Raw genomic sequence first — 72089 nt, 5'->3', positions numbered from 1 at the left:
GTAATTATACGTATCAAGTGCTATCATCAGAGATCGCGTATCAATGAGCCGCAAAAAGATGCGAGACTAATCTATTGCAAGTTTCAGTGTTTTGTAAAATTTGTGGTATGGATTGTAAGGAGGCGCAGTTGTTTGTGTAAACGCTTTATATTTGCCTAATTATTACATTTTAAATTGTGTTCCTCCTGTTAAGGTAAAAGAGACAAGCGCAAAGCAGGGCATTTGTGGTTGCACTCCGACATAGTTGCTCAAAACCGACCAGGAACGTAAAAGCACGCAACTGTGTTCGTTTTGTGAAGAGATTGCAACGAAAACCAATTGTTCTTTGGTTGCACTGGTACATAGCTACCAGAAATCGCCCAGGAGCAGCAAAGAACAAAGCTTCTTACCGTTCGCAGGTGATCAGGCGGCCATTTGCAGGCGCTCCACGATTGGTGCATCCAAGGAGCGTTTATATCCATCAACAAGTTGGAAACCGACGACCGCACGTGTTGTCGTCATCGTGATCATGCTCATAGCTGCAGTTGTTCTAGTAGCTTGCGCATTAATGCTATTCCGCACCACATGGGTTAACACACACGCCATGAAGATTGTTGCGCGATCGGCCAACGATACGATTGGACAACTGGACTGAAGGACCTTGGAAAGAGCTAATTTAAGAGTGCATATCACCTGCTTTTGTGGAACTGTCAAGCGGCCGACGTCACTGTTTGAATTTTTGTATGGGACGTCTTTCCTTTTCACCGAAACTTTTTAGAGCTGGTTTAATATCATCGAGGTGTAAATAATTGTTCCGGATTTGGGAATTACACCTCCTCTGCTACGACGACATTTGCGATACGGTTTCAGAAAAAGAAATAAAACTTTTTGCGTGCTTCTACTGGCTGTTTTAAAGAAATAAATCGACAACCTTTTTTCTGTGGTACTCTTCATGCCCAAAAGTGCGCTAAGAGCTCTACCTATATGAGAATTCGCATGGCTTTTATGCCGTTTGTGATGTGAAAATCTATGCAGGTGAAACAGCACACCCTCGGCCTGTAGATTCCAAAGAGTGCTGTTAAAGTTCGGGGGTGTTGTTCAATGGGCGAAAAACAATTGGTATTCATGTTTGACAACTTCTCGCTGCTGGAAAAGTGTTTTTGACAACAATACACTGATATGAGTGCTGTAGTAGGTCGAAAGCGCATAATTTATAATATAGATGCGTTTTATTGAATCACACTAGAGATTTGCTAGTGGAAACCGGATATCATTTGGCTTGAGTATTCATTTCCAGATGCTTCAAAGTATGAACGCCGCTTTGTAGAGTGCAATCAACGACGTGCGAAAGCGTTTGTATAATGCTGAGGAAAGTGTGACTTAGTCTAGTTATGTTAGATAATTAGTGAGGTGCGAGGCACTCCACAAAAGAGGAGACTGCAGAAGTCGGTGCATGTTAAAGCTAAGCGTTAGTGTCCTCAGTGATGACGTACGCCAATACGCCCTGCAGGAAAGATAACTTTTTCTGATGATCATAATGAATGATAGTGGGTGTGGGGAAAGAAAAAAACGCCTCCCGTCGCCAGGATATTGCCTGGATCCATCGGGTTATGAAGCCAGTGTCAACCGATTGCTCCATTTCAGACACGGTCGAAGCGAACGCCAAGTACAAGGTACCGGCTCGCGCAGTACACCAAAAACCCAAACGTTAGGCCTACGGAGTGCACACCCGAGAGTTGCTAGGGGTGTTCTTAAACATCGTGCGTATCTCCAGAGTAGCGCATCCTCGTCGTGTGGCATTTGCCAAACAAAAGAGAATCCATACCGAGAAAGCCTCGCGTTCAGCCATCGTCGTTGTTATACGGAGAGGTGCATCATTTTGTTCACGTAGCTGTGCAGCGAGGACTGCGCAGAAATGCAGGGGGCAGAAGAAGCTTGACGTGTTCCCTTCGTTGCCTGTCTAGTCCTGGTGTCGTTACCTGAGAAACATTCCACTAGCTGGCCGCCCGGGCTACGCTAGAAATAACGACGCGAGAGTTGTCTCAAATTTGGAAGCAAACTTCATGCAAACAAGAAAACACCAAAAGTGAGTAAAATGAGGGTGCCGTGAATAGTTTTGAGATCCTCATTGGTAAACGACAGCACAAATATACCTTTTTGCCTGCGACTAGAAATGTTGCGCGAAAGCAGCACGAATTCTTACCTAAAAGACTTGTCCAATACACCAAACTAGCTTTGTGCTTATTTATACTGTGTGAGTACGTAACACTCTCCTAAGCTACACCGTTATCCCACTGAATTCGCAGTACGCGAAGAGGTTTCCTGTAGTCGGCCGCTCAGTGTTGCTTCTAAGCATTTGATTTATTATGGTAGTAAACGTTTTGATTGTCTTTGATGATTTATCGGCATAGCCGTTTTTGTTACGCGTTGGCCAATTCCCCAGAGCGAATATACAATACTGCCGGCGGGCTTCCATCTAGTTTCGTAGTAGTAGTGGTAGTAGCAGTAGTTACTGTATTAGAAGTACTACTAGTGGTAAAAAGAGTCTTTTTGGGCCTGTAAATCCCGAGCGATTGCGTATTTCAGAAACATGTGTTGAGCGGGCAGCCTTCGTTCTTGAGGCCAAAGTTGTTGGACGACCAGAATGCTGCTGGTCGGCAGGTTCTCTCACCGCTCACTGGTGGAAAGGGAAAAAGCAGGCAGGGGAGGCTGGGGTTGTGTTTGCGCTCTATCATGATATCAGGCAGTGTATTCGGCTGCGAACAAAACTTGCGTTCGCAAGGGGGTTGACTCTGCAAGACTCAATGGAGACCTACTGGGTGAGGAAAGGTATTGCATCCTAATCTGTGAAGAAGCGATGCTTCTGTTTTGGAGAGTTCAGGGTGAGAGAGAGATAGAAGTGTTGTGTCTCGTACCTGTAATACTGAGGGATGTCTTGTGACAACTGGTATGGACGACGATGATTCTTCCAATGAAGGGACAAGGCGCAGACTGCTGACGAGTAAAGTTATTGTCCATGAGCGAGGAGTAATCAAGAGTCCAAATCAGTTGTATTTTTCAGTATGAAAGATGTTACGAGAGTAGCTTAGAAATTTGGCAGCCTCCCTTAGGGTTAAGAAACTTCTTCAGGCAGCTTGGGAATTTGTTATGATGATTGCGTTTCTCTTATAATACGGGCAAATGGGATCACGAACTTCGCGATCCAAGTTGTGGAGGGGTCGATTGAGACAAGTTCCCAGGTCGGTCGCAGTCATCACTGTAGGTACAGCATCTTGGGCGTTAGGTTAGTTGCTAGCGTCCCTGTAAGAGCTGTTTTTAAGCTTTTTATGAATTTTTTTGTGCCCCTGTGCTCCCACAATTCAGCGGCCCTGATGAACGTCGGGGTGCATGAGTTGTGTACAGGAGCGGCATGTACGCCTGTGTTGTTTAGGTTGTATGCCAAGGAAGATCGCAACTGCGACCCCGTGTTTGTGCTCGCCACCTGGCAGCCGTCGCGAGAAGCGCTCTAATGAGGTCCGGTTGCGGACTTCTACGTTGCGCAGCACGCTTTCTTACCGTCGTAACTGCGGAGTTATGGTGACACTGACGCAAGGACACCCAAAGAGGAAACAGCGGACGTTTTGCTGCGTCCTCTTCTGTGTTTCGGAACGATAGAAGGACAGCAGTCCACCCTTTTACCGATTCCCACGAGAAGTAGACGAAGTGCTTAGGAAGGCGTTGTATAGAGGGAACCTACGGACTGGCAAAAAAGTGGCGCGCACCATGAAAGTTTGCCCAAAGCACTTCCCTTAAGGAAACTACTACCTTCAAGGTCAGTAGCCACACGCTTTTTTATTATACTAAAGGCGCATTGCATATGCACTGTGTACTTCCTGTCGGTACGCTTCCCCGTTGTGCTCTGCTTGAGCATGTATACCTGCCCTTTCCGCGTATCTGTTAGGTGCTAAAGACATGTTACGTGCTAATTATGTCCAGATATGTGAAATGACGCCTTGATTTCAGTTATTTTGGAGCATTTTTTTACTCTGTGCCTGAAGCGGGCCTAAAATGCGCGTTTGCCCTTTCGCCCCACGCGTAGCTCGGCGTGCTTCACGCTCAAGTCAATGAATCGCAGAACTATCGCAGCTTCGACTGCTCCAAGCAGCGAGCGCGTGACGTTATCTTACCGGCGCACGCTTTGTCGCCGTTCTGTGTACTTTTGTCGCACTTGCGTTTCTAGTTATAAGTCGTTTCCCAGAAGTAAATAAATTGTGAATGCTGCAAACGCCTCCAGTAATGAGCACGCCCGTTAAATCACTAGTAATACGTTGAACTTATTGTTAATTAGCAAACATCCAGGGCGCCCGCAAATCGAAATAGTCAAACTTGGCTCTCAAAGGAACAAATTACGCATTTGCGAGAAAAAAAAATGTACCGGCAATATAACTTGCCCTTCCAACGTAGAGCAACTTAAAACAGTCCGATTGCATGGAACCTGACTTCGCTCGCAGGTATTACACCACGGCGAAAGATGTTCGGTTTATAAGTTAATCCGGCAACTGTAAGTTGTATGATCTCACCGCTGTCATGAGAAGCCAAATATCTCGGGTGTTTTCGCTTTTCGTTTTCACACGGGCGTTTTCGCTTTTCGCCTCCATCATGAAAGCGGCTGCCCGGTTTGGGAAGCAAACCCGCGTCCTTGGGCTCAGCAGCACAACGCCTTAGCCACTGAGCCACCGCGGCGGGTATTGACGGCGTCTATTAGCGGACACGTATGTATACAAGCGCATTTCGCAAACAGGATAAATATATTAGTGCACTGCCAGTTCATGACGGCGAAATGCATATACTTCGCCACGTTCGCCGGCATGAACCACAGTGTAGGGTAGCTCGGCGAAAACTACGGCTGGATCATCGCTGGCCTTGTGAACACCCCCTACCTAAAACGCGCAGTACGGCTCCTTAAACGTTTCGTCATACCATGCCTACATTTCGCCTCACCACGAATGCATAAAGCACGTTCGCAACGAGTTCTCACAGTAAAAATTGCTATAACCCTTTCCGTAAGCTTTAGTGAACGTAAAAGTAACTGCTGCGTACACCACGTCGTAAGTAGCGCCTGCCTCAGTGCGAACGCGGGCGCAGTTAACGAATTTCTCTTCAATGAGACTACATGCACGTACCGCTGAAAGCCTTAAGGAAATGGTATAACCAATTTATCGCGCCCATGTCTGTGAAAAACAACTCTGGTTGATTCCTGTGTCCTAGGAATCAGTAGCACACGAAAGTAAAATGTGCAGCGAAATCTGCAGCTGAACATGAATTGCGGGTCGGCGTCTGTCTTGTGGGTGCGCTTTGTGACCGAAATCCTGCTGGTGGGTCGCTTCGGCAAAGGTGTACTGCATGGATGAAAGAATACTCAGGAGAGGCCCCTAGCATCCCAATGCATTGCAAAAAGTGTGGAGGAAGTGACGCCATTTTTTGAGCCCATGGACAATGTTGCTTACTTGTTTACAACTGCGGCGGCCAAATTTGGGCGAATAGAACGGACACATTTTTAAGGCGCTTGATATGCGGCTGCCTCCCTACCCTTGAAAACCAGCGCAGTCGCAACGACAAACGTTTTTAGATTAGGCCAGTTTGAAAACACCGCCGTCGGAGGCGGCCTTAACTCGTACCCCGGCCGCAGCGGCGCTTACGTCGCGTCGAGATCGGCGGAGCGAGCCGCTGCCGCCGCCGGCGACCTCCCGGGAAAATCCCCTTCGCTCAGCGTTGGCGAGAGCCACAGTTCGTTCTTTGCTCACTTTGTGTTTCTTCGTTGTGAAGTGAAATTTATCGCTGCAAAGACGTAGCGCGCAAAGACCGCAGTGCTGTACGACCCCAAACAATGCTCCCGTCGTCTGCGTTCGCCATCCCGCGAGCCTGTTGCTACGACCACGACAAACGCTACTTTGCCAGGCTTAAGAGCTGAAAAATCGTCCTATCTCAAAAACGAAGGCCGTTTTTCGATTGAAACTCTCGGTGAGGGTTAGAATGGGCAAATTGAAGGTTAAATCAACAGCTTAGAACATGACATCGCACCGAGGAATTAGCGACGAAGCTGTTTTCGCTTCGAAGCGGGAGGGCAGGGCGACGCCATGTTAGTCAAACCAAACCGGAGACAGCAAAGGATGATGGGATAGAGTGCTGGGCTCAGTGGTCTCAAGTAATGGCGGGACGCGGCTTCACAAATGTAACGTCAGGGCCTCTCCTAACCTTTTCTTTCCTTCTTGGTGTACTGCCATTATTTCCGTGACGGATATGACGTCAGTTAACGGTTTGTGTATGCCTGCATCAAACACTTTTGTGTTAAATATAAAACCTAAAACGAACTGAACTAAGTATAACGTAATCTTTAGTACTAAGGGCTGCCTTCCTGCAAGAAGACCCTGTGTGCAGGGTGCACCCTTTACAGGCCGCTTGCTTCGTGGTACTGGCGTCATTTCCGGGACGGGTATGGCGTCAGTGAAATCTGGGTGTATCCAGGAATAAAACACTTTCGTGTTAAAAATAATTCCCTGTGCGCTTTTTCTTACACCGTCCATCAAACTTGCAAAGCCAGTTATCTCTAACTTCGGCAAAGCGTACGGCGTTTGCAGTACACGGAAGGCTAAAGGCGATTGTCCATCCCTTCGCCACGCACCGGCACCTGAATAGACGCAAAATTGAGCCCACAAGAAAGCATCAGGCTTGTTTTCTCTACGATAATCGGAGTTCGTTGGCGCTTCGCAACTCGCACACAAAAGCGAATGGCTATGGCTCTACGGTCTGACGTGGCTTCACAGGTCTTGGCTTTCCGTCGCGCAAAACAAAGTGAAATCTTTTTGTTACAACAAAAAACTTTTTAGCCTAATTAGCATCGAATCAAACAATGCAACAGTGCATGCCACCCCAACTGTTTTTATTAAACTTTAAGAGAGTTTCTTTCTTTTTTTGTGAAGTTCACTCCATCTCACAAAAAAATTCCCCCGCATTTCCCCGAGGGGGAGAATGTGAAAGTGCGAATGCACGGTGGTCGGCCCGCTTGCGGCGCTTTCGCTCGGCCCCCGCAGCCCACCGCCTCGCCGCCTTCTCTTCCATCTCTTCCATCGGGTTTGTAGTATCACGTGTACACCACGCAGTTATCAAGCCGCTATAACGCCGCTGAGTCGCCAACGCACGCCGCTGACGACGTAGTTTGAATGCGTTAAAGATATAAGGCGCGTCACTAACACTGATATCAGCGTCGCGTCCGTGGCTTGGTCGGTAGAGCGTCGCGCTGCGGCCGCGAAGTCCTCGGATCGAAACCTGGCGCCGGATGCTGTTTCTTTTTTAAATATAGAGGAGCACTGCGGACGCCGACGCCGCCGCCGCCGCCGCCGCCGCCGCCGGCGGTGGATGGTTTGGGGTCGCTTATAAAGTGCATTCGCACTTAAAACTTGTTTAAGTTAACTCTATCAGTGCGCAATGAATGTTTTGTATGCGAGCCGAACAGGCGGAAGGATTGCCGTTATTACATTTGTTTTCTAAACTGAGAGATTGTTTGCCTCCTGCGGCAGGCAGCAAGACTATAAATAATATAATTAAAACGACGCTAATTACAAAAAGTTACAAACATTTTTTTAAGTTGCGACAGTATGCCCTTGGGCATAAGGTCCTACAGGTACAAGTTTGCAGCCGTTTCCCGGAGGAAGTCCAGAAGACAGCTGTGGTGGGGCCCCCACAGCCATCGCTGAAGATCGGGGGGTCTCTCCGGATGCAGGCCTGTGCCGTGAAGGTGTCGGGGTCTCGCTGCACCCAAACATGATCGAGGGATATTGCTTCAAACATACGGACGTACGACGGTCATCCGGCAAGTGTTCTATTGATGGTACCATTACAAACGTTCATGCACAAATGTAGCTCGGACGTCCGTGGTACCAAATTGAACGGACGTTCACATTTCCCCAAAAAATACATCCGACGTCGGCCGGACGTCGAGTGCAGGACTCGGACGTTCGGCTGTACTACGGAGGTCCTACAGGTAACTGTGGTCCAATGGGACAACTGGTACTACATTTGCCAAACGGGACAGTGAATGAATGATCGTTTAGAGAACACATCTACTGCTTGTAGTTTGGCAAACGTAACCTCTTTTTGCTTGTTCAATAGCCAGCAATGGCTTGCCGAATTGTGACGAAATTCAGATTCTAAAACTGTACCGAGGTGATGGGCCCAAGAGATTTTTTCGGTCTTAGTCATTCACCTAAAGGGAAAGAATGTGTCCGGTCACGATTGCTGTCTCTATTGGAAATTCTAATTACGTATACGCATCTAAACTCCCAATCCCGGTGTTCCCTACGTTTGTATTTCGGCATTATCGTTTTACCTGTGATGCATGCATTGATGGAACTTTCCCGCACTCAACCTTCAGTTGGCATTCAGCATTCCATCTTGTCTCAACTTTCATCCTTTTTATTTGTTTGTTTGTCTCTAAAAATATGTTCGGGTTACAGAACGCCAAACAATTTGTTTGTTAAAATGGAAGATTGGGCGACTTGGTGCATCATTAAAGGGATAACCAGTGCGAAACAATCGCACAGAGGAGAAGGTAGCGAACAGATAATGTGGTGCTCTTGCAATTAAGACTTTCAGAAAAAACACCGCGCCTTTGTATGGCTTACATCCAGCGAGGAAAGAAACCAGAGAAAAAATTGGTGATGGATGATTCTACACAATGTGAACAGCAGCACATGATTGCTGGTCAAAGGAAAAAGCAAATTTCCAAACAGGGTTTTCTGACACACATAAGAATTCCTTAGTAGGCTAAGATAATATTTAACAATGATCAAGTAGCAGAAGTCTCTAAAACACACAACAATGCAACACGGGCAATTGAAGGATCTATGACTTACTTAAGCTGCAACAAACACACTTCTTTTTTGAAAGAAAGAGTGAGGGCATGGTTACACAATCATCCCCAAATCTGAAATTCTGCTGCCTCCAGCGCTCCTGGGACTTATTTCTCGCCATGCCTGCCGATAACAGAGCGCCACTCAAAAAGCGAAGTGCAGCCACAGCCACTGCAATGCATAGCCAGGTGGGTGCACTCTGCAATAACCAAGTTCTTCGGGTGCTCCTTAAGTTGCACGTTCAGGCATCTTCCCGTTTGGCCAAGGTACTGTTTGCTGCAACGCAGTTGTGCAGGGAACACCACTCCATGTGCACATGACACGAAGCGGTGGCCGTGCTTTGTTTCACATTGTGCAGCTTTTAAGGGCCTGCGTTCACCGCTATGCCTAGCCTGCGAAGTCTTTCAGGGGCTGAAATCGAAAAATTGACATCACAGTGGTGCGTGGTCTTTTCAGGTTATTCATCAGCGGATGCATATGGCGCAACCACAGTTCTTTTTTCTTTGGGAGATGTCTGTTCCTTGACGTCCTTTGTAGCTGTTTTACATCGGAGCACACATTCCGCCAGGGTTGTCAGCATATGCAACTGGTACGCTGAAGAAAAAAATAGCCACTCTATGCTCTCAAGTTTCAAACTCGAGGCGGTGCAGTGAAAGCAGAACCCGTGCAGAGAATTAGGAAAGCATGCTCTCTTCAGAGCCCTCTTCACAAGCTTTGATGGCGCTTAGTCATATGGTAGCAGCGGTTTTTCTGTGCGTGGTTCATGCGGCTAGCATAGATGTCCGGGTACCAAGGTTGGCTACAATTCTAGATACCTGATGCACGATTCTTCTGGAACCTCACACGCTACAAAAAGTGGTACCAAACGTTCCTGAAACAATTTGACCCCGTTCATTCGTACTTTAAAACCTGCCTCATTGCTACTGTTGAGCAGTACAAGGTAGTCATCCACATACATAAATATTTCGGCCCCTTCGGTACCCACAGCCGTTTATGCAAAACTTTGTCTAGGCTAGCTAAGAACAAAAGGCTGAGTACAGCGTCGATCGACGATACTACACAAACGCCATTTTTCTGAAAGAACAGGCACCCTTCACTGTTTGAAAAGGTAAACCTTAGGTAAAAGTCCAGCAACTCCAAAAAACGGCATTTGAAACTGAAGCGCTCGAGTCATTTCCAAAGGGAACAGCACCACAGCCATCAATGCTATCCTCAATACAGCACTGCAGTTGTTCATGAGGCAAGGGATAATAACGATCTTTCACATCAAACAAACATAGGCATTCGTTCTTACTAATTTCCTTCAAAAAGCTCATACCTTGTTCAGAGTTTTCCCTTCAAAATGATGATCTAATTCCAAAGGGTTTACCTTCACCTCCAAAAATTTTGATATCTCCTCCTACCGAGTTGCGCTTTCTGAAACAATGACGTGCACTGGACAAACTACCTGATGTCTTCACTCTGAAAAATATTTCCAAGCTTAAGACACTCTTCGATTTTACGGATTTATGCAGGCAATCAAGATTTAGCGTCTTGCAGAGTCCTTTTGCTTCTGCCTTTACCTTTTTAATTAGTGTCGCCTCTACGCTGTAAGTTTCAACCAAGACTGTCGCTTGCTTTTTTCTTCAGTAACTCATTTTTGTAGAACCGGAACCACCCTTCTTGTCTGCGGGGAACAATACTTATGTGTGGCTCATACGATATGACACAGCTACACTTACAGGAACTTCCTAAGCTTCATGCCGCTACCGATGTAATGTCCGCTGTGGTGGCGGGAGATTTAAACGTGGAAGTCTAACAGTTCAATGCCACCTGTTAGCTGTCCTCCGTGGTCGAGCGGTTTGGGTTTCCATTAGTGTGTTCTACAACAAGTAGGATACCTAATATGCGGACTGAAACAAACAACCAGTTGGTTGTATTCTAGAATAAAGCTCGAGAGTTTCTAGGTTTTAACTAGCCATTGGACGGACGGTAACAGGGAGAAGAGCGGGTATTGAAGGAGCGTCGGTGGGAACAGAAGCGCGAATGTGCGCAAACGCGAGCACAATGGAAAGCCGCTGCCGCCGGCGCTTCCGCCGCACGTTCCGGCTCGTCGAGTTGCTGCAAATGAACAGAAAGTTCCCCACTTGGAACACCGAAGTGAGCCTAAATTTGTTGTTCAGGTCGGAGGGCTTTAAGAGTGATATTTATGACGCTGTCTTTCACTTCTAAGTACACACACATAACCGGTTGCCAGTTTCTGCGTGCTCTTCTTGGGAGTGATGGGAGAGGGGGCGTGCACGCAAAGCTATAAGTTTCATGGCTTCACTGATGACATGCCCGGTGTACTGCGTGAGGCGTAAACGTCTACGTAAAACGGCCCACTCCGACCTGTCCGGTGTCACCAATGGTAGAGTGGATTGGGTTGGTGTATTACACAGACACTATGACGCCAACGACACGGGAAGGTAACTGGAGATGACGCACGCCGGTGGTTTTTTTCTTCGGCATGCGATCGCAGTGGCACTAGCCGAGCCATGTCCATGGTGCATGAATACCACCCATAGGTTGTATTCACTGGCGTTTCGTGCATGCCGGCAATCCCGTCTGTTACCTTAGCAACGGCTACGCGGCAACCATCACGGAGGCAAGCGCATCAGGACGTCCCACCGAGGTCAAAGCATGAGCTTGTGGAGAGACATGGGTTTATTTCTTTTATCCCAAGCCCCGGACCACAAATGCTCGTCTCCGTGGCGGAATGTTCCATCAACTCTCAAGTGGTTCTGCGCGCGTATTCTATAATGGAGACAACGGGTATCTCGTAGCGTCGTTTTCTGAATAGTGCAATCTCGAAGGGACTTCATTTTTGCGGCCCGTTGTCTACGCAGGACGCCGCCCTTCATTTGGATGTCGCCCGGCGTTCGCCCTGCTTGTGTGGGCCCTAGAGTACCAGCTCCCGCTCTCCACCATTCGTCTTTCGGCCACGCTCCATTGCAGCGAACTCCGAAGTGGTTGGAGCAGCCCGAGACTTCGGCCGTCGTCACAGAAAGCTCGCTAGACTGCACTCTTCGCTTTTCTCTTCCTGGCTCCTAGTCAACTTGACGCAGCATGACACCAGCCAGCAGTGTTCGAGGCGTGTTGTGTGCGACGGGATCAACCGCAGTGGAACTACCCCTCTCTACTCTCTCCTGGCCTATCTAGGCTTTGCTTTTCTGTATTCTGTCCTGGCATCACATCAAAATGTCACGGCTAGTATTTATATCCGTTGACATCCCGATCTAGACGACGGATGGGAAGTGCTCGACGGCAAGTTAAGCGCAACCATGTAATGTGAGGGCAACGAATAATACATCTCTTGACGCCCGCCACCGAAAATCTGGCTAAAACGAGGCAGGCGATGCACGCTAGTGCTTCTTTTGTGCGAGATGTGGGCCCGCAGCCCATGCGCAAGCACACTGACGACTGTCATGGCGGTTTTCAATGCTATCAAGCTTGAAATCGCCCTCTAAACGTTTCAGCGAAACGTTTCATCTGGCATGGCATGAAGAAGACAGCGAAGGGCGGCCGCTACGGCGTAGTCCTCTTGGGCGTAGGCTGGTAACAGCGGCGAGTTTCTGGCGAGTTGCCTATCGCACATCAAAACGAAAATGAAAACACACTAGAACTCTCCCATTTCGTACTTTTCTGGCTGTTCCCGAACAATGAAACGAACAATTTTGGGCAGGTGTTTGTCACCCTTGGAGGTAAAGAATGTGACGGATGTCGGGCTTGAAGTTCTGAGATCCATTACGTCGTATCGACAACACCGCTCCTGCACGGTTTCTTAAACAAATTTGTGCTCTCATTCCTGTAAATACATTCGTGTCCAAAGGTGTGGTGCTCACAAGACCTTCGAACACTTCTTGTTTGATGTCCGGCATCAAATACCGTAGATATATGGCCTACATCATCTCATGTGTCTGCTCCCTTAAACACACAGACTATGTTTTCGTTCGACAAACATCCAGATGATTTTATTTGTAGTTTTGGATGATCAGTTCAAGCAGGCTTCGTGCACGCTTCCGGAGGTCGGTGCCGGCGATACGGCCAGACTAGGGGGAAAGTTATCATTTTTCTTGTGAGGGCTGGGAAAATGACCTGCGGCCAGCCTCAAGCCCGGGGGTAAAATTAGGCTCATTAAGCCCTATGATCTGAATCTGATTTTCATTTTCAAAGAATGGGGCTTGGCCTCACTTCGCGTACAAGAATTGTACATGCATTTATGACATCTGCAGGCAAGTAACTTGTCGTCATCCCAAAGAAATGTAAATGATTAAAACAATATTTTTCTATGAGTCGTCAAAATTGCCGACTGGAAAGAGTAGCAAACACTGAGACACAGAAAACTGACGTTCAGTTGACAAGCCACTTATAAAAAACTCTGCCGGAGTGGTGACTAAATACTGAAGCCTTTTTTCAGGATCAAAAAAGCACGGGAAGTAATTTAAAGCACGTTAAACATACATCACCATATTCATTTCCTCTGCACAGGTCAGCCCTAACATTAGAAATGATGATTCGTAGGCGATATGTTTCTCTTTGAAAAGTATAAATGGTTCCTCTGTGCATATTTAAACACATTAGATGTGTATATAATTTTCATAGTGATAGGTTAGAAAGAATGAAATAAAAAAGGGATGTGGGATGTCTGAAAGCGCAAGGGTAGATGAGGAGCCTGTGCCAAGCGCATTTTTTTTTTGACATTTCGCACTTTTTTGTTAGGTACACCGACAGTGAGTAACGGAGGCGGAGCACTATATCTCAGCTTCACGATGTCAACACGGCTACCCATATTTGCACGAACTTTCTCGTTACTTCACCTTAGATTTTCGATAAACAAGAAAACGTAAATACCAAAGCCGGTTTTATCTAGCGAGATATATGGTTGAAAGGCACAGTTGTGTCTCCGCGGTATAAATTTATCTCCGTTTGTAATTTATTTGTTATAATTACATTTATTTAGATGTCTGATTAGATTAGAGTATGAGAAGACGATTACAAAGAATGCTGCGATTGGATTTACGTCGGCTTGCTAAGGCGAGTGGCCAAGGGTTCATTTAGATCGCACCAATCACGTTTTTCTTGTTTCATCATCACCATCATCGTCGTCGTTTCGTGAAACCTATCTTTTTAAGTTGGCTTTCCAGTAGTGCGTTCATGTTACGACACCGCCATCAGTGAGACCAAGGCAGCTTCGTTTAGAAAAAAAGCTATTCTTACGGCTTCCGTTACTTTATTGCGAATATGCAACTTGCAGTACACACGTCGACATCGGGGCTTAATGTAGCACCTGCACAATGTGCCGTGCATGCATTACGTCCTGCATCACAGCCGCACCATTGCGCCATAAAGAATCCTGATTTACGCCCAAACGGCTACTTCACGTGGTATTAGGGAAGCATAATAAGCAACACAAATATAATTAAAGATACTTTAAATGCACTTTTATACCCACGAGCTCGCGCACAAAAACCTAGCCCTTCCCTGCTATAATAGACTAGCGCCTGTCAGTAGCGATCACGATAGGATACCTAGACGCCCTGTAGAAGGCGGTGCACTTTTCATGCCTTTTGGTGTTTCCCCCATCACCGAAGCGTATACAAACCGTATTTATGCTGTCAGTATTGCAGAAACCTTGTTGTCGTCCGCCTCTGACACAGGATTCCGAAAACATAGGAGCATTTGTTTCCTTACGTAATCTAAGGCAGCACACGCGGATTTTATTCGACACTTATTCAGTATCCTTTGGGGGGCAAGCCTTGGCTCCCTCCTCCTTAAAAACACCACTCCAACCTATGCAGACTTTATTAAATACGCCTCTAGTCGTCCGTCTAAGCTTGTCCGAAAGTGACAGTGCGTCTCAACCGTTCTGTATACAAGTACTTGTGTGGTATATGCTCCTGATATTTTGTTTCCTGAAGACAAGATTGTTTAGTAACAATATTTCGCTCATAGTTCCCTTTTTACCACGCTAAAAGAACCACTGCAGTTACAGTGAAATTTGAGAACCATCGAACAAATTTGAGAGAATTCCAAGTTATACAAAATTGTCCTCCCAATGTATGCGAAGAAACTCATAAGGGACAATGCGAGGTTCAACGGAACGGTATCCTATTGACTTTGCTAACATATTTGGAAAGTCCTGAAGTCCACAGTACATATGGGCACCACCAACACTCCTGACAGCAGATTATTGCAAAACAAAAATGGATGTCAGTTACAACGAGAGCACAGACACGAATAGCTCAAAGGAAACTTTATTAGCAGAAGGCCTAAAAGCGAGTATCTAAATGGAAACCAGGTAAACTTTCAAAATATTCATCAACTACGGAAAACAACAGTTAAACATCGACACACCTGGGTGTTAACATTTTTAATAACGTGAGTACATACGTAGTGAAAACAAAGTGGTTATTGGCTATCAGGATACAATTTATCCATTGTCAGAGATAGTTGGAAAGTGAACTAAAACACAAATTTGAGTACAGAACATTGTATAACATAAAACATGAAAAGCATTGAAACGTAAAATAACAAACAGGAGTTCAAATACACGCAATATGAATCAACGTGAAGTAAAAATAACCCCATGGACGTCCTTGCTGGCTTCCATGTGGCAACACCCACATTGAGACACAAAAGAAAACAAATATACAAAGAATAAAGCATTTTAACGAGGAACATAACCTTTTTCACGGAAAAGCTGTTTACAACCGCAGTGTAGTACACACTGTTGCCCACTGGCGTGGTTTCCTCCCTCCCGTTCACTCCTCGCTCTCACCAGCGGTGCCCTCCCCTTCCCCTCGGTGGCGTGCACGCAGGTGTTTCCTCAGGTTACGCACACTCTCCTGCCCGATACCGCAGTGCGGGCAGCGGTGCGGGTACTGCCTGTGGTGCACCACCATCACGTGTTTCTTCATGTTGCCCATCCGGTTGAAGCTCGCCCCGCACGTGGCGCAGGCGTGCGGCCTCTCCCCGGTGTGGATGAGCAGGTGTGTGTCGAGATTGCCTTTGAGAGTGAACCCCTTCCCGCACTGCGGACACGCCAAGGAGGGGCCGTCCCGCGTGTGAACGAGCCTTCGGTGCCGAGCCAGGTCAGACGCCAGGGTGAAGCGCTGTCCGCAGACCTCGCACTCGTGAGGCCTCTCCCTGGCGTGCACTGCCCGCTGGTGTCTCTGTAGATTGCCTTTCAGAGTGAAGCCCTTCCTGCACATCCGGCACACGAAGGGCCTTTCCCCCGTGTGCGTCCTCTCGTGCGTGGCGACGTTGGCGCTGGCCGGGTTTAGGTCGCGGGGCAAAAAAAGAAATATGCTGAGAACCGATTCACGCAAGCACAGTATCTGGACGGATATCAAAGCAGCATCTATGGGATGGCCGTTAAAAACGACGACTTATTGTAATTTGCAATGTTTTCGTTTTTTTCTCGAAAAACTTCGAAAAACGGAATTTCCTCAACTAAGCCAATACACATCTATGCATAATCACACCTACAAAAATTTAGCCTCAGGAGACAACAATTAAAATGCCAACAATATGCTTAGTAGTACCATATAAACAGATTTTGTAAAATTGAGAAATACGATAGGTCTTGTTCAAGAATCATCCTCTAGTCCTTAACAATCCACGAGGTCAACAAGATTCACTTTTTTACGTGCACGTGCCATGGCCAAGCGTGCATTCGCTGCAATAAAGCGTGAAGATACATGAATAATTAGTACAAACAACCAGATCGGTAAGGTTTGTTGAAACCAGGTGCGCATCAAATCGCCTCGTTTGCGTGTTTTACACTGAATGCAAATGTCCGTTGCGAATATTCGATTTCTGGGTGTTTACGCCGTGTGATTGACTGTGACATTTTGACGATGTCACTACAATTGCGGGTTCCTTTTAAATAATCGAAAGCATTCATTGTGCATGGAGTCAAGAAAGGTTTATTCTTCTGTACGACGGTGTAATTTGATTATTAATGTGCATTTTAATGATAATATTTTAACAACGATCTGTTTGCATTTAAACTGGCTATCGAAATGTTACAGTCTCTCATATACTCGAACTAATATTGTCTATTATTTCAACGTTTCTTTGCGTTCATTTTTCAATTCTGCGTAATTTTTTCTCTGTTTTGTGCATCACTGCGAAAATCGACGCGCTATATGCGGGCGCGTACAAATAAAGAGGAATGAATGAATGAATGAATGAATGAATGAATGAATGAATGAATGAATGAATGAATGACGCCGCTATTCTGTGGTTATTCTGTACGCGTAACAGATCGATAACGATTTAGTTTTAACGCACGTGTTCGCGCCACAAATCCGTACGCATCTGAAAGGCAGAGCTTGTCCATTTTATAGAAGCCTGATTTCTAAAAGCCCTGATATATTTGAACCTCCGAGGTCGATGGACCTCGAAGGTTCAAATTGATGCTTCAGCGCATATAACCCATTGGGGGCGAATTTTCGGACTATGAGCGTCACCACCCATGCACTCCGCTGTGTGAACAATTTCCCATTTTCTGATGCCAAAAAAAGTTATGTTAACGAAATGACAAGTCTTTGCTGCACCGTCTTTACTTGGATAACCTTGAAAGGAGGAAGAGGAATAAACATCCCTCTAAAGCAATTCGCCTTGGGGATGAGTCCTCATTCCTGGACCCCCTGTGAGCATCCGGCTTCTTGAGCCCTCTTGAGCTGGTCGTCAGGGTCCGAGCTGGACAGTGCTCTCTCCCAGTGCTCACGGGAGGGGAATGGCAGGGGGATAGGTTGGGTTTGTTATCGCAGCCCCACACAATATGGTAAAGCGTGCCCGGAGCCTCACAGAAGCGGCATTCCGAGGAGTAGATGGTGAGAGCCAGAATGTGGGCTCTAGTTTGGTGGGGAAAGGTGTTGGTTTGGATGCCTCGAAGGTGGTGTTCTTGTCCTTTTGTGAGGTTTTTTTGCAGAGGAGGTATACATTGTTCGCTGCAGGCGCTAGTTCTGAGTGATTTCTGCGTAGGACAAAAGGGGACCGACACGCCACTGCTCGCTGTGGTTAGTTTAGTTTCCCCTGTATGGTCGAAATGGAACAGGAATTCTGACATGCCACGTGAGGCGCATTTCCGTGGTACCCCGAACTACACGAATCCTATCAGGCGAGAAAGCACAACGTTTCAGCATAACGTGCACCTCTTACACGCCTAACCCACGTGTAAATTCCACCGAATTTCATCTTTTCTCGCTACAAGAAATGGGTGTACATACAAACATTGCCCACCTATTATCGCTAGAGTAGGAGCACTGCGAGCAGCGGAACTTGCGCTGTGGTTTTTCAGTGTGCTTGTCCCGCATGTGCCGGTCAAGACACTCCCTGGATAAGAAGATGACGCCGCATGTCTCGCACGGGAATCGCTCCTGCTGCTGCCTCGGGTCTCCTGCATTTTCTGAAATCGTGCAAACATACAAATCACGGCTATAACGAAGGTTTAAAAAACATCTTTAATTTAACGAGACTGCGCATTAAAGCATAAAGAGCATATCGCCTGGCACTGCCTTGTTGAGGTTACGTTTGAAAGATGCTCCCATTGCAGAGCAGAGGAGGTCTCACGTAGCCCTTTCGAAAAAACAAACACTGGTCGTTAAGGAATTTCTAATGCGATTTTTCGACATCCTTCTTAATTACTTGCGATCCTGTCATGATATTTTCTGTTGCCGAATTTAACCCCTCCGCGCGATCCCCGGCTCCAGAAATGCCACTGGTGTCTTAACTCTATATAAGAGTGTAGCGGATATTACCCACTATGCTGGCATGTGACTATCAGCAAGCAAACGATTCGGATGCAGTGTTTTGTATTTTGTCATGACTCAGAAAATAAAATACCTGTTCAGCACTCCGTATGTACTTTTCTATTACTGGCGCCTGTTTTTCAGGTCTGTCGTCTGAGGAATATTAAGCCAGCTTGCCCGAACTCCAACCTTACCCTTTTTCTTTGCCGAGCAGTAAACTGCTTGGATGGGTGAAATATGATAATAGGCAATCGGTTTATCCACCTGATAAATATAAACCAAGCCATTCATCTGCTACCATATGTACGACCCACTCATTGGTTGCTTCATTCACGCTTTCAGTTATCCCCAGAAATATGCAGAAAATATTTCTGTCTCAAAATAAAGATTGCTTCCTATTATGGAAGCCAATACATCCAAACAAGCCCCTTCCATTTGCACAGGCTTCCCTCAAAGAGATGGGGAAACGGCACTTTCCAAAAAATGGCTCAGGCTTAACACATCTCGGCCTAGCTATCACGAGTGAAAACACAGCCTGCGCGCAGCGTTTCTTGAAAGTGCCTTTGCTTGACATTTCTCAGCCTGCCGTATAGTTGTGACGGCCAATGGTCGTCGACAGGACCGCGATCGGCAACGTGGCTTAAGGAACTGTACATGACGCCATACTGACACCGTGTCATACGGCAAACACCACCAATGTCGGGAACGGGCGCCTAAAGAGATTAGCGCTGGGAAGCCGCCCCAGTCAAATCTTACTTTATTGTATGTGTGTGCGCATCTGTACATTCACCGTCCAATGATTGGGGACGGGACTCCGGTCTGCGATTCTTCTGAAAAACGGCGCAGCGCGCCACACTGGCACGGCATCACAGGTTCAAGAACGGGAATTGTGGGAGCCTGCGCGAAGAGAGCCAGGAGCGTTGGGAAGCGCCCATGGCTCATCTTCCAGAGGGCATGTTAGTCCCGTCTTGAAGACACCGCTCGAAATCCCACGGTAAGGACGACTCCTTTTGTGACCGCCATTAGCTACCTGGCCAACCTACCGGAAAGCTAGAATGACGACACAGATGAAGGGACAGCGGTCAATTACGGCCTCGGAGGGGGTGTAGAACAAAGCGACGAAAAGTATTAGAAGAGCAGACCGTCTGAAGGGAGGGAGAGAACGATCCGGGAAACGGATGAGACGAGTCTGAGGAAGCGCTAGGCAGAATACAGGCGCCTCGTGTTCCGGAGGCTAGCCATCACTCGGGTGCGACGACCGACTACCTGGCCCCACACTTAGCCAAACAACGTCCAGCCACCGTTAGAGCCCGCGCTGCAGCAGCCTCATCGCGGCGGACGTCTGCCTTTCGTTCGAGCCCGAGCGGGAGCACCCTCATCGCTGCGGACTCCACATCATCGTTGCAGCCCGCGTCGCAGCTGCCCGCCCGCGGTGAACTCCAGTTCATCGTTGTGGGCCCAAGCCACAGGGGCGGGACCGTGGCATACTCCAGGTCACCGTTAAAGCCCGAGACACATCACGTTGGTTGCGGGGAACGTCCAGCCCTTCGTACGAGCCCGTGCCCCACCACAGAGAAGCAGCCCATCGCTCGAGCCTGAGTGACCGCGGCTTGACAACTTCGGATTCACGACCGGCTTTATAGATAGTGACTTGCCCATGCGCGCCGATTCCGTGCGCGGAATTTAGTATGGCTTATGTGGTATTTGTAGGTCCTTTCGACGACCTTGCTTCGTCTGGTGCTGCATTTATTCCCCATTTCCGCCCTGTACCGTGTCAGTTTGCCCTGCCGTATTTATTTTCTTTTTCTCGCGAGTCCCTTGGGGTCAATCTCTGACGATTCGCACAGGAGGAAGTGCGCACCTTGCGAGAGCACGATGGTGTGCTCAATTAAGATATTTTAGCCTGACATTGTTACTTGGCCATACTGGCGAAAGCACGCGCCAGGCTATCGTCCACCGAACACCCACCCACCGGGATATCGACCGCAAAAAAATTGGCTCCAATCCACGCTGTGAAGGTGGTTGGAAAGCAAAGCTTTAAACGACACCCACAACAATTGCGCATGTGACGTCACTTGAATTCACACACGCGGCTCTACAAAGAGTGAAACCAGAGATTCTGCCAGACGTTACCTGGAATTCGCGGCGGCGGCGTGCTGAATGCAGCAGCAGCGTCGGCCACGACCGGGCTCGAGCGGCGGACGCTGCCGCTGTAGCCCGGCCGGGAGTCGGTAGAAAGAAAGCGGAGACAACCTTCTTTCGAAGGGTGAGACAGCGGAACCTAGCCAGCCTGATGTGCTAGCTCGGGGCTACACCACCGCGCAACACAAGCGCGGACACCGAAACAATTCGGCGTGTGAGCTTAGTGTTTTCTACTTATGCCGATTAAAACTTAGTAAGTTTGAGAATTGCGAGGAAGCTGAGGGAAATTTTTAAGTGCTATTTAAGAACCAGTTGCTAATTCGCCTTTTGTAATACCTCTTAAAACACAACTGGATTGGTATTCACCAATTTCACGTATTCACAAGAAAACGGAGTCTCATTCGTGGCAGGCAGTGCGCAAAAGGTAGTGTTTCTCTAGCGGCCAGATGTATGCATGTGGTTTCTGCATTTTGTTTTCCGGTCCTGCAAACCAATCTTTAATGTATGTTTGCCAAACGACCACTTCTATCCGTTGGGTGCGGGTTACGCTGGAGGTGCTGCCGCACAAGTTAATGAAGCCGTACGAAGGCAGCGCTGAATGGGCGCGAAGCTACGCCAAAACAGGCCCAAAACAGCCATCGCTAAAGCAGACGGCAACGCCATACCGCCGACGCCGCCGCCGGCGAGCAATCGCTTCCGCGCGGGGAACGCTGGGTAAATTCGCCACGCTATGTTCAGTCTGCTCCATGAGTAAAACCCTGTGACCTCCCCCCTTCCTTCCCACCGCCGCCTCAGCTGCGTTGGGAGTTTGTTCTCCCGCACGTCACGAAAGGACCGTTGGCTGGTAGAGCTAGAAAGCTTTGCTTTAAAAATGTCCACTGGTGCCAACACTTAGCTAACGCGTTCCATGTAGTTTCACGATTTCGATATCGTGCGTAGGTCCGAAAGAATATAACAAAAAAACATATTCAGCCGGTTTAATCATAACGAAATCAAAAGAAAAAGATGAAACCGGAATAAGCACTTTGCGTGGACTGTTTGATATAGTGCATTAAACAACAGAAAACAGGAACAAACACTCGCAGCATGGCCAATTCCCATAACAAAAAAAAAAAGCGCGCGCCTGAGAAATTCCCGCGCTGTCTTGGTTGGCCTTCAGCTTGTGTGGAGGCAGTGTAGCTGTAGCATGAATAGTGATTCTTGATAAGAGTAGCTCCAGTAAGTCTGGTTCCTCGCTTGTAGGTTATAGTCATACAAGGCTTGGTGACAAACCTCGCGAAAATAAACTCTCTCGCGGAAGAAGATGCAAACAATCCTGCAATATCTTTTCATTGAACTTTCAGTGAATATATCGCATGCAATGGTATTTGTTGCATTCTGCTGAGCCAGCTAGGCAGGTGCCCGGTGAAGGCAATTGGTTTTCACCAGATTACAAACCTTTCCGTATGCGGGGTGTGGCTCCAACAGCTATCCCAAAGATACCTGTAGATCTCACCGCAACAATTCACCGGAGACAGCTTCAATAGCCAAGTTCACCGTTTGTTGAGACGGAGCCCCTACAAAGATGGCGCTCCAGTTATGGTGAAAACGTCGAAGGCGCTCAAAAGGTTGGGGTTGAGTAGTGCTCTCTTCGCTGGAAAATCATCATGTTTTCCAGCAACAATGACGGCACTTTTATGCACAGAATGTCTCTTTGGGGTTGTTTATACTAAATCGAGCCTTCCATGTGAAAGCCTGGTCGTGCATAGACGAGATTTACGTCAAAAGAAAGCTCCATGACGCAAATTAAAAGTCGACAAAGTTTGCCTATGTATAGACAAACCAAAATGTACGAAAATAAAGACTGCTGCCAGTCGGGCAAGCATATATGGTAGCAGTGTGATTGACGTGTGTAAGTTGACGTTTGCACAGCTAAGAAACGGTGCTAGACTTAACCGTGGATTGTCGTTGCTGGCCGGTATTTGGGGCAGTTATCGAGCGAAGCTGCCGAGTTTTGGGATTAAAGGGGCACTGACACAAAGTTTTGAAGGCGAGATAACTTCGGAGATAGATTGGTGGGAACACATATACATCATCTGCAAAATATCAGCGGCGAATACAGCCTAGAACATATTTAAAATCAATTTTAAAGTGAGCGAAACGCTACCAAGCAGCCAGCAGAGGACCACGCGCAATCGACATCCCGAGGTTATTGTGTAAATAAACAACACCCAAACACGTCACGAGTTTGTGTTTCTGCTTCCGCACTGCCGGCGTTTTTCGCCGGCTCGCCCGGCTCGCCGCTCCAATCGGAGGGCCGGAGGGCGGAGCTTCTGCTCTCGAGAACGAACGACCCGATCGTTGGCGGCGGAGGCGCCGTGATTTCGTCAGCTAATCGGGCAGCTGGCCGCGACCAAAGTCTACAGCGATTCCAAACGCTCTGTTTCTATTACTGTTTATTACCATTGGACGCGAAAACGCGCCGGAGGCACGAAAAGCCCACTGAGCTAGCCGCACGGTCGCTGTGCAAGCGGCGGCCACGGCCGCGAAGTGGCCCAGGCCGGCCCAGGCAGCTCGAGTGATAGCTTGTTACCGCTGCACGAAAATATCCCCAAGTCCCGACCATGGTGGCTTACATGAGAAAGGAGTTAATGATGCGATGGCGGGTTGCATTAAAAATTGTCTTCTGCACTGCTTACGAGAGCGGCACTCGAATATCCGCCGCAGTGCTAAGCCGAAAACATCTGTAGGCGGACCTGTAGGCAGACCGGCCGGCTGCTCCCAGCGCGCGTCTTGCCACCCACCGTATCGAGCGTCGCGCGTCGTTCTTTAGCCGCGGTAGCATTTGCACTCGCAGCGCCTGCGTCACATCCACGGTCGCTTTTTAATTAAGCGCCTCACGAGATCAGTACGTGGGGGCATTCGCAGAAACTGCCGTCGATGCGGATAAGACAGTGCTACGGCGGCTCTGCTCTGTGATATCCCTCCGACGGTCACGTGGTCAGCTTTGATCACACAAAATTCATCGTTTTGCGGCACTCGCTGAAACCGAAACTGCGACTGGCCGCATTGAAAATGCCTGTAATTAAACAACCGTCTCACGCTGAAGCAAATGAGGTTTCTACAGGTTATAAGTAGGTCACTAGCTACTTATCGCAACAAAAAAAAAAAAAAACAAGATGCAAAATGTTTGTGTCAGTGCCCCTTTAAACAGCCGCGCCTGACGGAGCATGCCACCCCTAGACGGCCGGTCGTAACCGCACTCCGGGCCATCGTTCGAGCGCGCGCCGCACTACACCGAAGCAGCCCAGCTAGGCCGAGCAGTAAGTGAAATCGAGGTAGTTGATCCAATTAAATAGATAAAAAATTCCATGTGTCTGTGCCTCCAACTCGCCATGCCTAGTGTGCATGCACGGTCACTTTGGAAACCGGAACACCACGCAGCTATACACTAAATCAATAGATTCTCGCTTGCGCTGAAGGACATGCTGAAAAAGCTCATCCAGTGCACAACCCATGGTGAGAGTGAGGGACCAGGCGCCGGCGAAGCAGCCATGGAATCCTCGCCTACTCACGTCGTACGCTTGAGCTGAAGCACAGGCATAAACGATAAAGCACAGGCGACAACGTCGATTCACTCTCGTCTCCTCACGTGGTACCGAAGGGCCGATCTCCTAGAGGGCGAAGCGGATAGAAATGCGCATCATGCGCGCCGACGGCTAAAGAGCACTGCCGACACCATTATTAACCTGGAAATATGTATGGAGTGCAGTTTGCGCGGTAAAAGTTCATTTCTGGAATCGTGAAAATGAAATATTATTTCTAGCCTTCACGAAGTATACATACATGTAAACAAACAACGCACGCTCGCACCCACGTGCACACGTACCTTCCTATATAATAATCATCATCAGGAGCATATCTACACCCACTTGTCACCTACCTATATATGTGGAATCAAAACTACGGTTAAACGTGTGCAGTGCAGGGTAACTAGGCAAAATCAGGATTTGCTTGGAGTACTGGTTATGCGCCCTGCCGGACCTTGTTTTCATCCGGATATTCAGAAACGCTTTACGGATAATATTAGCGCTGTTACCAGCCACAGTCCCAGCCCCCTTCCCCTCTACACAAACGATAGCACTGTTCTAGCAGTATGCGACAAACCTCTTCGCTTCAGCGGCATGTTGTGAAGCTGTCGTTAAACTATGGTTTCTTCTTAAAAGGTTTCTGCTGTTGTCACCATCGGCCATGCCTTATCTCGGAATGTTTGAAAAACTAGCAGCGAGATTTGTCAATGATGTTTTTCTAGCCTCTCGGTCCCCGAAGCCTACACCATCTACGCCATAAAGCTCGTACGATTTGTAGAAGGGATAGACGGAACAAATGATTACTACATGCCCCAACCGTCCTACCACCGCTACGCAAAGTGACGAGCGCAAGTCGATCGAAGGAAGCCGTAATGAAAACTTCTTGGCGTTGCTGTTTTATCCCTACACGCCAAGATCAACCCCGCCTTAGCTCTGGACTCTGTAGCAGCACGAAAACACCTGGTTCTACGAAGTATTGGCAGTTCTATTTGCGAACGTAGTGTAGTTTGCTGGGATCCACTTGGTGCCCAAGCAGAGTAAATGCACATTCTAATTCTCAGAAGGTTTGAAAGAAGGTGAAGCATTCTCCGGCTCACCTTATTAAGAGTAAATGAAGTAGAAGTAATTATGCAGTGTTTTCTGCAAAATTCAATCAACCTATAACCAGTCTGGCAGAGTTCATCTTTGCCAGCATTGCGAGAAGCAATGCTTTGAGTGAGCATGTCTAGAAAACTTCCCAGCCACCCCAAAAACGTGTTTTTTAACAGCGTGTAAAAGAAATTTGTTTCCAGTTATCCGAGTTACGGTTTTAGTTGAACCAGGTCACACTGTAACGCGATAAAGAGCTCTACCCTTAACTAGAACTGTTTTCAACAATTCCACACACCACCGTTTCCTTTGACTGCACAATCTAACGTTTCAGACATTTTTTTGCTTACAAAGCATACACTTTCTATCTGTTACCAGCTGTAGTTAGTAACCTCGAATAGGTACATCAACAATGCCTTGTCTTATCGACTCTTTGCAGCTAAAACAATTGACATCAATAAAACGCCTCAGTGGCTTCTGCGTGGGACAGTTTCGTATGGAATGCCACGCACGTCATTTGTAAGCAATAGTCTCGTCGTCATATTAGAGGTATTGACGAATCGGAACAATCGAACCCGACAAAATCACCCTAACATTTACGAACATAGAGTTTTCGAACGAGGAACGCGGGACCAGTGCAAGGAACTAGTCATAGGTAACTGCAAAGCTACCCTCAGTAAAACGCTCAACACACGCGATATTGAATGAGCCCCGGAACTGGGATCTTTCCCCCTCTCAAAAACAGGCCTATTGTTGCAAAGCACGCCCATTTCCAAGATAAAGGCCCAGTTCGTTTTACACAAATAAACTGAACAATACTACATTGACAATACCACCGCAGACCTCTACCAACACCCGATCGATGACCAACAATCGGGATATTGTATTCATCAAAGCCGCGTCCGCACCCTCCAAGCTTACATACCGAAAAGTATTCGTCAGTATCGTGACTTCCAGTTTTGACGCAACCACGCGAACGCCAGTTCCACGCGCGCCATAGCAGTCTACTACAGCCACTGGTGCCTCTAATATAAACTTTCATTTATTTATACTAGCATTAGGGAGATGTCACCCAAGCGCAGCGCGATTCCATGGACAGCCTGATCCAGGTAAGCGATTTGACCTCAGTCGTACTAACCGAAGCGTGGCTTCTACATCTATGTAGACTATGAATTACTTCCTCAATTCAGTGACCTTCAAATAAAAAAAATTGGCCGCGTATCTGCTCCTTTCGTTGCAAATGTCGTCAAAAGACGATACCCTTTAACGACTATTGCCAAGTAAATGCCTCCCTTCGCTTTCCCGCTCACCTCTCATGTTGTTCCTCTTGCGTCGCGCTCCTCGCAAGGTAATGACGCCAAAGGTTTGTTTAAATCACTTGAAATTTCCCGCGTTCTACTGCTCAAACCGGGTGTCTCGATGCCAACGCTGCCGTACGGCGAAGACGCGCCTGAATCGAGGAACCCTACTTCAACGTTTATAGAACCGCGTTTCCTTGCTCCACGTGCGTTGCAATCAGAACGTGGAACGTATCTAGTGGAGCCTTTCGTAACTGTTTCCGGTTGATTTCTTAAAATGGCGCCAGGAGCAATAGTGGTGCGGGCGACAGCAGGCGACGGCAGTGTGAATTTTTTTATGCAGGTGATGAAGTATTTAATTTCGCATAAGTCAAGCATGTTTGATTTTTAATAAAGGAGCACTGCAAATATCACTTCTGTATTAATTTGTTGTCTTATATTTGCGTAATGTCTTGTTCTTCTTCAACAATGTTGACAAGTATGAATATTACACCGGACTTAGACGGGTAGATTTAGCTGTGACTATATAAGACTATTGCTCAGGCATTGTTTTACTTTGGCCGGGTGGCTGAATCGAGTCACAGACAGACAGACGGACAGACAGACAGACATACATACATACAGACAGACCAAAATGTCTGGGTTTAAGTAGCCCAAGAAAGACCATCGTCTTTAAAACGAATTACAGCACCTCCATTGATGCTGCTGAGATGCCGAAGAAGTGCCCTCACCTTTGTCCTCCTTCCCTGTGGCATCCCGGTCCTTGAGGAGCCCGAGCTCCCTGGCGAAGGAGTTTCCGTACCAGACGAGCAGCTCCTCGTAGGCCTCTATGGGCTTCCGCGTCCGGTAGTAGACAGCCCCCGCGCGTTCGAAGGCCACCACATTCTGCTCTGCTTCACTGGGGGCGCAGTTGACGTACCGCATCCAGTTGGACTTGTCTAGCGGGCGGGCATCTACCAGGAAGCTCCGCCCAGCACCTCGCACCTGCGGCATGGTATCGGAATAGCAGTGTGCCGCAGTAGTTTAGGTACCTGCCAGCATATAACAATGTTCTCCCACTAATGACCTAAGCCATCAACAGCCCGCAGTCAGCCATAATTCTTCCGGCCACGTTCAGCATCCGTACCCTCAGCCAAATTTATCTCTGCTTCCTCATCTAGGCCACCCTGTACTGACCTAAAATTGTTTCGATCCTGCACTCTCAGAAATATTCTTTGCCACACATTTCCTTAACTCATCTCTCCGTGCAGTTATCGGTCTTCCGCTACCTCAAGCCTGTGTCTCTAGGCATCCACTGCACCTCCCTTATGCCCTGCGAGTCAGTCATTCGCAGTAGATCCAAAGCCCAACTTCATTTCGTTCTGTGTCACTGCACGACGCCACGCTGTATCTCATTGTGCACTATCTAAAGAAAATATTCTTGAGCGAGCAGTGTGGAGCCGCATCTGCCTCCCCCGACCCAACCATGAACACGCCCCACACATCTCACGTTCCCGAGTTGCCCACCAGCCTCATTTCAAGAACACAAAGGACCTTTATAAATATCCAAGGCTGCAAACACCCTCTACTTCCTACGCCCGCATCCCCCTCGTTGGGAAGTTCTCAAGCCAAAATACTTGTGCCGCACTGCTGATATGACTGCAACTGCTGCCGGATGGCCAACACCCTGCACTGAATGGTGTGCGAGTGTAAGGGCGTCGCGAACTATCAGAGTTCCCCTCAGCGACACCGGGGCAGTGGGAGATCCTGCTGAACAGCGAGGTCCCCGAAATCGGGTGAGAAATAAACTTTTTCCTACTTTATCTTGCCTATCTCTCGTTATTGCATTTGCATGTATAGCACCCAAACTGGCTCCCTAATCTAAAAGGCTACTTTTCTATCCCTACACTTTGCTCCTAATGGTCTTCTTATTTGCTATTTTTTAACAGGTATGTGTTTCCGTCCGATAACCCGCGTTTAAAGAGAGCAACTATCAATGTTTGGGGAGAAAACTGTGTCTTTCAGCAGATCGTAGCGCCATGGAGTTCTCTGCAAATATCCAAGCATCTCGTCTCGCACCCGCCAGGCGTAGCCGTTGCCCTTGTCAACCGAGTCCACCCGGACGCCCTCGTAGGGTCCGAAGCAGAGCCTCTTAGGCAAGGGCTTTGCAGCGAACACGCCGTACTGGGCGCCCTTGATGATCGAGCGGCGGATGACTAGGCAGTCGGGCACCGTCTTGTTGGCGCGCTGGGGATCGCCCTCAGGGACCTGCACCGAAGACCACCGCGCTGTTCAGGGCAGTGCACCGAACCGCTACTTACATTTTTCCTCGAGAGCCCAGCCGACTCCCTGCAAGCCACCAGGTTGTTTAGAATGTGTACGTATGCTAGGTGAACCCATTTTTGCATACCTCAGCGAAGTGTCCTGGAATAAGGGGCCGCAAATTCTGATATAAAAATAACTGCCCTGTCGGCCCTTCGTATAAACAATCGCATGAAGCCAGAGACGCTCGTTCACACAGTGACCTACCATTCCACGTACGCTTGGGGTAGCTATAAATGTCAGAACTATATAAACACCGTGCAACCATTATCCTAATGGTTTTGTTTATTGAGATTAGAGTGATTTCTTTTTGTTCTTAACAAGTGACGCCATTGTTTGGTCCCAATGAAGGTAACTACTGATGTACGGGAACGTACCATTTTCATCATTCTTTTTCACTGTAGGATCAGGATCAGGGACTCGTTCTCCAGAATAGGCACAAGCATTTGGCCACCGTAATTCTAGAAGCCCGGTTTCACATAACGACGTAGCAGGGTGATCCCGGTGGCACAAACAACGCGTTCTAGTCACGACAATAAGAGAGGGCTGCGCCTCATTGTAATCTGCATCCTGGCAGCCCTCGAATATCTTTGCCTCTCCCAGTGTTTGTCCTCCTGATTTTCTACGACTAAAACGTGACGAAAAGTGTGCCAGTACGCCAAGAGTGTGGTGTAGTGGCCTGACGCTGCCACTCGCCGCAAAATCTTACAGTCGCGTTCAAACAGGCCGGGTGGAGAGTCTACCCTCCTGACAATTCTACGTCCCTCTCACCCTGTCTTGGTTCGGCATTAGAAACGTAAAAGAGGACATTTGGCCTTCCTGAATTCCCAAGTTACAAAACTGATTTTTATGTTTCTCACTTCCCTACACGCCCACGCACACATGCACGCACGCACTCACACGCACAACCACCATCACAGACACACGCACGCCACCACACCCACACACGCACATAGACACGCACAAGCACACACACACACACACACACACACACACACACACACACACACACACACACACACACACACACACACACACACACACACACACACACACACACACACACACACACACACACACACACACACACACACACACACACACACACACACACACACACACACACACACACACACACACACACACACACACACACACACACACACACACGAACGCACGCACACGCACACACACACGCACGCATGAACACGCGTACACGCACAAGCACACGCACCCGCGCACACAGAGCACGAATATGGAGAGAACGTCCAGCTCATTTGCTTACGCAAAAAAGCGTGATTTAGGCGGGCGCTACGAATAGCTGGAAGGGTCAGTTCTTATCCAGGCAGCGTATAATACAGGAAGTGCATTCAACCTACCGGGGTGTCCTCGACGTGCGTCAAGGGGCCGTGGACGGGGCAGTCGCCAGGGTAGTCCTGGTCGCAGTCTTCGCAGACTATACGCCAAGGTTGGAACAGGCATTATTGACCATCCAGTGGTAATTTCAAAAAAAGCACAAATACTTCCTTTCCAGAGTTACGCAGTTTCTTTCCTTTCTTATATGTTGTATAGTACTTTCAAAACATCAAATGCTGCAATTCAGCTGCCCTAGTCGTGATTCAACACGGCTTGGCAAGATATATTCTATTGCCCGCGTTCAAAACGTGTGCCCTTCATTACGTTAAATTCTCCTAAGGCACCTTGAGCGACACTGATTCTCAATTGTACGAACGCATGGCAAGAAAGGCACGTCGCGGAAATAATGCCTAATGTCAACGGAGACACCGTATATAAGAGGCAGGTTGCCGGTACTTTGAGTGATTGTATCCATTCAGAGCCAAAGAATACTATTGGAGCGCGAGACATAGCATAATTCCAGCTGGGACCTGTGCCAATAATGTCTTCAAAGCATAACGTGTTACGTTGGTTTGATAAGATCCCGTTTTATAAGGTCGCTGAGATATGCGAAGAATAAATAAAGCCTTTGCAATTGCTTAATAACTGTCCGAGTTTGTGCAAAAAACACTTGTTTTTTTCCTCGCAGGGAGCTTGTACTTGAACCACAACTGAACTTAATAAAGTGCTGACAAATAACAGGCGCCATCTGCTTTGCTATGTGAGGAAAGATTATTTCTGGCGCCAAAAAATTGCTCAAGTGATACGACGATCTTAAAAGGCCACACATTGCGTAAAACCATTTTTGTAATATTTAGGAACATTTGGAGATAATGCACAACAAATAAAATGGCTATCTACACGTACTTCCCACAGAGGCAGCGTTTTATTGGGGCTGTGGATATAACCAAGTGGATGAGCGAGAACCTGCGTTTAATTGTGCATTCGTTGGATTTACATTTTGTGAAGTTCGGGTTTAAGCAGAGAACACTCACAGAGGTACTCAGAACCGGAGTCGTCGCCCTCGCCCTCGGTGTAGTCCACGACCTTTCGGCTGCGCCTCGGGTAGCGATGCCCACTCGATGCTGCGCTCGCTGGGGCTGCGATACACGCGCACGCATAGCGAGCAAGGGGAAAGTGTGCGAGCTTCTTCTACCGATGAAATTACCTAATGGCATTTCATCTAGAGTCTAATATTGTTTAAGCATATCACCAATCGACGTGTCTTTAACGGTTCAACTTAGGGCGATTGGCCGAATAGATAGGCCACTGCTTGCGGTATACAGTTGAATGTACCACATTCTACGATACCACAGTGGAGTGTACTGGTTGTATTTCTCTCATTTTTATGCCCTTTTTGTGACTACTTTTTCTCCTCTAGAGAAATTTTATTGTTTTTTTGCATTATCTTTGCAATGTCCTTTCAGTTTATTGATGTTGCCAACGTACAAAACTCACGCCATTGTTGTAGTTTTCTGACGCAAAAATGTTCGATGCTACTTACATCACAATACGGACTGACTCCCAACCCGCCAGCCGTCTCTACACCACGGGTTGTATCACCAACCTCTTCCTAAGTATCGCGTCCTAACGGCCCACACTACCAAACACCCGAATCGTATGAATCCCGGGGCATTGATCTCTTCCCGGGAAATATGTGGCTCAGGTCACTGCCCGCGCCTTAACCTAGCGGCCATTCCTAGAGAGGATGAATCACCTCCCACCCTCAGACATCCACCCTTTACCTCGCACCTACGCCAATATGCTCTCCGACTACCATCAGTCCCTCCACCTGTACCCACTATCTCCCCCCTCCCTTCCAACCGCGAACGCACGCATCTGGCGCCGCCTACACAACACCAGGGCGTACAACTACCAACATCTACGCCACATATCTCTGACGCTACAATCCCTATACTCCAAACACTGCAAATCCCCATTAGCAACACTCTACTTGGTAAGGCGGTGTCCTCCTAACCGCTCACCACCCACTCATGCAACCCACGACCAGTCGGAGGGCCTGCTGCAGAGCGGGCAGCTCAAGGACCAGGCTGCACTGGTCGAACGGGCTGGGTCAGCGGCCGTAGCATGTGTCCTACCGGAATATACTGGCCACCCATGCCCGTTTTCTTAATCACCCTTCTTCAGCCTCCCCCGTTTTCAGAAAAATGTTTAGTCTATCTCACTTCTGATTGCCACCCTACACAATCCCCCCTTGAATTCCCACACGGTCGTTTAGAGTATTTAATTGAATAAATAAACAAATACATAAATACCCTTACAACAACGTAGATAAAAACTAACGCACCCTCAAAGCGGCGAAAGCCGACACAAGACGAGTCACTACAGCCACATCAATGAAGTCCTATTACCTGGAATGAAGTAAGCACAGTTGTCACTTCATTTACGGAAATATTCTGACATGCCGCTCTCCCTCGGTTCCCGGAGACTGCAAATGCGTGTCACGCACCTCAGCCTGCGAGATTCTCACTATGCAAAGTCTGTTGCACTCACCGCCAACCTGCCCCGGTGAGCCGCCGTCATCGCTTTCCTCCTCGTAGTGGATCTCCTTGCGGTCACGTTTGGGATAGCGCTGTGCCGCTGCTTCTCTGAGACCAGGTTCTGCCAAGGGGAACATACGAAGGGGTACAGTTGAATATCACCCACCTAACCTGTGCATTCCACGGGTGCAAGAACTGCATGCAGGTCCCGTAATTCCTAGACAGGTTAAATATACTGCACAAGAGCGTAGATTTCCGCAATCGATGGATAATGTAACTGCAGCAGTTTCGCCTCTAGAAGACGATTTCCATATTCCCATCGCAGTATTCCTTGATGTTTAATCTGCGTCAAATGAGTTTTTCTTGGTGCGGTCCCATTATCCCTCGATGCTCTTGGTCTCGATTGAAAACGTTACGCGTGGACAGAAAGGTACCTGCAAAAGCGAAAACTCTTTATGTGCACTCCAAACCGCCCAACTTCGTACTATGCTATGCAAAAAAGAGTCTCAAGGAGACGTATTGAGCCCTCTCCTATTCCACCTGCCACTTAAAAACCTACAGCAAGCCCTCCTGCCTGGCGTACATTTCACGCTCTGAATGTGAACATCTTACCAGAACACTGTGTGGTTGGGTGAAACTTTAGGAACAGGCCGATACACCAAATAAGTGCGTTTATTGACAGCAGTCCCAATGTTTTGGAGCCTACTCGGCTCATTCATCAGTGAGACTAGAAGCAGCAGTTATATCAGGTGTCTTCGTTTTCTTTTTTCTTTCACTTGTATGTTTTCTTTTACTTGTATGTTAACTAAGCCTCAACATGGATTGTGCCTGAAAGAAGGTGCATTTAGTTTGTTAGTTTGTAGACTGTACCAAACTTAGTAAATGCTCTGAAGGCACTGTAACTGCACACAAGCGAACACGCAACGCTTCGCTGGCTGCTACGCTAGTAGAAAATGTAAGAACAAATAGAGGCGGGAAAAAAGGTCAGCGAAGTAACATAGGTACTAAGGAAATAAAATCAACCGGAACCTTTATTTTACTTCTTACAACCAAGGTACGGGAGGACGTTTCGCTTTGGGTGAACTAGCAAAGCGGCCAGGTGCACGACCACACTTTTGCTCTCTTTTTTCGTTCATAAGGTTTCGTAGCGCTAGCAATAAGCTGTTGGCGGCAATTTTGGGGACGCTACTACTGCGCAAGCCTTATTTAAAAAATAGTCATCTAAGCTACTGGGAATGCAAAACTAAGAAAACAGGCTATACAATATATACCTTACATTTCCATCCCCGACAGCGGTGGGGCTAAGGCAGAATGGCCTGAAGCATGGGTGGTTGAATCCTGAGTCAGGCTTGGTTTTTTTTTATTTGTACTTAGTGATGTTTTGTATACAGAATTCGCCATTGTTCACTGCCGCCGTCACTGCTCCACGAGCGAACTGGCCGACTGAATCTGGCGTTCTGGCGAGTTCTCTTTGGGGTGCTGTTGCACCGACTTTTTGTGGGCAGTGCCGAATAAGGCGAAACTCGGTCTGGCGCGAACACGGCTCTTACGCCACAGGGGCGAGGCAGGCAAGCTCTAGAGGGAGTAGTGAAGCGCCTTGCTGTTTTGCGCCCCGATGACGACGAGGGCGTTCAGCCACTGCAGCCACGCATGTCTCGCTTGCATCGTCGCAACCCTTGCCGCGCACAATCATCATCATAGCCCTCGTGGCTGGTTCTTGTTGACTCCTTGGTGGAGAACGCCGGAATAAAGGCTGCCCTGCCTTAGCCCTACTTTCCTCTCTCAAGTGGTTGCCAAACTAAGAAATTAACTCGCTATACGATACCTAATTATTATTTCAATACCCGACAGCGCTGGGCTATAACGGAATGGCGTTGAGAATAGGGTGCAGTGTGTCGCAATTAGAAAGATCGAATCTGTGGTTAGGCGTAGCTTTTTTAGTGATTATGTCGCACTTATACAACGTTTTCTGTTATGAATAAACCATTTTCCCCTGCAATGTTCATCGCTTCATAAGCGAGTTGACAGACTGACACTGACGCGTTGGCGAGTTCTCGTCGTGGTGTTGACATAAGCACGGACTGCTCGCACGCACAGTGCCGAATCAGCCGACTCTCGACCAGGTGCGACTCTCGGCTGTGTCTAACGACACAGGGAGGACACACGCAAGCTCCAAGGGGTGCGGGGGCGAAGCGCCACGCAGTTGTGCGTCTCCGATGACGCGGAGGGTGTTCAGCCATGCACACACGCATCGCTCGCTTTCATGGCATTCCTTGCATGGCGCCATCATCCCCTTCTCCTCCTCCCACTTATCATCATCATCATCATCATCATCATCGGGGTTGGATCTGTTCAATGCTTGGTCTAGAACGCCGAAATAAACGGAGCCCTGCCTTAGCCCTGCTCTCTCTTCTCTCAAGTAAATACCAAGAATGTTGTTGCACATAACCTTAATGGAAACTGATTTAAACTAAAATATTTGACATCGTCTAATCCCATAGCAATCCGAATACGCGTTATTGCTGTTGTAGCGGCCACCGCTGTTTCTATGTGGTATTTTTGATTCCTTGAGCTAATATAGTTTAAATACTTCTTTGTCGACTCGGTAAATGATGCACACTGTATTTATATGATCCAGTGTATAGAATGCAAAGAAAAACAGAGGTTTTACAAATTCAGTTCAGTGTACCTTTAAGTTTTAATACATGAAATTAAATGAATCCTGATCTAGGTATCCACACATTCTCACCCTACGAAAATACTTCTCACCCAAGCTTTATTAATAAATTTTACTGATACATCAGAAACTGAAATGCTGTGTCTGACTACTTCCGAACTAAAACTACTTTCCCTTGGCACTCTCCTCCCCAGTAAAAAAATCATCCGAAAAGGTGTAATTTAAAAAAATCCACTCGATGTCCTGCAATTTCTGTGATACAAAAACAACAAAAAAGAACCGACGCCACTCACCCTTTTTGCCCCTGGTCTTTGCAGGGCCTCGGGAACCAGTCCCCTTGTTCTTTGGACGGGGCCCACGGGCCGTTTTCTCCTCATGGCTTTTTTCGCTTCTGCGGTTGCTCCATCGCAAGCAGCGTTGGAGTCCGCAAGGGGCGCCTATGCAACAAATACACGCGGGTGAATGGCACCTGAGTATATCAGCAGATATCGTCGTTTTTCTAAAATAGAGAAACTTCTGAATTGTGGAAGCAGTACTACTAGAATTTCCAGCAACTTGTAACAATGGCATAGAATTACAACATTTACGTATAAAGACATATCCGTTATTTAGACTTACATCGTGCATGTATATCTATATATATATATATATATATATATATATATATATATATATATATATATATATATATATATATATATATATATATATATATATATATATATATATATATATATATATATATATATATATATATATATATATATATATATAGTCAGGGCTTCTTGCTAGGCATGTGGTGGACATTGTTAATTTCAAACACTGCGAAATGGAGTTCTTTTGATCATACCTGAAACCTTTTGGGTGGATCCGGAGGCAACTTACTTGCGACCGCATCTGTAATGTAGACCCATTGACGAAATTATAAAATCCAGGAACGATGACTGAAACAGAACTCTTCATCGAAGGCATGGAACAAAGAGAAAACTTCAGTGAATCTCTAATGACACTTTAAGTGTATCCGGTAACTCAATTATAAAAGGTATTTTGGCGCACACTCGCCAAAGTCAAACCCTTTCGTTGCTTCTTCTGCCTTCTTGGTTTTTAGCCTGCTGCCTTTATGTGCCCCGAAATCAACAAAGAATGTCGGAATTCGGTGAGGAATACTCACCGGCCAACGACACTCGCCCAACCGACATCGCTGACTCGCTTAACTATGCAACCCTATGCAGTCGTCGAAACCAAGCAACCTTCTTCCCCGCAGCCACAAGCAGCTACGTACTCCGGCTGTAGCGGAAACTACGGCATTAGCGCTCACGCATACAGAATGCTAGCTTCGACTGCCTCACCATTACCACCGACTAATGGCGGGCCTGCCGAAGTTACCTTCTTGGAAGAATTCCCCACCTGCCCTCAAGCTTCGAGAGGGCTGAGAATACCCTCTACCATCGCCCGTACTCCATTTCACGCTTCCTTACCTGTAAATGAAGCAGCACACGCTGCGGCCCACGAAGTAAACTACTGGGCGCCTTAGACGAGGCCGAAGACTTGCCCACCACGAAAGACACGCGACACCCATTGCCAGCCACCTACTGGGATGCCTTATCGCACTGCCGACACACCCATCGAGAACACTATCCTCCACACCAACCTCTGCGAAAAAATAATCCCGCATCTGGTGGCATCTACAAACAAATTCCCATTTTCACCGTCATGTCCCAAATTTCTCACAGCCGTGTCACCAAAAATTCCCCGCATTTCCCGAGGGGAAGAATGTGAAAGTGCGAATGCACGAGTTGAATTTGCGCGGTTCGGTAATGTTCGCGAAAGAAAGATCACACACACACACACAACTACAAAGAAAGAAAGATGCATTTATTCACAGACACCTATTTGTGTTGTCGTTGTACTTGATTGCTAGAGCGGATCTCAGCTTTGAAATTTCGTGTCAGTACTCCTTTAAGCGGGTGCATTAGCCCTTCTCACGCCCGATTCCTGGTGAATCCCCCACGTGGGTATGTGCCATGTCAGCGGCCAGGCAGCGCGCGCCCATCTCCCCCCGTTGCCAAGGAAGATGAGGAGATTCCTGGCATATCCCCCACCTGGGTATGCTATGCGGACATCGCCGGTGGACGCAGGTTCAGGGTCGCTTAAGAAGTGCATTCGCACTTAAAATTTGTGCCCTGACTGCTCCACCCCAGCCACAAACCACCACCTCGTATTTGTCTGCCCAAACCACCGCTCTCCCCTCTTCTCAGGTACTCCAGAGCAGAGGGAATGCGCGATGAACAGCTTGAAATATGCAGTACCAGCAAAAACGCATCAACTGGGCCACCCGAGCAGCGAAACACGCGGCTTCAAGCACTGTGAAGGCCGCCAATTTGCTGTAAATTAAAAAAAAAACTGCTAATTCTTCCTCTAGCATTAACTCCTTTAGATTGACAATGCTCATGACAACAGCTACTCCGAATTATTCGAATTCGCCCTTGTTTGTTTTTGCCTAAATAGCCTCCACCCCTCTTCTGCCCGCTTTAGGAATACCTCCGAAGAAGCCAGCAGCCATGCACTATATAATAATAGTTGGCTCAGTTTGGACGTGTGTTGTAGTCAACAAATTGTTTTTTCTCGTTCCCCTTTGCGAAATAACCTTTCAAAACACGCAGTTGCTCTCACCTTTGGGAAGTGAACGTACAACAAAAACACTCCGAAGTGAATTTCCTGGACATGGAGGTTCCCCGGCTCGACGGGGGACATCCCGTTAGGCAAGGTTTTGTACAAGCTTGAAATATTGCGGAAAATCAGCTTCCAATTCCAAGCCGTGAAATTCAGTGGAAACTGCCAAAACAAGTTCGTTCCATCTGCGCTTACTCTGTTGCAAACGGTGCCGGAAACGACTGTGTTTATGGCAACCCTTCTTCCCAACTTCCCTCAATTCTTCCTTACCACCCGCCCTTATTGCTCCCAGTAGGCTCCACTCCCCTCCTCTGCTACCTGCTTTCATTTAACTTGTCTTTTATGCCTTCCTCTCCCTGCGATTACACCCTCCGCCTTTTCTATCTTTGTGCCTCTCAATTTTCTTTCTTTCGTCGCTTTCTCACTCTTCCTTCCTCTCCCCTCCCCCTTCTCTCCCACCAACCTCCCCCGCTCATTGCACCCTACCTTCCTGTGTAAGCACTCTTCCCAACACTAGTTTCATTCTTTCGTCGCTTTCTCACTCTTCCTTCCTCATCCCCTACTGCACTTTTCTCCTACCCACCTCCTGCAACCCTTTCGTCCTACCTTCCTGTGGACGCACTCTTCCCAACACTCGTTTCATTCTTTCGTCGCTTTCTCACTCTTCCTTCCTCTTCCCCTACTCCCCTTTTCTCCTACCTACCTTCCCCTCCCTTTTCGCCCTACCTTCCTGTGTACGCACTCTTCCCAACACTCGTTTCATTCTTTCGTAGCTTTCACACTCTTCCTTCCTCTTCCCCTCCCGCTTTTCTCCTACCCGCCTCCAGCTTCCCTTTCGACCTACCTTCCTGTGTACGCACTCTTCCCAACACTCGTTTCATTCATCGTCGCTTTCTCAATGTTCCTTCCTACTCGCGTACTCCCCTTTTCTCATATCCACCTCCTCCTCCCCTTTCGCCCTACCTTCCTGTGTACGCACTCTTCCCAACACTCGTTTCATTCTTTCGTCGGTTTCTCACTCTTCCTTCTCTTCCCCTCCCCTCTTTTCTCCTACCCACCTCCTCCTGCCCTTTCGCCCTACCTTCCTGTGCACGCACTCTTCGCAACACTCGTTTCATTCTTTCGTATTTTTATCACTCTTCCTTCCTCTTTCCCTACTCCCCTTTTCTCCTACCCACCTCCCCCTCCACTTTCCCCCTACCTTTCTGTGTACGCAATCTTCCCAACACTCGTTTCATTCTTTCGTCACTTTCTCACTCTTCCTTCTCTTCCCCTCCCCCTTTTCTCATATCCACCTCCTCCTCCCCTTTCGCCCTACCTTCCTGTGTATTCACTCCTCCCAACACTCGTTTCATTCTTTCGTCACTTTCTCACTCTTCCTTCCTCTTCCCCTACTCCCCTTTTCTCCTACCCACCTCCTCCTCCCCTTTCGCCCTACCTTCGTGTGTACGCACTCTTCCCAACACTCGTTTCATACTTTCGTCCCTTTCTCACTCTTCCTTCCTCTTCCCCTACTCCCCTTTTCTCCTACCCACCTCCCCCTCCCCTTTCGCCCTACCTTCCTGTGCACGCACTCTTCCGAACACTCGTTTCATTCTTTCGTATCTTTCTCACTCTTCCTTCCTCTTCCCCTACTCCCCTTTTCTCCTACCCACCTCCCCCTCCCCTTTCGCCCTACCTTCCTGTGCACGCACTCTTCCCAACACTCGTTTCATTCTTTCGTAGCTTTCTCACTTTTCCTTCCTTTTTCCCTACTACCCATTTCTCCTACCCACTTCCCCCGCGTCTTTCACCCTGTTTCCTGTGTAAGCACTCTTCCGAATACCTTACCACTTTTTGTCCCCTTTCCTCCTCCCCCACTCGGTCATGTGGCCGACCTGCAGGTATCGTGGCCTAAGGGTGGGACAGTAAGTGGTTCACCAGTAGCCCCCAATGCCACAGAGTGACTCCGTAATTTGTAGGCCCCGTGTACTGTCTCTGGCTGATCCCAGAATCAACGCCAAGCAATCAATGACTCACATAACCTACGCGAAGGCTGCCGTGGCGCTGTGCCAATGCAACAGGCACCCTGCTTTCTTCTTATATTTTCATCAAGCGATAAGTATACTGGCTTTAAAAGGCTTAAAGTAGACGACCGAAACACTTCGGAGAAACTTCTAGTGAAATATGGACACAGGTGAAGCAATATGTAATGTTTGATATCACGTGAACTGAGTGAAATTGAATCCTGTTCAAATGGAAACACTTGCCTTCTGCGAATGTCCGGGAGCCATCTCGTACATGGGGCTTCTGTGCAGAAGGCTTGGCCTTCAGGAACTCGGGAATTGGTGGCGTCAGACCTGCGGTTGAAGACATTTCATTAGCAATTATAGGCTTTTAAAGAGAGATGCGGTATAAAGATAGCCACAGATCGGCCAAAGTGGCGAAACCAAAGGAACTGACCCTGTTTATTTATTGTATGTGTAGCTTTCTCCTACAGCTGAAAAACGTCAATAGGCAACATGCGAGTTCGTGGGTCATCTCTGTGGTTGCCCTGAGACCCTGGATATGCCTGTTCTCAAAATATGCACCATAAACACGTGCAAGAATAGAGCTTAACCCTTAAAAGTTGCCAGAGAGAACGATTTGTGTGAAGAACAGGCCAGGGTGAAAAGCGCATCAATTGGGGTCACTTACCGACGTTTAGCATAAGCTCGTAGTTGACTTTTATATTTGCGTAGCGATACTTGGCGTAGTCTGGGAGGTTCTCCCACTCATCATCGGTGAAATACGGTCGTATCTTCTCAATGTCAACTTCTGTGGTCATTTTGGAAAGCGTAAACAGATGATCTGAACGGAGCTGAGTTGAAGGTCTGTCTGCCGCCTTACAAAGTATCGTCTGCTCTGCCGCGGAGCTTTTTACATGAAACAAAATTACCAAATACTGCAAAGAATGACACCAAAAACATTATATATTACAATTTTTTAGTTGTTAAGCATTTGTTAGTGCCGTTACTTAAATTTAAATTTAATAATTGGTGACCTTATGTTTGTGCTCGCCACCTGGCGTCCGTCGCGAGCATCGCCCTAATCAGATCGGCTTCCCGACTTGGCGCTTGCCCGACTTCGTGGCGTGCCGTGGCCCGTCGTGTGGCCGGGTTAGTATTGGTCGTCGTAACTGCGTAGTTGTCGTGATACAATTAAAAATACCCCGAAGACGAAAAAGCGGAGGTGTAAGAAGTTTTGTTTGTGCACTTCCGCGTGTCGGCAGGATGGAAGCACAGCAGTGCATCCTTTTAACGCTTCCCGCGAGAAGCAGACGACGCGCCTCGCAAAGCGTTGTGGCACTGAACGTACGGATTGTGAAAAATGTGACGTGCGTATTGCAAGTTTGCCAAAAGCAATTCGCTCAAAACGACTACTATCTTCCAGGTGAGCCGCCACTTGCTTTTTCATTGTAATGGAGCGGCATTGCATGCCCGAGGCGTATTTTCTGTCGGCGCGCATCCCCGTGTGCTACACGTACTACCTGCCCCTTTCAGATATCTATTAGGTGCTAAAGGTGTCTGTTAGGTGCTAGTTATGTCAAGCGAGGAGCTTGAAATTAAGCCTTGATTTCGGTTAGCTCGGAACATCGTTTTTGACTCCGTGCTTGAAGCAGGCCTCAAATGCGCATTTGCGCGGCCGGCCCGCGCTCAGCTCGATGTGCCTGTTGCTCAAGTCGGTGAATAGCGGCAATCCCGCAGCTTCGACTGCTTCAAGTTGCGATCGCACGACATCTTATCGGCGCATGCGGTGTCGCCTTTCTGTTTACTTTTATCGCAAGTTAGCTTGTATACTCGGGGACAACTTTCTGTGGCAAAATGGAGACAAAGCTACGGGGGGGGGGGGGGGGGACTGCTTGGTGTTACTGCGCCAAAGTAGTTCTCAATAAACCAGTTTCGGTTTCGGTTTCGGCGTGACGCATACGCATTTGCTACAGTTCGTTTCTTCGCATGAGCTCTTTGGTTCAGTGCGCTGAACCGCAATCACCAATTATGCAGGCATATTGGCGTATCCTTGTCTACGCTTCATTTGATTCTAAGCAAAAGCCAATGCATTCACTGGAGAAGTCGGACCGACTTAAAGACACACTGACGTGAATTTGTCAAGCGCCCGTTTTTGCTTGCACTGCATAGACTGGCTCAAATTAGCACACTTTTCATCGTTTATCAGGTTGACAAATCGGTAATTATTTTACAAAGCGCGAAAGAAGAAAAAATTCCCCCGCATTTCCCCGAGGGGGAGAATGTGAAAGTGCGAATGCACGGTTGTCGGCCCGCTTGCGGCGCTTGCGCTCGGCCCCCGCAGCCCACCGCCTCGCCGCCTTCTCTTCCATCTCTTCCATCGGGTTTGTAGTATCACGTGTACACCACGCAGTTATCAAGCCGCTATAACGCCGCTGAGTCGCCAACGCACGCCGCTGACGACGTAGTTTGAATACGTTAAAGATATAAGGCGCGTCTAACACTGATATCACCGTCGCGTCCGTGGCTTGGTCGGTAGAGCGTAGTCCTCGGATCGAAACCTGGCGCCGGATGCTGTTTCTTTTTCAAATATAGAGGAGCACTGCGGACGCCAACGCCGCCGACGCCGGCGGTGGATGGTTTGGGGTCGCTTATAAAGTGCATTCGCACTTAAAAATTACCATGCGCGGTTTGCGGCGGCCGCACCAACTAAGGCTGTGACATTGGGAGGAGGGGGCACCGTGATTGGACGATGCCCAAGGTTAGCAATCAAACAAGTTTTGGTTTCGGTTTCGGTTCTGTAAAACACAACCAATGGCGTTGTTGGACGGTCAGTCTGAATATCTCAGTAATCATCGTACCGTGCTTCTGCCATGTTGTCGGCTGTAAAATGCATAAGATAAGCCTCCAAGGACGGCTTGGAATCGTAGCATTCACTAGCCGAGGCCTACGCAGTGCATGAACGCCCTCCGCGTCCCCGCAGACGCTCAAATGCTATGCGCTTTTCCCCTATATTTGGGGCTTGCCTCACTCATGCCTGTATCGTAAAAAGTGTGCCAAAAAAATGGGCCCAAAAAAAATGTGAACTCAGTATAGAAAACATCGGGGAAAACGTAAAAGTTAACTTATATAAAAAAAAGAATGTTACCGCGGGGATTCGAACTTGTGACTTGCAAAACACTTGCTCTGGTATACCCAGCGCTCCGAACCACAAGGCCACGGCTGCGCGCTGACGACCTTGGAAATATAAATTATATAATATATAACCAGTTTACACATTTATTTAGTTTTAGCATTCCAAGCAGCTTCGGGTGACTATTTGTTGTTTTGCGCTCGTGAGTAGGCATCCCCCAAGTTTCCACAATATCTCACGTCTAGCAATTGCATTTCTTAGACGGAAAAGCGTTCGCAGATGCGTAGTCGTGCTGCTGGCCGCTGTGTTTGTTCGCCCAGCGCAAAAAGTGCTTCCCGCACCCTAGTTTTACGCTGTACGGTAAAAATATCAGTTGATTTTATTTCCTTAGTACCTATATTGACTTCGCTGACTCTTCTCCCGCCTTCAAGAGGCCTTATATTTTCCTACTGGCGTACCAGTCAGCGAAGCGTCGCATGTACGCTTGTGCAGCGCTTGTGTGAAGCGACCTTCATTTGGAGCTAGATACAGTGTACAAACTAACCAAGTAAAGAAAGGCACATTCTTCCATTCACAAACGTGCCCTGGCTTCGTTTCAACTGAGCGAACGAATTGCGACGACCCGTCGGCGGCCGGCGGACGAAACGCTGGACCGACTGACTCTGTCTGAAGGCCGGGGAGCCGTGCAGTAGCGCAGCCAATTGCGAGCTCGGCTCCTCCCGACGTCACACGAAAACTTCACAGAAAATGGGCGAGCGTAAAGAGAGGAGGACAGCATTTTCGAATTATTTTTTTGCTAAATAAAATCGCGTAAACGCGCCCAGAGTGGTCGAAACATGGCCTGGGGACTCCGGACTACAATTTGCGCTAGTAATCCCGCAATGTTTACATATCACTTCAGTGTCCCTTTAATATATTATAGCGTGGACGATACCGTCGAACTCTGAGCCGCCCAGAAACGCCGTTAATTTTGTCAGCGCTGCAGTTTTGAGGGCAGGCACTGATATTTAAACTCTTCTTTAGCCGAAAACTGGGCAGCACAACGCGCACGTGTAGCGATGCTTACATAGCACAGGCTCGCTATACCATTAGGGCAGCACAGGGCACTACGGCGCGAAGTGAAATCCCATTTGGATCGTGCTGAGTTAGGCAGGCCCCAAGAAGTTTCGGTGACCCGCAACTCGGAAAGCGTATAGGGGAAGCTCACGCTGCAGACCCATGAATCTTGCGCTCAATATCCACGCCTTCCTATTCCAATATCTTTGATGAACAGCGGGCTTTCGGGCGTGTCTCGCTATACTACGTGGCGCAGGTTTCATACCTTAGAATAGCAGTCGTACTTCACTGGCTGAGTTGCCTATTTACAGCGTAAAGGCGTGTCAGCATTTGGACGGATGAAAAACGTAACGCTGTCTAAACACCTGCACAGTTAGCGCTGGTCGTAAAGTTTAAAACAATTGGTCACTGAACATTTTGCCAGTAATGTGGTCACTGACAGCATAAAGTAGATTGCATCAGCTAACTTTGCCAAACGCCAATATATCGAGCCGTTCTCAGATTGGTGGTTAAGCCACCCCTTTCCATTTTTATTGTGTGGTCACTCGCATACTTCTTGGGTCACTTGCCGAAAAAATCACCGTATCCAGAACACCGCAACTGGGCCTGTCAGCAGAATTTCAATTGGCTTCCAAACCAGGCAACAGAATTCGCGTTGGCTGAGTGTAGCTGCTAACGCTTCATCAACATTCCAGTTGGCTGCAACAGCCTCCTTTCTTTGTCACTTACATGAATGTTGTGGAAGCATGGCTGGCTCTACATAAAAAATAGCTGACTGGTATTCATGGCTGTAAATTTGCCTACCTCTTTCTTGTTCCCAAGCCCAACACGTGGGTTCACCAGTGATGGTCCTGCCCGTCCATTTCACCAGTTTTCATTTGGCGGCGACGTGACACCCCACCATCGCTAAAGTGCTGCAAAATTTAGCAAAAGTGTACAATTTTGTGGCTGTGGCGAGGATTTGCACACACAATTCCAGAACCAGCAGAAACACTCCGACACTCAGGGCTGCCACCGCCAATTGCAAACCGTTTGACATCGGTACACCGTGAGCATTAGTCAGCAGGAATTATATGTGCTACGTGAAAAATTGAAGCAGAAGAAAGAATGTGTTTTGTTTCATTTATTTATTTTCTGCACAATCAGCTGGACAAAATCTGGAAACCACTCCAAGTAGTCACACAACCACAAACATGCACACGAACGCCAGTCACAGGAGTAAACCTTTAAAATCATGGCCCCATCTTTCAAGCCCATATTCAAGCCCACTTGAGCACTCAAAGGCACGCAGCCACGTATTTTGAAACAAACATTTCTGTCTGTGTTAGCAGTTATTCGCAGTCACAGAGTACGGTGTACAGTAATTTCTTCATGATAAATGTGAAAACAACATAGATGTACCAGACATTGCACCACAAATATGACAAAGTGACACTGCCCATCCCCATGGCAGTGAACATTTCTGTAAATTCTGTTTCATGAGAGCGTGCCGTTACCTTTCGGGTATTCGACCTCATATCCCAGGGCTTCGGGAAGCTTGATTGATTGATTGTAGGGTTTAACGCGCCGACGCCACGCAGGCGATGAGGCGCGCCGTAGTGGAGGGCTCCGGATTAATTTCGACCACCTGGGGGTCTTTAACGTGCGCCGAAATCTCGTACACACGGGCGTTTTTGCTTTTCGCCTCCATCAGAAAAGCGGCCGCCGCGGCCGGGAATCGAACCCGCGACCTTGTGCACAGCAGCGCAACGCCTTAGCCAATGAGCCACCGCGGCGGGTGCTTCGGGAAGCTAGTAGTTTTACAAAAGCCATGGCTGGTAGCAGGGAAATCCACAGCGTTTCGACATTTGGAAGTGAGGCATTGATGATTTGTATTACTCCTCGCCATTTAATCCTGTAAATACGCATTTAAAAAAAATTATTTAAGCCGGACATCTACTTCAGCAATCTACCCTCTGTAGTCAAAAAGACCAACAAAACATGAGCAAGTGAGTACAAATGATTACCTCATTTACAATGTGCAACTGATGGTAGTATATTTTTTTCAGATGACTGAAATAATTACAAATGATAGACAACTCAACAATGCATTTCTGGATATCACTACCATCTCGCAGTTCTTGTAAAATAATTCTTCCAGTCTTGTCATTTCATGCACAGGTAACTGCTGTTTGCAGAAGCTGTTTACAACCTCTTGGGTTGTAATCAAATTTTCCCATTGCATTTCTTCTGGGGAAACACGATATGTGACGTGCCACTCCTCACTGCTTGCTACCAGCGTTTGTCGTCAGGTTTCATTTTATGCATGACAAAGGTACAGCAAGTACATCTTAGTTGCACCCACAACCGACAACCTGAAGACTAATTCGCATACTGACAACAAGCAACAAGCACTCCAAATGATTGCCTGGCGCTGCACAAGTCCAGCACTGTATGAGCAGCTACCTCCTAAGTTGCGGGGCATCAGAAAAGTAAACAAGGTGTCCTGTAAGTTGTTGCACACAAGCAGCACCACATAAACCAACAGAGCGTACTTCCAAGCTTCTGGCCAACAGAAAGGAAAACAAAGTACCTCGTCACATGCCACACAATGCCAGCACCACATAACCGACAAAGCGTACTTCCAAGCTATTGGGCATCGGAAAGTTAAATAGGGGGCTCTGTAAGTTGCCACACAAAAGCAGCACCAACCGAGCGCACTTCCAAGCTTCCGGTCACCAGAACCGTAAACAAAGCACCTTGTCACTCGCAACACACGACCAGCACCACATAAGTCAGCGCACACCGGTTTCATCACAGTTCCTCTACGCCGCTCATTTCGCTGTCACTGCAGTCACTAGAGCTGCTGGAGTCGGAACCTAGCGGAATCACGATGTTGTCGATTCTGGTGTCGATTGCACCATCCCTCTCCCAGGCCTCTTTCTCAAGACGCTCCACATGAGCGCGTCCCGGACCCAGTTTTCGCGATTCACGAGGGCGATGGCTTCGTTGAGTAGTTGTTCAACTTCAGCGAGAGTGAATGAAGTGTTGTTGGCAGCAATATACCCCTTAACCTGGCTTCACACCATTTCAATAGGGTTGAATTCACAGTGGTAAGGAGGAAGCCGAACGATTTCATGACCAGCAACTCTGGCCAGGGCTCCAATCCGGTATCCAACAAACTTGTGTTTGCTGTCATGAACCGGCCGAAGGAGCTCGGGTTTCAACTGGTCATCACGCCATGGGATGGTTTTTGCAGTCAACCAAGACTGAATGTCGGCCTTGCGCCAAGACGTCGAGGGCAGCTTTTCGGTCCGAACACTGTGGTACGGAGCACTGTCCATGACAATAACACTGCGTGGCCCAATGTTGGGTAGAAGTTGTTCTGCGAACCACTACTCAAAGCGTGGGCCATCCATTTCACTGTAGTAGTCAGTGGAAGCACTCTTTGACGCACGGAAAATGAGACATGCCCCGTCCACAAAGCCCTTCTCACTTCCAGCATGAAGGACGATGAGCCGACCACCTTTGCCTGTTGGTGCACGAAGCCCAGTAGTTAGACCCTTGCGAAAGGCATCTTCACGGGATGACACAGTAGTGTTCTCCCACACCGTGCCCTTGGTGTTCCCAGCATTGACCCAAGTCTCGTCGAGGTAGTATATCGTCTTGAGAAAATGAAAGGAATACGTGTCAGTTTTTCTTTGGGGAGAAGGGTTAGTAAAGATATAGAAGGCACTTATTGCTTGCACCTAACATCATTCTACTACGCAGGCAGGTATGTTTAGTTTTTGGTGGCACCGCAAAACACCAAAATAAAAAATGTTCGCAGAACGTTCACCACCCACATGGCTAACGAAATCCACTCATTGAGTGCCATTCATACATTATTATAACATGTCGATGCATACTTGTCCCTTCACTTGCTGAACGAGAATAGCATGGAAAGTACGAACAAGAAGCAGGGATACAGAAAAACGCCATGAAAAATATAAAGTGAACGCCGGTATGCATGTGGAGCGGTGTTGATAAATACCTCTCAGCAATAAAATATTTGGCTGTACGAGAACTTCCATCGTTATTTTTCTTGTTACATTTCAACTGTCAAATAATGTTACATACGAAATTTTTTTTTGAATCGCAGGAATTGACGCTTATCTATCCGTCCGACATATTGAAACCATGTACCGTTTCTGCTTTCGCATTTCTCGAAGGGTCCGCAAATATTTCCGCCGCCACACGATGATGTCATCCCTTTCCAGAAGCGCAGAGTTACGTTTTCGCTTCCGAAAAGCAAATCCAATGTCATTCAGAAGCCGACGCATCGTTCTCACACTCAGCTTCTGCAGCCTCATGTCGGGGTCGCTGGTCATATCGCTGAGGATATTTTCTGCAGTTGGCGCCTCGTTGCGAATGAAGTACTGATCCACTTTTCATCGGAGAGCAGCAAGGGTGAAGCTGTCGTACCGCTGTACTCTTGTCTTTCCTGTAACTGCAGGCGGTTTCCCAGTCGACAAACGAAGCCTTTTTCGCTTTGGGGACTTCAGGGTGCCACGCAAAACCTCATTCTTGAGCCGCGCGACCGTACGCTCGCTTACGCCGGTAAGCTGGCTAACCGAACGAAATGCGGAAACGACGGAGAGTCCTGGTTGCTTCAGTCTCACTTGGGCGGAGACGTTGCAGACAACTTGCTTAGTCTGGTTTGACAGCTTTTGGCTGTGAAGCTTTATGAAAATCCCTTGAGGCGAAATAACTATCGGGCTATCGGACGGAAAAGTACCTGCTGTCGATGAAGACGCCATTTTTGTTTTGAAGAAAACCGTCGTGCCACCAGTGGTTATTTCCGCAACCAACAAAAGCGATAATGTAAAAAAAGTAACGCTTACTGGCGATTATATTCTGGCGATTTATTCGCATTGTCAAAGCAAGGCTAGAAAAAAAGAAATATATATTTTTGTATTGCATAGGTTATGCGCATTGAAAATGTTTGTAGAACTACTTCCAACTGCGCAGCGAAATGTCGTGGTTCGGCCGGCCACTTCGCCCCCCCCTCCCGTAGCTTTCTCTCCTTTGCCACAGAAAGTTGTCGCCGAGTATAGTTTAGTCCTTTCCCAAAAGTAAGTTGTGCGCGCTACGAACGCCCGCAGTAATCCGCGCGAATTGTTAACCAACTAGCAGAACTTTGTACTTTTTATTAATTTTCGAACTCCGCAAGCGCCTACAGATTAAATAAGTCAAAGTTTGTCTCAAAGCGGATAATTACGAAAGTGCGAGAAGAAAATGTACAGTCATGGACAATTCAAATACGCTGCGTCTAATCTCACCGCAGCCGTGAGAATTCTCACGGCAGTTTCCATAAAAGCTGGCTGGCCAAAATGCGCTGAATAATATTACGTCCCAACGTAACCTAATGTAACATAACCTGACCGAACCCTACCTAACCTATCCCAACGCGTCATAACCTACCCAAATCCTGCCAAACTGCAACAAGCCCAATCTAACCCAGCCCAACGACACAGAACACAACCTCTATTAAACGTAATTCAACCAATTCTAGAAGTCATGTGCGTAGTTCTCTTGATATAGTAAAAACCAGAGTAAAAAAAGCACTAAAAATTCACAATAGCCAAAAAATTCGAAAGCTACAAAAAAAAAAAACATCCGAACGTCGGACTCGAACCTTACCCTTCTCGTTTAATACCGAGCACTATGCCACAGTGCTAAGGAGGCAGCTGCAGACAGGTCTTTATAGGGGATATTTATCAGATTGAATCTCCGCATAGCGTGCTAAGCCAATAGAGAGTTATAGCAGATCGGAAAAACGGTTCCGGTATGGTACACGGTACCCGTTACCAGACCGTACCGGGAACGCTCGGTTTTTAGAGTTATAGCAGACCGTAACTACCGGCCATGCTACCGTGAGTGGGAGCGACTTGTGTTGTACGTTGTTTGACAATTTTTCGTGAGCCTGTGGTGTTTCCTGTGCTGAAATATTAGTTTTCAGTTCTCAAAAGCGCTAAAGACAGTGTTAGAAAAAAAATATTCAACCCCCCCATGGAGATTCGAACTGCGACTGCGGTAACATGGAGCGAGTATTTTACTTCTATGCCATTGCAATAGATGGCGCCAGCAGGTCAAGCTGGGTAGAGCTCTAAAGCTGGGCTCTCGGCACATACGGCTGGCTATTTCTAGTTTTTCGTTGTATTTGAGAGTCCCTCGCACTTATACCGCCTGTTCCTCACTCGCCGATTTGTAGAAGTGCCCCATGTTGCTGTTAATACTAGTTATATAGCCGTATCGCCTTTATTTAACCAAAAATTCCCCCGCATTTCCCCGAGGGGGAGAATGTGAAAGTGCGAATGCACGGTTGTCGGCCCGCTTGCGGCGCTTGCGCTCGGCCCCCGCAGCCCACCGCCTCGCCGCCTTCTCTTCCATCTCTTCCATCGGGTTTGTAGTATCACATGTACACCACGCAGTTATCAAGGCGCTATAACGCCGCTGAGTCGCCAACGCACGCCGCTGACGACGTAGTTTGAATGCGTTAAAGATATAAGGTGCGTCACTAACAGTGATATCAGCGTCGCGTCCGTGGCTTGGTCGGTAGAGCGTCGCGCTGCGGCCGCAAAGTCCTCGGATCGAAACCTGGCGCCGGATGCTGTTTCTTTTTTAAATATTGGCGGTGAGCGCGAACACAGGCGGCGCTGCGAAGCGCGCCTCCGTGACGTCAGCTTAGGGATTCTCGCATTTGTCGTCTGCTTCACTCAGGATTGCTCTCCCTGCTGTTTCTTTGCGCTCGGTCAACGTCTGATGCTTGTCCGCACCAGAATTGGCGTGTGGGTTTTTATCATAATAATAGGCTTAAAATCGCATACACTAGCTCATGGTGTCAATTGAAGTATAGTTTTGGGTACCGCTACGGGAGAAACATTGCCGGCGCCACCCCATTCCTTGCGATGCCGGTCCTGTGGGGAGCACGAAGAGTCGGAGCTAGGCGTCAGCTTCTGTATTAAGCAATCTTTCGAGCCAGCTGCTAGTAACCGACAACAGAGAGAATACAAGACCAAAACAAATTCTAGGCCTTCAGGGCTGTCGGCTTTGGCAGAAGGCATCACGATTCCCGGTAATCATATGTAAGGTAAAACAGTTTTTGCAACCTTGCCGAACGCTCGGACGCGTTTTGTCACATCACTTTACGTTGTCAAGGCATGAAAGTTTGCCGGCATGCACTATAGACTGCAAAAACTGTAGGTTGAGTTCCAGTGTGTATATAAGCGCGTGCTGATTCTATACCAGGCATCTAACCAGTATGGAGGTTTATTGAGCAAAACGAGTCACGGCTTCGTTAAATTTATAGTAACAGATATATGTTTGTTAAGACCTGGAGGGATATTTCGGAACATTTTGCACAGCCATATCTTCCAGATATTCGGATATGCGTTATAGGAAAACTGCACACAAGAAGAGGAGGAGGAGTAAGGAGAGGAGGGGAAAACTTTGTTTAACAATTAAACCGATCTGGTTAGTGGGCCGGGTTTCTCAGTCCAGGACAAGAGAGTAAAACCAATTTTCTTCAAATATAGAACGCCATCCCGAGTAGAATAGGATTTGTTCTTCGCGCCTGGAAGGGTTGAAAAGCAATAAAGAGCTACTTGGAATTCTTCTTCGGTTTCGAGTCTTATAATATATGCAGGTATACTATTTATTACGTTAGTTAGCGAGCATATCATGCCTTCAACACCGTAATCATGTCATCATTGTTCGAGTTGAGAGTCAGTTCGTTATGATAACGATATAATTACGATAGAAATTCGGAGCACAAAAGCCGCCTTCGAGCACTGTGGACCGGCCACGTTGTTTAGGGCGCGATCGCGGTGGCGTAGCACAAACCGTCTCATTTTATTTGCATGTGAATAAACAAAGCACGCTGCGGATATGCACCTTCTTGCACGCAGCCGTAATGAAAGCCAATTTGTGAAGAAGGGAATGTATGCCACACAAAATGAAGGAAATATCTACACGACCTTTGTGAGGCTCCCAAACATCCCGAAACCTCCTATTAAGAAGTTGGTGACGGAGCAGAAAAATTAATGCGTTGGACAGAAAAAAAAAGCAAGAAACATTAATCCGATAGAAGACAACAACGAAAGAAACTCAAGAAAGCCGCTTTATTTCCTGCTGTGCGATGAGCGTGTAGAGGCCGCTGCTTGGTACGTAGTATTAGACTATTGAGTCTTCATAGGAGCATCTCAAAATACTGCAGGGAAGCCTACGCATTTTGAATACTTATCGAAAAGTTCTGATCGCTGATCCTCGCGGATAAGCAAGAAAGGACGAGTTACACAGGATCTTCTGACCGATACTCTGAAGAAAGTTGTTCTCCCTCTCTTCGTGTGTTGCAAACTTGTGGGTGATACAGCTTCAAATTATTCAGATGCGTCAGAAGTTGGCAAAATAACTGAGTCGCTAGAATACGCTTTTTAACGCACTACAGCAACGAAGCGGGCGATTTCTAGCCCAGGCACTGTTGCCCCTCACAAGCGGAGTGTAGCAGACGACAGCGGCGCGAATCCCTAAGCCGACGTCAGAGCCAGGGGGCGCCACTCAAAGATCTCACCGCCAATAGAGGAGCACTGCGGACGCCGCCGCCGCCGCCGGCGGCGGTGGATGGTTTGGGGTCGCTTATAAAGTGCATTCGCACTTAAAAGAAGCTATGAGACATGCGTAGCTCGACGACACAAGCCACGGCAGTTGGGCCGGGACCGTCTTTCGCTTGCTTCTTGAGCTGTCAGAATCGCGCAGATTTCACTTGTTGCAAGCTCATTTTTTTAAACGATCTTATATTTACAAAATTCGACTAGGCGTGAGCCAATCGTACGTCTCCCAAACGCTTCCAAGCGGCCGCCCGCTTTGAACGACGGACACGGTACGTCTCGCTACTGTGCGGCCAAGTCGCTCCGGTATACGGTAGGGTTCTGCGCATGCGTGGTGGCGTCCAGACAGTAGACGTTACCGTACCGGAACCATTTTTCCGATCCGCTATAACTCTCTAATAAGAAGTGACTGCCGTGAGAAATTTGTGACGGTAATTCTCCCGGTTTCCGGGATAGTAGACACTACCATTCAAATAAGAACCGCGGAGCGCACGGTCGAAGATAACTGTGCCGTGACCTGGCAGCGGCCTTGGAAAACGCACGGACATGCGCAGTTGAGATTTCGGGAAGGAGGCTGCGTTGGCTGCGTGTCGCACTGTGATATTTTGCCCTCTGCTCGCTCGCACGAATGCTTGCCTTGTTGCCATGCCGCATGAGCGCTGAAAACAATTGTTAGCGATGCGGTGCGAGATAGTTTCTGCGGCCACTGTGTGCTTGGCTCACACGAGCGCCGGCTCCCCGTATGTGCCGGCGTCACATTGCCGACATAGCTTTGCATATCGGGTGCAGTAACTTGATTGATTGTGGGATTTAACGCGCCGACGCAACGCAGGCGATGAGGCGCGCTGTAGTGGAGGGCTCCGGATTCATTTTGACCACCTGGGGATCTTTAACGTGCGCCGAAATATCGTACACACGGGCGTTTTTGCTTTTCGCCTCCATCAGAAAAGCGGCCGCCGCGGCCGCGAATCGAACCTGCGACGGGTGCAGTAACTTCAGCACAAAAAAAAAAAAAGCGATGGACACCTGGGTCACGCCCGAACCATGCTCAGTGCTGTCTGCTCCACAGATTTCTATGAGCACTGAGGTGCCTTCCAAAACAAAAACTCGAAAAAAATCGGCCGTCCCAAATTATTGTGCAAGGGCAACTGGCCTTCGAATGGTTGGACCTGCTTACCTTCGTAATGTTTGTTAGTATTAGAATTCTGCCAGTAATTTTCCCAACCCACACAATGCTTGCAGTTCATGCATATTATTGGAGACGAATTCCGGTGGTATACGTTTTGTTCGCTACAAGTACCTAACCCGGGAAATAACTAAGCCATGACTCCGTTAAACAAGGCGCATTCTTGGTGGCCAGCTAATTGTTCAAATCCCCAGCCACTGCACCATGAACGCAAAACATTGCAGTGCCTCAAAAGTTATGCGGCATGCATTTATTTCTGTCTGCATTTATGTGCGCTAGTTTTCTTCAAAAAAGCATGATGAGCTCAACAGTATGCCTTGCGAGAGCGTGCATGCGTTTCCCACGCAAGCACTGGCCGCAGCTGCAGGGAATTACGTGCCGCATTGCTCTCAACGCGACCAACCCCTTCAGCTGCAGCGACGGTAGTACTTTCACTGCTGGCAGTGCTCTTGTGGCATGGCGATAAGGCAAGTGGGACACGCACCCTCGATCCCGACATCTCAACTGCGCATGTCCGTGCGTTTTCCACGGCCGCTGCCAGGTGGCGGCACCCGTATCTTTGGCCGTGTGTTCCGCCGTTCGTATTTGAATTGCCCATGACTATAAAGGCAGTTTAGCATGCGTCCCGGATGTGGAGGAATTTAAAACTAGACGGTTGCACAGAACCTGACCTCATCTGCAGCTACCCAACGCTCTAGACGTTACGCTATGGCATAAGATGTTCGCCTAATGAGTTTATCCAGCACAAGTAAGCTGCATGCTGCCATCGTGCACACAACAACGAACATCTCTTGTGCAAAAATATTTACAGCAATTCAATATAAACCAAGTTGTTTTAACAGACTTTGTTTCAGTACTGATCTGATATGTGCAATGGTTTGCATTTGAATTTGCGTGTTGTCGTGGCTAATAATATACTGAACTTAAGTTTCAGGCTGCTAATCCAAGCGGAAGGTATCAAAGAAAACAGCAGTTCTAAGTCTGGACCTGTCAAAATCATCAACCCATAATGCAATGAAAGCTGCCCGACATGAACAACTGAGCACAGAAGGGCAGCTAAGGAAGCAGCGGTCCACCATCCACCACTGTAAGCTTAAGTTGAAAGCACTCCCCTGAAAGTGTACATGGTACCCATTCTCTTGCATCTTGAAATCAGGGCAGGTAGACGTCTACAGCACATTCGTGCAGCTCAGAGGTTCTTGACACGCCACTGATCGCCACTCCTGGCACTTTTGCTGTCCAGGTGACACAACAGTGCTCATTTTCTATGCCATTTTAACCAACATCATTATTCGTGCCAATCAGGGATGCCACCATTTTCCAGGAGGAAGGAGGGTTGGAGCACCCATTTCTCACAGCTTGTGGCACAAGTCAGTCACCACAAATTTAGGCAATTACACCACGGTGATAGGACCAACAGTAAGATCTTTTTACATTCTGCTGTGGGAATATGTTTCTCCACGGGCAAAATATTATTCAGAACAACCTGATGTTGATGCTTTACAATGAGAAAATGAATCCAGAGAACGGCATTGTGCTGCGTCGAAATATATGGGTATTGTTCTGAGCACATGACGGTTGAGATGTCGTAGTAAGACATTACATTCTGTTGTTGTCTGTGTGGTTGTGTCACGCGTCTCTCAGAATGGATTTGAAAGAGCAACAGTGGGTATTTTTGCATTACTGTTTTTTAGTGATATATTCCAGACACAATGAATGTTTATTGAGCCACCTTTGCGCTAAAACAGGCCTTGCATACACAAAAAGAAATGCGCAGGTTTAACAGGTTATTAGCAAACGCTTGTGGGCAGGAGGTCATGTTTCCTACTGAGAAGCAGAGGGACCTGGATTCGAAACCCAAAATTCTCAAAGTGCTAAAAGTACTGTTTTTTTATTCTGCTCAGCTAAGTGTGACTCATAATGTAATACCCGCAACAGACATATCGCAATACCCACAGAGAAGCTGAGAAGAAAGCAACCTCTCGTAATAAGCTACCAACAGCGGTCACTGAAATGATCAGACAGGCACTAATGCACAGTTACGCTATATCGGCCGTTTCATCGTTATGCTTTGTATGTAGAAGGAGATTATCCTTTGCACAAAACAGTTTGCCAGTGAGCTCTCTCCTGTCCTGTCATTTTAAATTCAGAGAACATTAGGGTCCCGGCCTGTCTTCGTAGCTTGTCTGGGGTCACGGCGTCACGCACACAAACACAAGCTTCGAAGAGAAACCTGCTTCCCCTGCTTGGGATCGAACTTGGCTTCCTCGCGTTACGAAGCTAATTTTTATCCCTTTGCGCCACCAAAAAAACCTTTTGAAATAAAAAATACGAAAATTGCACCGCTGTTTTTATAAATGTGCTTAGGTTCAAACAAGCTCAAATAATGCAACTTCATCATCCATCCAACAAAGATCATTGCTGCACCATTCTTCAGCTGCACATGAAATGCCCTGCAGAGTTTCTTTAGGCCTGATCAGTGGTTCCAATCTTCTAATTTTTCTTTACAGTGTGTGGGGTCTCTGTGCTGGCTGCTAATATTTCGTTGCTACCTCAAATAGTCACATAGCCCTTGCGTTAGCATATTATGGTGCAGTGCGCAGATAATCTGAAATCCACTCTATATAGCAATTACTCCTTCGTGATGGTTGAAATGCCCCCATCAACCAAAATTGTGACAAGATGTGTACTCTCAAACATTTCTAATTTACAAAGCTGTAAGTCATCTTCATGGGTGCAGTAAAAGCACTCAATTTATTTGAACACAAAAAGGTATTCCTCATCTAGTGCAACCTCCTTTATCTTTTTGTTTCTTAATTTTTTTTGCTGGATGTGTACGGGAGCCCCCTTTCACTCCTGGACAGAAAGCACTGCTACTTTACTTTGAGAACTGTCGTCTCAAGGTCGCGTGAAAATTGACAAGGCTGCTCAAGTTAAATCATGAGAACTTGCAAACAAATTTGTTTACACATTAGATTGTTCTAGTGTAAGTCTCTTTACCAGATTGCCCTCACTGTAGTTGCTAGAGTGCCTGGGTACAGCCTATGAGAGAATACCGCCAGTTTCCAAGGAACAGTTTGCGTCAGTGAAGTACATCCCTGAAAAACAACAGAAACAGATTCTTGCACACCAAGTTGTGAATAAGTGTGCATTACTCTTACTAAAAAATACACATTATTGAATAGCCCCACTCAACTCGTGTTAACACAAATATGAACTCGACAAATATGAAAGTGTTGTATATGTAATACCATGGTCAGTTATAAGCGCGAAGTATTTGGGTAAGCAGCTGCACCTGGAATATATTGTTCGGATGGTAACACTTATTAATTTTTTTACTTAAGCGACGACTTGTGCTCCAGCTTTGCGTCATTGGTCGGAAGAGCTGGACTCGGCTTTCACCGTACTTTTTTATGAAAGCGAGCGTCAAAATCATGCGGCAAAATAGTGCATTACATGGCATTGTGGGTGAACGCATGAGGTATTCAGCCAGGCACAGCGCCTGAGGTGTCCGTGTTTTGTGCTGATAAAGCTCTGCATACTGCATGCAACGTGTGTGCCTCTGCTCGAAGCGGCACTGTGATTTTACTTGCGCCTGTTCATTTTTTTGTAGCAATCAATTTTCACGCATTGCCTCAATTAAAATCTATGCAGGTTCTGACCACAATCTGTTTCTGAACAGAGTCGACGTTGGCATAGCGACATGCTGCCCCAGCCAGATGATGGTAGGGTAAGCGTCGTAAGAGGTTCAAGATGCTTGAGATAATCCTGGTTTCAGATACGGCTCGCTTAGCAATGTTAAAGTATTGCGAAAATGTCGAATGATTGTTAGTTTTGCATATTTTAAGCAAATTCTAAAATAGATCAGCTCGAAACATTAATTCTTCCAGGCTTGCCAGCATTGACCTTTTTCTAATTGTCGTAACTGTCCCTCTTAGCTGCTAAAAGCTTTCACCATTATCACTCATGGTATTATATTTGTCATCTTTATTCACAACTGGAGGTTATTTCCCAATCAAATTTGAGCAAATGCAAGTTCACCTAAATGTGCAAAATTTTAAGGCTGCCGTGTTGCAAGCACACATAATGTATTATGCCCGTTTGCAGCCTTTCCAACTGTTTGATTCGTGAAGAGTGATGAAGCGGAGGCTGTGCCTTCATCGTGGGTGTGCAATTTGGGTTTGGCCTGTAGACTATGGTACAACACAGCTGAAAAAGACTAACCTTCCTTAAGCAACCGGTCTCTTCCTTCAGATAGCATGACGTGCGGGTAATTGGCACAGGAAGTAGGTGCTTCTACCTACCTCGTGGACGGTGTAAGGTTAAATGATGGAGCAGGAAAAACTGACTACAGTGCTGTGTGCCATAACGCCAGTGAGCAGTCTTTTTCCACGTGTTTATTATTCAGGGAAAACGCAAGGTGGTAGAGTGTGCATATGAAGGAACCTCGATTTTTTAGCTGCAGTGGCTGTCATCCACATTTACCTGTCTTGTTGCTCTTTCATATTTTTATTGCGTGCAGTACGGTAAATATTCCTTTAATGCTGTGTCGGCAAGTGCAATTTGCATTAGTGATTGCGTAAAATTGGGGTTAAACAGTGCTAATAGTGCTTATTCCCAGGAAAAACGTGTTGTTTGGGGGTTTCTTTTAGTATATGTAGCTTCAACTTAGTGTAATCAAGATAACCCAAACCACTGCATTTTTCTAACAGTAAAAAATGATTTAGGTATAGTTTGTTGAGGGTGGACGAGTGGGTACGCCGAGGGATCGCCCTGGCAGAGCCCACAGCCCTGAAAGACGCAGAATGCTTTAAGTGGCAACACAACCGGCTACAACCAGGAGCCAGCTTTATTACTGCACACAGGAGTGTACTAGCTCGTACACTGATGATGGCCGCGATTGCACCATCTATGTGAGACCCAACATACTACAGTTGTGTACAGTGGGCCTTTCAACCCACTTGTGGCATGCACCTGTGTCCTTGTGGCTGCTCATTATTTGCTGTTGAAAAAGAAAACTTCGATTTGATTACAATGTACTGGCAATACCACATTCTGTGAATGCGTATTCCTGGCCTGGTCCCGAAAGGAGGCCTGGTTATTTCTGCATGAGGCCTGGTTCGTGAGGGCGCAAATACCATCTGCTTTGTGAAATGCTGTTGCCATAGTTCTGATCAATAACAGTAAACATTCTGCTGATTCTTGCAGACTGCATTTCACTTGGCCAAACGTAAATGAAGCGTGGATTTAGTATTTTTGCAGGCTTTTTATAATTACAAGTGGTCACGACATCTGCATAAGACCCCTTTCTGGAAACAGAACAAAAAAAGCACCAGAACAGGTTGTGATGACTTGCAGCAAGCTTGTAACATGGTCACTCGGCCGGCACTTTTTATCTTAAAGCTAGACCTGTCTTTATAAAAATGACCTACAATGACGGCAAAGAAAACACTAGCACTTACTGTCAAATGAATACTGCATTCACGAGAACAAAACATGTATAACCGCCTGATTGGGCGCTTGGATCCACTCTGCATGTGTGCCATACTTAGTTTCAAACGAAAGCTTCACTCCTCTTCCTTATGGGAGTGACCTTTTTCTATTTTATATGAAGAAAGATTGGGGACTAAAACATATGACATGCTTATCTGACAGCAAGTGCCTCTGCTGGCTTTTGCATACAACAATCAAATCTTTAAATAGAACTTTGGCGTTAGTAAAGCCATGTGCATGTAGGACTTTAATTTCAATGATGGCTGATGTTACCTATGTGCGCTCTCGTAAAACAGCCACTCTGAGCCACTTTTTTACAAGGAACTAATTGCAATTTTGGGTGACTTGTACGCCCCCTGCTTGGAAATATTTCTGGCAGCGGGAAGCTTATTGCCAAGCAGCAAAGCAGAAACTGGCAAGCTAGGTTTTTGCAGAAAAAACAATAATGACATTTGCTTTACTAAAATTGTGCACAAGGACATGGACCAGCAAAAGAACGGACTGTTTTTCATCCGTGCCATTTTGCACCATCTTATTCAATCAAATGAATTACTTATACGCCCATATTAGCACACTTACTAATGACTCGCGGTTATTGGGCTATAAGACAGCATGTTTCAAATGATTGCAGTTCTGTGGCTTTGGTAGTTTTTACACATCGTTCTGGTCTTGCTAGTTCACACTTATGTTGGGTGTCCATTTGTGGCTGGTATGTGTGCTTCTCTGAAAGACTATTTGTTTCTTTCCTGTAAATACAAAATTCAGTTGACAGTAGGTACAGGTGTTCTTTCTTCCTCTTCTCTATTTTTGAAGTTTTTTCTTTCAAGCATGCACTGCAGGACAATGTTCACTGTTTCACTTCCTGAGCCATTATGGCTTTCAACCTCTTAATTGGGGCCGTTATATAAATCAGTGACTGAAAGAATTTGTTGGCTTCTGTACTTTTCACTGCTAGCACCCTTGTCTGAATACATTTTTTTCATTAGCAATGTATGCTTGTACGGCTTTGCTTCACTGCTGGCATATTGTAACGTGCTAGGGAAAAGTACGTTGTGCGGGAGACATTAATGACGTAGCCACCATCGATGGGGAAAAGGGGAGCCGGAAACGTGGCCGTAAAGCCAACACGTATTTCGACGACCCTGAAGCAAGCTTGGAGAAACCTCATTCCAGTGAAAGGTACAGTCTTACTCTAACAGTTCAGAACAGATTACTTCCCAAATGCATATATGCTCACTGTGACAGCAGTTATATCGAAATACTTTGCCGTTTGCCTATTGCGTCTCTTGTAAAGCAGCTGCTTTTTGTGGTAAATTAAACTTCATTGAACACTTTTATGCACGCCTTTGTGTAGCCCCAGTGCTGAACCATAGTCAATTCCAGAGGACACTGTTTTGCAAGGGACACCACCTCTATTTCGAGACGATGCGTGAGCTTATTTTGTTTTTTTGAATCTTCAAACGGGAAGTTTTCGTGTGCCGGCATTGTTTCATAGGTAATATAGTGTAGTAAAAAAGTGGCAGCAAAGTCGAGTTTTGTGTTCTATGGATGCTAATATTTTTGCAGTTTTGTTTAGGCATCAGGCTAGCCTGCAAAAAGTAGCATAGTACTACTAATTTTCGGCCCATGTGCTGCAACAGAAGTCTTGGCATTGCAACAAGAAACAACATTTTGACAGTTTGAAAAGGGGCCATAAAGGCAGAATAAAACTGTGTTCAGTCAGATGACTCGTGCGCTTATCTTGCGTGGACACAGGGGCCCCACTATCATTCCTTTCTGGACTTTGTTCGTGAAACGAACCTTTTCATGTTTATCTAATCACCTTTCCTCAGTATCATCTGATCATACTTGTTTCATGTATTATGCCCTGGGGAAATGCTCAAAAAGTAACAAGCCTTTAGTAACTCACACAACTTCATTCCAGCCACGAAGAACGTTTTTGAGGCAAAAAAGTTTAGGCAATACAGTAGTTCATATTTCGCGCCGCAGTCACGTAATATTCGCAGCAGGGACGCTGTAAAAGCCAGCGCTTGAACCACAGTTATCAATGCGTTAACTGTGTGGTAGCATTTGAGTGATACGATCAAACCGAACTGGCGGCCACACTTTAATCTCCCAGTTATGGTACTTGGCGGTGGCAATGGTCGGTGACTCCAGACCACACAATCAAGGTTCTTTGATGTCATAGAGTGTCGCGGGAAAGTGACTAAGGACTCGCCATTGCATTGTCTGTTTTCTTGATATCTCGGTTATTTGTTTAACATTTTCGATAAAATTATTATAATTTTTACGCAGTGTGTAGGATTACATCCGACGTAACCAAAAATCAAAACCAAAGTTAGCTCCGATGAAACTTCCAGAGTTACGTCCGACGGAACCCAGAATTGTAAACTAAAGTTACATCGGACGGAACTTTTAGCCAGTGTCTAGAGTTACGTCCGATGGAACCCAGAATTAAAAACTAAAGTTAGGTCCGACGGAACTTTAAGCCAGTGTCTAGAGTTACGTCCGGCTTTACCTGTATATGATATAGCAGTAGTGGCCGACGGAAATGAAAATAACAGGTACGCCGTACATATCTCGACCCCAGTGGTTAAAGATGCGCCGGGCATACGGCGACCCTGAAAACCTTAAGGTGCAGCAATATGAAGTCCCTCCTCCATTGAAGGGACCATACGTCGGTCATACGCGAAGCCTAGGTATGGTGCGACGGACTGACAGTGCAGGCTCGTCCGACGCACCCGCTGGTGTATCGTGAGATTGTGCTATGTGGTTGCCTCCGTCGCCTAATTGTTCGTCTCGTTGGGCGTCTGTTGATGCGATCCCGCTTGGATTCCTGGCGGCGAGGAACCGCCTCACGCTCATGAACACAAGTCCTAGGGTCGAATCTTCTGGTTTCCTTTCTTTTTTGTTTTTTGAGACATGTAATGACCATTGCTATGCATTTTTCTGTCATTTTTATAAGATGAATCTTCCTAGGGCCCAGCCGCCACTCTCAAGTTTTCCCCCACACACGGCGTGAAAAAAAGAGGACCCATCTGTAGCTTGTGATCTGTCTGTGTATCTTTAATCTAGTCTGTCCTTCATTGACCAGCCAAAGCAGTGTTTCATCGACAACCCACAACTGTGAAACATTTATTCTGTGGGCACTGTTACAAATTTACTTTCGTTCCTCTTTCATAATGCCTTTATAGAGAGCGTGTCCTAATTAAGTTTCCGTACTTTAATCTCCGCTGTGTGGATCGGAAGCTAAATGGTACCGCTCCACATCAGCTTCCAAAAATCGAGTGATCGTTGCAGTGCTTCGTGTAATGAAAGCAGCGCAATACCTACCACTGCCATCCATCTTCGAAACATGATGCAGAAATGCATAGCAGTGGTCATTGTCTCGAAAAAAAAAGAACAGGAAAGAAACTTCTGGGGCTCGGGAATTCGAACCTAAGAATTCTGTTCACGAGCGCGAGGCGGTACCTTGTCGCCATGAAGGCATTCTGGCTTCGCATCTTGAATAGAGGCTTAACACGACGAACACTCGAGTGACCGATATCCAAGCGGCAATCTCGTCCGATGTAAATCGCATGAGGTCACATCGGAGGCTCTTGTTCTGTGGCACCGGATTTGCATTTCCAGAGGGAACCACATAGCACAACCTCAGGATACACCGGTGGGTGCATCCGACGGGCCTGTACAGTCAATTACCGGCTAAGTCTGCCGTACCTTTCTTTAGCCTCTGGGCATGGGGTACGTGCAACGTATAGTCCTTTCCTCAGAGAAGGGACTTTATTCCGACGCACCGTGAGATTTTCGAGGTCGGGGAGTGTCCGCCGTACCTTTCTTTAATTTTCACTTACGTCGGACGTAACTTAATTCTATCATTTACAGGTTAAGCCGGGCGTAGCTCAAGACACTGGCTTAAAGATCCGCCGGACGTACGTTTAGCTCTCAGTTCTGGGTTCTGTCAGAGAGAGAGAGAGAGATAGAGAAGGGATTTGTTGGAAGAGAGGAAAGGAAAGTGCACTGGGGATATTATTGCGCTCAGCAGGGAGCTCACGGTTCCATTGGACGTAACTTTAGTTATCGATTTTGGGTTACGTCAGAGGTAACTCTACACACTGCGTACTTTTTATTGGGACAAATAAGTCATTTTAAAGAACCAGACATGTACTCTGTCTTCAGGCCCTTTTAAAACTTAAGGCAGTGTGTTCTCAAAACATGAATACCACCACAATGTGCAAATATTATACGCAAATGTGAACGAAAGAGACACCATGGAGAATGGCTCTGCTGCAGAACAAGCCAGTGGCGCCTACTGCAAGGTTGCAGTCAGGCGGGGATTGAAGCACTGATGCAAAAGCTTTCCTAATGAACTGTCTGAAATAAATATTTCATTGCTTCGCAAAAGCTTTCCTAATGAACTGTCTGAAATAAATATTTGATTGCTTCATTCCTCCCTTACTTCTTGTGGGGAAATTAGTGTGGTCAGTAAACTGAAATATTTTTCACGTCTTTTCAAGTTACTTTACATGATCATTCACCTTTTCTGAACTGGCATTTATAGAACTTCTTGCTGTCATACCTTTAAAGAGGGTAATGTAGAAAGATGGTTACTGCACTGCTTGTAATTTGTTAGGTTGTAAAAATTTTCAAAATTTAAATTTTGTGGTTTTTCGCTCTGAACCTGCATTAGGCTATGAGGCAAACTATATTGGGGGGCTGTGGAATACTTTGTACTAACCGTGAATGTCTAACATGTGCTGAAATTCTTACACGCAGAGGTTATCGTTTTTCTTTGCCTCCATCAAAAAAACAGCCAGCTGCTGTGGCTGAGATCAAACTGGTGTTCTTGTTCTAAGCCGCACACATTATCCATAGAGCTGTCACACCGAAACATGTAAAAATAACTAAAAAGCAAGTTAGCATGAGAAATTTTCCAGACATAGTATGCAACTGCTTCCTTATAGAAAGAGTTTGCATAAAACGCACGTACAGGCAATGTTTGTGTACCTTTATTATTGTGTCTATGATGGCGCAAGTTTTAACCTTATTTAACTAATTGAGTGGCACAGAGGGTAAGATTTGTTTGCACTGGGTGATTGGGCGGAATTCATGGACATAAGCGGGAGGCCTTGAGACCTGTTGACATTTTCGTGTAGCTGAATGTGCCGAAAGGTGTCGCTGGTAAGGCCCATAGGTTGCAGCAGTGAATTTTTTGCACGTCACTTTCGCTTTGTTGGGGTGAGCACGTCTTGGAGAAAGCATTCAAGGCTACAATGTCTTGATGTTCATACGACGCCCTGTTTGTTATTTGATTTGACCTTTCTGTGTTGTAGTAGTAGTAGTAGATGTTTGCATGGCTGATTTTTGCTGGACCAATCATATACTGTAACATGTAGTAGTGTTGATCGATTGAATGATTGATTTATTAATTGATTCAATGTTTATTACCATTTGTCACATTGTGTGGTGAAATAGGAAATTTTTGTCTAAATTTACAGCACCAGTCATTCGTTGCTTTGTTTGAAGTTCTAGTAAAATTTGTATTTCATATAGTCAAGTATGAACTTGTAGTGTTTTCCTTGTAGTGTTTTCATGAAATCTGTGTCCATATGTAGTATGAAGACATTCCGAAACAGCGAGCTTCTGTATCTGGTCGTCTTCTCCCTTAGAGAGCTATATCTACAGGTGACCACTCTGTGCAATGCAGTTGTCACTCCTATCTTACATCCAGAACCCCCAGTTTAAGTTGTGGAAACTAATCTGTAGAGCTCAACTGCTGTGCACCTGATAGCCCAGTTGTACTTGCGGTGCATAAAACCCAACTTCAAACTTTTTTCATGTTACAGAACCCCTACTACACCAGTGCCTGAATCTTATGTGGCAAGCACGAGCTTCAATAGGTATGTGCCCTTCCAAAGCTGTAAATGCAAGTGCTACTCATTCAGTTGCTCTATATTGTTCATACTTTTCAGAGTGTCCCTATCACGTGTGCAGCCAGCCCCCAGGCTACCACTGCATTATTGCACCAACTCAAACATAACCTCTGCTACGTCGAATTGGGCCTCCAAGGTATGTTGGACCGACAAGTGTTTGCCTGATTGGTAAATAGCACCCTCATGGCACACAAACAGCACATGGTCGAATAACGATCGAGTTGTTAAAAAAACTGAAGGCAAATTACTAGTTGCTCTAGATTTATAGATTAGCTCACGGAGAACGCGAATACGCTATTCTTACGTTTTCTTTCTTTTGGCCGTAGGAAATTCCTACTCATTGTACATTGCTGGAGGGTGATGCAGCTTGTGCACATGAGTGGATGGTTCAAACTGTCATGCAGCTTATATGGTCATCTTCAACATAGAGTCGAAAGCGAACGCACGTTTAATGGAGAAACATTTTTCATAGTTGTCATGAACAGAAAAGGGCTTAAAATTTCGGGAAAGCATGACTGATTTGGCCTGAATGGGCGAAACGGCTTAGTACGTGATAGTCTTGAATTCGGTTGCCCGAGTACTGCTGCACATCACCACTGCCTCGCATGCTTCCGGTTTATTTTGACGCATACAGCCCCCGACCGTTTGCGTCATTGAATCGCTGGTAGGGGAAGAAAGAATTGAAATGCATTGTTCGATTAGCGCTTTCTTAGCAGACTTTTGTTTAAAACAAATTTGCTGGTTGTCTTTATTGTCCTTTAAAACATTGCATATTGCATTGCTGTCATTTGTTACAATGATCTTCAGATCGCAGTTCCTAAAATTGAGTGTAGTATCGGTACAGTCGAGGCGCTTCATGATGTACGTACTGAGCCCGGGACGGTATCCAGTGCGGGTTTCTGTGACCTCCGGTTTTTCTCCCATATAACTCTGATCATATGAATAAACCGAACTAGACTCCCCATGCCACTGCCCAGCCATGTTTGTTGGCGGTGGCTCTTTATGGCGGGCACATCCACGCGAATAAGATTCTCTGATGTCCTCAAGATGTCTCCACAGCTTAATTTCTTTTCATGAAGGTTTCTGTTACTTTTTTGAGGGTTATGGCCCAATTTGTATCATTGTTACCAAGAAAAAGTCTTTTTATGAACCAAACTAGTATTTTGTCTTGGCCCCTCAAATAAAACTATTGGTCCGAGCACATGTGATTTCTTTTCATGAAAACTTGGTTTGTGAGATTACCAGATTGCTTTTCTCTGCAATGTTTTTTTGCCTTTCAGAAGTGTGGGACAGGATGCTGGTTACTACGGATCTGGAGAACGATTTCGAGTGTTGTGTAGTTTTGTCTGTTTTAGATAAAGAGAATTTTACTTTTTTGGCTGGTCAAACACTTCACGTGGGCTTTACTCTGGAGAACCAATGTATGATATTTAAGTTGAACCGTTTAATAATGTTTTGAAATGTCGGTGTGAAAGTTGAACCAGTTGGTAACATGACTGCAGGACTACCCTTGAACCAGAAAGATTGTCTTTGCAAAGCAGGCTGGCTGCTTAAGTTCAGGCTGGGAATGTTTTCTGCTGTGATGCATTAACTTGTATCAGCTAAGTGCACTATCTTTTATGCAGGTATCCAAGCCAACCAATGCAAAAGTTGCAACCAATGCTGCCCGCTAGGTATGAAATTTGCTCCGTTGTTTGGGGTGAATCCTACCTTTTGCCTAACACGTAGGTGTTCACCAGAACGTCTATAGAATGCTTGAACAGCCTGCTTGCCTGGTGTGTTTGTGTTAACGTAATGCTATATGTAATTCGTTTAACTTCTACGAGACTGTTAGTAGTGTTGCCAGTGGTTCCGGAGACATACAAACGGGCCTACGGTCTGCAGTTCGCACTTTGGCTGTCTGCAAGGTCATAGTGAAGGTGCCAACAGTTGAAATTTTGTGCATGAATATTTCGAAGTTTAATATGGCATTGCACCTATAGAATGGGGTAGTTTTGTGTTTCAAAGCAACAAAAGTATATTAGGTATTATCGACCAGGCGGTCATTATTAGCTGCAGCTAATTGAAATGGTAGCAGTTGCAGAACTGTGGAATTTAAAAATTGTGAAAGGTTTAGTGGTTCATATTTTCTATTTTACTCGATGGTTGTGTGGTACTGGTCATACTGGTAAAAGTGGTGACTGTATGACTGGCTACATTGTAACCACTGCTGAAAACACAGAACATAAATGCGTTCGAATTTTAGAAGTAGATATAACAGCCACAGGCTACATTCTGCAGCATGGCATAGTGACCACGAAATGCCATGCGCTCGGTTGAAAACACAGAACATAAATGCATTTGAATTAGTACAAGTAGATATAACACCCACAGGCTACATTCTGCAGCATGACATATTCACCACGAAATGCCACGCGCTCCGACGAGACTGCGGCACCTTGCGACGACGGGCCTCCGCGTAGACGACGCCTCTGCATACGCCGCATGGATACATGGGCGCCATCGTTCACTCTTTGACTTCATCCGCGAAGCGAACTTTTTCATTTTCATCTAATCACCATCACCTCATAATCCCATATATATGCCCTGTGGCAAAATAAACGTTCATAAAAAAAAGCACATGCAACCATGTCACTTCATATGCGCCATAACGCAGCTCTTGCCTGGCTCAATTTCGCTGTCGCTGCTCATCTTGGTGGCACCATTCTTTTTCACTTTGTCATGCTGGGAGTTCTTGCAGCATTGTACTAGGACTGAAGTTCAGTGGGTATGCGTGAGGTATGTAAAGGACTTGATTGTGGAAAGAAATGGATGTGGTTCCTCGGTCCAGGAGCCCAAGGGATTCCTTTGCGGTATCTGCCCTGGAGACGAGTAGTTGCTGGGCATCCAGGTCAATGCGGGTTGTTCTTTTCACCCACAGTTCGGGAAGGGGAGAAGGAAAGAGGTGGAAGGGTTGGTTTGTGAGCCCATCTGATGACGATGATGTGGGTTAGTGTGCCTGGTTGTGAACCAATTTTACATTTTAAGGGGTATTTAGTTGGATAAAGATGGTGCAGCCAGCTCGGGTGAGGAATTGTGTTTGTGTAAATTCTACAGAAATTACTTTATGCTTGAGTAGGTTAGAATGAGGAGGAGGAGGTATTGCTTAAAGGCGCGGTAATGCTGTCTGATTGATGTCTTGGAGGGTGACCAAAGGTTGAGTGTCCGAATAGCCCTCGTTAGCCTGGCAAATAAGGACATGGGCCTGCTGGTGTGCATAATTGCTGGCCACCAGTAAGGGATGAGCTAGAATCCAAACAAAGCCAGTGCTCGAGTTGGGTGGGGATGGCTCAGTAGCTGGAAGGTTGTATGGACCACTTTGCCCAAAAGGAAGCTCTAACTGGCAGCCTGGGAGTTCGTGAGTATGATCGGTGGCAGTTTGGGCGATTGCCAGAGCAATGATCAGCGAAAGGATGCTCTGCCTCTTCTGCGCCGACTCCAGGATGAAGGTCCACAGCATGTCTGGAGGCCGGGCATCAGAACTCGAGGCTACACATGCACGCACGGATCGACAGTGCGCTTGTCCCTCCCGTCACTTACAGGTTACGGACGCTGTATTTGGCTGCACAGCATCACTACACGTGCCAGAGAGGACAGCTATCTACATACTGAAGCCGCCTCGGCTATCTCGGAGGTGAAGAACGAAGGGATGCCCTGCCTCTTCTGCGCGAACTCCAGGTTGAAGATCCACAGCATATAAACAAGCTGTGTCTGCAAGCCAGGCACGGACGGATCTACACCGCACTCATCCCTCCTGTCACTTACAGGTGTGTATCAATTTTACTGTGTGAAATCAATACATTTTCTGGTTGTGCCAGAGTCGCCCTGAAAAAATGGTGGAGGAGCAGCCTGATGCGAAAATGGGAACAGGGGAAAAACGTTTTGACACGGTTTTAAGTTTAGTAAAAGGGCTAGCATGCCTGGTCGTGAAGCTCAATACTAAGATTGAAGCAATGGATTCCCATATTCATGAGAAACTTGGCAGTTCTCAAAAATCAGATAACATGAAGAGCAGGGGCTCTGGCCTTGTTAAGAAAACCTTGGACGACACGCAGAAAGAGCTACGTAGCCTGAAAAGAGAAAATGCCAGACGGGTAAAAGAAAACTCAAATAAACAAATTAGTGAAACCAAGGACGACCTGGCTGAGCCTCAACAGTACAGCCTGACCTAGAGACTAGAAAGGCTAACCTAGAAAATAAGGGCATTCCTAAATCAACCGAAAAGACAGTGACCCACATTTTTACCGCGCTTTCCACAAAAGTTGGAGTAACACTGTCACCAGCTTATATTGATCTAGGCCATTGGGTACTAACTAATGGAAGGAGTGTGTGGAACATTGTCATAAATTCATGTCCTGCGCAGCCTGCGATAAGCTACTTGGTGCTGCAAAAATGCGACTGAATACATCTGACGTTGGAATTGCTGGATCGACGCCTGTGTGTCTCAACGAGCTTCTCTGTCCTGCATGTAATAGCCCTGCTGAGAAAAGCCATTGCCTTAAAAAACGTCACAGTTGTCCCAACTGTGCCAACAACTTGGGAACTATCCGCATCCGCAGCGAAGCCAATTTTGTGCAGATAGCATAAGTCCCTTTTGCTATGCTGACTCCTTGTAGTTCATAACTTAAAAAAAAATGAAAGGCACAAGCTCCATAATGCACTGCAGTATTTAGCATTGCAAAAAACAGCGATGCTCTGGTGCCACCTGGTTGAAGCTTGACCAAAACTATAATATTCCAAATTTTTGTTTAGATACCACCCTCGAGAAGCAAATAATAGGGGAGCGGGAGTCGGATTATATAAGAGGAAGCCTGTGGCATGTACAAAATGTTCATGCTTACCTGCTGCTACTAGTGTTGAATATTTGGAGAAATTGATAATGCCGTTTACGGACCTGTATATAGACCTCAGAAGTCACATCGCAAGCTGTTTTTGAAGGAACATGAAAGTGGTCTCTCTAACCTAAATGATAACCATAAAAAAATTGTAGTTGTAGGCGATAGTGTGATGACTCTCAAAACTTGTTGAATTCCTAATAAAAACCTTATGGCTTCCAAAATCTCATTTCATATCCCACTCACATCACTTAGGACACCTGCACATGCTTCGATCATGTCCCACGCAACATCAAACCTGTTAGTTCTCATTTAGGGCCGTGCGACATTCCCGTAGCTGACCACTTGCCAATAGCATTTCCACATCGCCTCGATAGCAAGCGCATAACCCGCGATAATTTTCATTGCGATACTACTCAGCTCAATTATGACAGCGTTTCGCAGCTGCTCTTACGTCATCTCATGTGTCTGCTCCCTTCAACACACAGACCATGTTTTCGACAAACATCCAGGTGATTTTTTTTGTAGTTTTGGATGCTCAATTCAAGAAGGCTTCGTGCATGCTTCCGGACGTCGGTGCTGGCGATTGGGCCCTTTACTCACTTACATAGTGTAGGGGGAAAGTTTTAATTTTTCTTGTGGGGGCTGGGAAAATGACCTATGGCCAGCCTCAAGCCCGAGCGTAAAATGAGGCGCATTAAGCCCTACGATCTGAATATCAGATTTTCAAAGAATGGGGCTCGGCCTCACTTCGCGTACAAGAATGAATTATACATACATTTATGACATCTGCTGGCAAGTAGCTTGTCTTCATCCCAAAGAAATGCAAATGATTAAAATATTTTTTTCCATGAGCCGTCAAAATTGCTTACTCGAAATAGTAGCAAACACTGAGACACAGAAAACTGACGTTCAGTTGACAAGCCACCGATAAAAAAACTCTGCCGGAGTGGTGAATAAACACTGAAGCCTTTTTTCATGATACAAAAAGCACGCAAAGTAATTTGAAGCATGAAACATACATCACCTTATTCTTTTCCTCAGAATAGGCTACCCCTAACATTACAAATGTGGATTCGTAGGCTATATCCTTCTCTATGAAAAGTATAATTTATTCCTGTGTGTATATGTAAACACATTCGATGGGTATATGGTGTTCATAGTGATAGGAGGCTAGAAAGAATGAAATAAAAAGTACATGTGAGTAATGTGGGATGTCTGAAAGTGCAAGGGTAGCTGAGAAGCCTGTGCCAAGCGCTTTTGTTTCGGGAAAGGGCCAGTGGCGTGGGAGTTTCCCAGTGGCTCAGTGTTGCACTTTGCAATCTGTGGTGCATTGACGCACTTCATGCGCTGCCGTTCCAATGAGCAGGTGGTGAGCCGCTACAACCGGTCCCTGCACTCCGAGCTGCAGCACGGCTCATGGAAGCCGAAGAGGACATCATGCTCCTCGTTGCCATCAAGCTCTAAGGCTCCCAGGGGTGGCCACACGTCTCCTCCCCTCTGCGCAGATGGGG

The 72089-nt window shown here is 46.8% G+C and overlaps 2 protein-coding genes and 1 pseudogene across 2 annotated transcripts; 1 reads left to right on the top strand and 2 right to left on the bottom strand.

Moving 5' to 3' along the window:
* Window positions 1-15649: 15649 nt before the first annotated feature.
* Window positions 15650-41097, bottom strand: LOC144141813 (histone-lysine N-methyltransferase PRDM7-like). The gene is made up of 9 exons (XM_077673303.1): window positions 40968-41097; window positions 40541-40630; window positions 32955-33062; window positions 31436-31540; window positions 30425-30501; window positions 28803-28991; window positions 27476-27728; window positions 18138-18303; window positions 15650-16091 (listed from the first exon to the last, which is right to left on the bottom strand). Exons 1-9 carry the CDS (start codon window positions 41095-41097, stop codon window positions 15650-15652), a joined length of 1560 nt encoding a protein of 519 aa, XP_077529429.1.
* A 312-nt stretch (window positions 41098-41409) lies between these two features.
* LOC144141810 (uncharacterized) lies at window positions 41410-67374 on the top strand. Its single transcript, XM_077673302.1, has 6 exons — window positions 41410-41702; window positions 55207-55365; window positions 57933-58008; window positions 65615-65668; window positions 65741-65837; window positions 67327-67374. Exons 2-6 carry the CDS (start codon window positions 55293-55295, stop codon window positions 67372-67374), a joined length of 348 nt encoding a protein of 115 aa, XP_077529428.1. The 5' UTR covers window positions 41410-41702; window positions 55207-55292.
* On the bottom strand, window positions 48596-49338 carry LOC144141812 (uncharacterized; annotated as a pseudogene).
* Window positions 67375-72089: the final 4715 nt, after the last annotated feature.

Source organism: Haemaphysalis longicornis, unplaced genomic scaffold (genome assembly GCF_048455015.1).
Source record: "Haemaphysalis longicornis isolate Haplotype H1 unplaced genomic scaffold, Haemaphysalis longicornis Haplotype H1 scaffold_6, whole genome shotgun sequence".
Taxonomy (NCBI): domain Eukaryota; kingdom Metazoa; phylum Arthropoda; class Arachnida; order Ixodida; family Ixodidae; genus Haemaphysalis; species Haemaphysalis longicornis.
The sequence above is the reverse complement of the archived record's forward strand: the minus strand, read 5'-3'. Positions and strand labels throughout refer to the sequence as shown.

Bases quoted from the DNA above. Each gene is read 5' to 3' on its own strand.
- LOC144141813 (XM_077673303.1), bottom strand. From the start codon at position 41,097: ATGACCACAGAAGTTGACATTGAGAAGATACGACCGTATTTCACCGAT. The intron at 28,992-30,424 runs GTAGGTTGAATG...TCTTCGGTGCAG, and splicing joins CGCACGTCGAGGACACCCCG to GTCCCTGAGGGCGATCCCCA. The intron at 18,304-27,475 runs GTGAGGGCACTT...GCACGATTTCAG, and splicing joins CACAGGGAAGGAGGACAAAG to AAAATGCAGGAGACCCGAGG.
- LOC144141810 (XM_077673302.1), top strand. From the start codon at position 55,293: ATGAAAGCTGCCCGACATGAACAACTGAGCACAGAAGGGCAGCTAAGG. The intron at 58,009-65,614 runs GTAAGCGTCGTA...TTCATGTTACAG, and splicing joins CCCAGCCAGATGATGGTAGG to AACCCCTACTACACCAGTGC. The intron at 65,669-65,740 runs GTATGTGCCCTT...CATACTTTTCAG, and splicing joins GCAAGCACGAGCTTCAATAG to AGTGTCCCTATCACGTGTGC.